At 44.5% G+C, this 71,479-nt stretch overlaps 1 protein-coding gene across 1 annotated transcript; it reads left to right on the top strand.

The window, feature by feature from the left end:
- The first annotated feature begins 20,484 nt into the window (after positions 1 to 20,484).
- Positions 20,485 to 47,713, top strand: HAPSTR1 (HUWE1 associated protein modifying stress responses). Its single transcript, XM_057530151.1, has 4 exons — positions 20,485 to 21,446; positions 22,060 to 22,140; positions 32,360 to 32,635; positions 44,662 to 47,713. The coding sequence occupies exons 1-4, from the start codon at positions 21,221 to 21,223 to the stop codon at positions 44,904 to 44,906; spliced, it is 828 nt and encodes a 275-aa protein (XP_057386134.1). The 5' UTR covers positions 20,485 to 21,220; the 3' UTR covers positions 44,907 to 47,713.
- Positions 47,714 to 71,479: the final 23,766 nt, after the last annotated feature.

Genomic DNA, 71,479 nt, shown 5'->3' with positions numbered 1-71,479 from the left:
ATTGTATTGTTCATCTCTGTTTGTTTATTCTTTAATTCTTCTAGGTCTTTGTTAAACATTTCATGCATCTTCTCAATCTTTGCCTCCATTATTTTTCTGAGGTCCTGGATCATCTTCACTATCATTATTCTGAATTCTTTTTCTGGAAGGTTGCTTATCTCCACTTCATTTAGTTGTTTTTCTGGGGTTTTATCTTGTTCTTTCATCTGGTACAAAGTCCTCTGCCTTTTCATTTTGTCTATCTTTCTGTGAATGTGGTTTTCCTTCCACAAGCTGCAGAATTGTAGTTCTTCTTGCTTCTGCTGTCTGCCCTCTGGTGGATGAGGCTATCCCTGTTTCCATTTCTTGAGGCCAGTTCTCAGAATTGTGGCAGATTATGTCATGGCTGGTCATCATTTGGTTAACTTCTCCACCTGGTGGGGGTTTCAGTATCTGTAAGATAGCTCACAGGATATGGCTCGGAATATTATCTATAGCTCTTGAGAAGGAACTAAAGGTCCTTGACTGTGCTTAATGGCTAAACTATTATTATTTAGTCTTGTTGTACTGTTTTCCTTTGTTTCTGCATTTTCTTACTTCTCTGATTAAACTTATTCTTTGGCTAAAGTTTTTCCACAGACAAAAGGCAGACTGAAGACATGGGGTCGGGGGGAAGGACCATAGGGTCCTGCTCCATTTCAATACAAATCTGTGTTTTCTTTCTTCTGGACATGGGGATCAATTAGTACTCACTGCAAGGTGAAAATGAAAAACACCAAAACCAAAAAACCCAACAATCTCAACCTAAGCTGTTTTAAAAAATAATAATAATTAAAACAAAGAAATCCATTCCCTTACATAATGGGGAAGTTCAGGCATGGTTTGACTTTGGATGAAGCTGGATCCAGGGGCTCAGATAATAATACCATCCAGACTCAGAATCTCTGCCTTCCTTCACTTTGCCTTCTCTGTGGTTTCTTCATTTTCCTGCTTCTCTTGGGGTTCCCTGGCAACTTTGGATTCCTCATGTCACTGATCCAAATGCAGAGGAAGACAGAGTTTCTCTGTCCAAGAGCTGGAAAAGAAGTCAAGGTTGGAGCCTTGTTTTCTCTGGTTGGCCCTTCTTGGGTCATGAGCTCTGCCCTGAACCAATCACCATGACCTGGGGATGGACCTGTTGGCTCCCTTTGGGTCAAAGGCTGTGAATTTGACCACACAGGAGATTGGTGAAAAGGGGGACACAGGGACTGTTATCACAGGAAAGAGGAGAGGATGTGGATAGCCATAAACGGCCACTACAGGGTGGAGTTGGGGTACACAGAGAAAGAAACATTAAATATCCACAGCTCTATTAACTCTGTCAGGGCATTCACAGAAGGTAATACAGAAATGGTCATTATACACATTTGAAAAGATGCTGAAAACAAAAAGGTCCTACTGTATAGTGCAGGGAACTATATCCAATCTCCTGGGATAAACTATAATGGAAAAGAATATATATATACATATATATATATATATATGTATATATGTGTATAACTGAGTCACTTTGCTGTACAGCAGAAATTAACACAACATTGTAAATCAACTGTACTTCAATCAAAAAACAAAAAGCAAGAAAAGATGCTGAGCTCACTGGTAATCTGGGAAATGCAAAGGAAAACATCCAGCGAGACATGACTTTCCCATCTCGCCCATCCAGTGACAAAATAAATGAAAGCTATATCCATCCAGTGTTGGCAAGAGTGTGGGGATCAGGGACTTATACACTGATGATGGGGTGTAAACTGGGGCTTCCTTTTGGGAAGGCAATCTAACAATATTTTCTGAAGATTTAAATCCTCACTTCTAGAAATCTCTAGAAATAGCTATGAGTTCCCAAAGATCCAAAGATACATGTTCAAGTGATGACGGTGAAAGGGTTGTTTGTAAAAATGAGAGAGTGGAAACACCCTAACAGTCCATCAACAAGGAATCAACAAATATATTATAGCATCTTTGTCTGTGGAATACCATGCAGTTCTGTGCCACCATTAAAGTGAGAGGAGCAGTCCTATGCGAACTGACTTGGGATGTTCTCTAAAATACATCAAGTGTAAAAAACAAGATGCAGAAGATGCACAAGGTATGACCCCGTTTCTGGAAAAAAGAAAATATATGAGAGACAACAGAATGCCATGGTTACGTGTATAGACCCTGGGGCCAGGCTGCCTGAGTTTGAATCCCAACTCCTCCTCTCCGAAGCTGTGTGACTTTGGGGAAGTTACTTCACCTCTCTGGGTCTGAGTTTCCCCCTCTGTAAAAGAGACATGATAAAAGAATTTGCCTCATGTGGCTGTTGTGAAGATTAAATACATTAAGCTAGGTAGATTGCTTGGGGCAGTGCCCGATATGTGGTAAGTGCCCAGTTAGTGTTAGCTATTAGCCCTGTGCACGTTATCTACATAAATGCAAAGAAAAAAGACAGCAAGAGTGTGTTCCAAACTGTTGATAGTGGAAACGGATGAAGAGGGACTTCATAGTTTGCTCTATATAGATCTGGAGTGTTAGAATCTTTCACAACGAAAATACATTCAAGGATTACCAGGGTAATAGTTTTAATATCCCTCACCCTGAAATCCCCAACCATGAGCTTGATTAACCTTCTTCCTTTTGTGGGATGTTCTCATTCTGGGTGAGCTCGTATTCTAACTCTGTGTGGCACAGGGCAGGGCTTAGCATGATCCATCCCCCACTCTTGTATAATTGGAGAAGGGGAAGTTGCCAGGAATTAAGCCACTTGGCCAGTCTCAACCTTTGACTAACTGGTCATCCTGGGGCCCACACCCAGAACCCTGATCACCTCCAACCCCACCCCACTCCTATCCCTACCGTGGGGTTCAGTCTTCAGCACCTTTTCCTCCTTCTTTAGGCTGTACAAATCACCCCCACTCAAAAAAAGTCCTGTTCCATCCTCCTGCCAACACTTGGAAGCAGATACTATTATTACCTCATTTTCCAGATGAGAACATTGAAGAACAGAGTGGTCAAGTAGTGAGCCCTAGGTCACACAGCTAATAAATGACAGATCTGGGCTTCAAACCCATCTCTTTCTGATGTTAAGGCCTCTTTTCTTTCTTTTTTTTTTTTAATTTTTATTTATTTTTTAAATTTATTTTTGGCTGTGTTGGGTCTTGTTGCTGCGCGCAGGCTTTCTCTAGTTGCGGCGAGGGGGGACCACTCTTCACTGTGGTGCGCGGGCCTCTCACCACGGTGGCCTCTCTGCACGGGCTCTAGGCAGGCGGGCTTCAGCAGTCGCGGCATGCGGGCTCAGTAGTTGTGGCGCACAGGCTTAGTTGCTCCGCGGCATGTGGGATCCTCCCGGACCGGGGCTCGAACCCGTGTCCCCTGCATTGGCAGGCAGATTCTCAACCCCTGCGCCACCAGGGAAGCCCACTTCTTTTCTTTTTTAACAGTTAGATTAAATAAGTGTTTTAAATAAGTCACGTATGGAAGGGGTTACAGCTGGTGCCGTCCATCCAAGAAAACCTCACAGCAGGAATGTCTTCAAGATTGCGTCACTGCCAGCATTCAGAGCTTGCCATAACTGTATAGGGACTGCTGGCCTGGGCCCACATCTGTGGTTTCATCTGGGTCAGACGGTCCCAGCCAAGAGGGCAGAGGCAAGATGAGAATGGAGGCCCAGGCTATGTTGAGACCCTGGCCTCATCCCCGCAAAGAGCTCAGGGCGGCCAAGAACTGGAGGTTTGAGCAAGTCAGCACAAAGGGAAGCAGAAACAGTGACTCAGCTCCGGGTCACCATTCCCCCGCTTCTTTGCCTAAGAGATGAGTCATCACCTTGACGCCTTTAATTTTCAGAGTTCTAACTCATCCCAGCCACGCATAGGAAGCTGATGAAGGAACGCTCCCTGCCACATGGGCTGTGCCCCCAGATGGCGTTGAGTTCAAATTCAGTCTCTGCTACTTACTAGTCATGGGATTTTGACAAATCACTGAGCCTGCATTTCCCCACCTGTAAACTGGAGATGCTAATGCCAATCTTGCTAGGTTCCTTCACCTGATCAGTATTTACTGAGCACCTACTATGTGCCAGGTGAGAGGGATATGGTAATAAACAAGACAGACAAACTACTGGCACCTGTGAAACTTACGTCCTAGTGGGAGAAAACATGTATATATAATGTAATGTCAGTTGGTGATAAGAAAAATTAAGTGGATGAGGCAAGAGAGGGTCAAGAGGGTTGAAGGAGTACTTCCCTGGTGGTCCAGTAGTTAAGAATCCACCTTTCAATGCAGGGGACGCGGGTTGGATCCCTGGTCGGGGAGCTAAGATCCCACATGCCACGGGGCAACTAAGCCCGCGTGCTGCAACTACTGAGCCCGCACGCCACAACTAGAGAGAAGCCCGCACGCCGCAGTGAAGGATCCCGCATGCTGCAACGAAGATCCCACGTGCCACAACTAGGACCCGATGCAGCCAAATTGAAGAAAAAAAAAAAAAAGAGGGTTGATGGAAACAGTTTCCAGTGTCCAGCACAGGACCGGCACGTAGTAGAGCCTCAGTGAGGAAATATGAATTCCCCTTCTTGCAGTTGTAGGAAGGAAGGACCACATGGTTTTCAGCACTGAAGAGGCTTCCCCTCCCTGGAGGAGATGCCAGGTGACAATTCCCACACAGGGTCCCAGGACTGGCTGAGGATTCCCCGCCCCAGAGGAGTGGAGGGGAAAGCTGTTCAGGGTGTGCGTGCGTGTGTGTGTTTAATATATTTTTAATTGAGGTGAAGTTCATACAACATAAAGTTAACATTAACCATTTAAAAGTGAACAGTTCAGGGAATTCCCTGGCGGTCCAGTGGTTAGGAATCTGTGCTTCCATTGCAGGGGACATGGAACTTAAGATCCGGCATGCATCTCAGCCAATTAAAAAAAAGAAAAAGTGAAAAATTCAGTGACTTTTTTTTTAATAGAAAGTAACTCTTTTTTAAAAAAAATATTTATTTATTATTATTTATTATTATTAATTTATTTATTTTGGCTTTGCTGGGTCTTAGTTGTGTCATGCATGCAGGATCTAGATCCCCCCTGCATTGGGAGCACAGAGTCTTACCCACTGGAGCACCAGGGAAGTCCCAACAATTCAGTGACTTTTTTTTTCTTAATATTTATTTTATTTATTTTTTATTTAATTTATTTATTTGGTTGCACCGGGTCTTAGTTGCGGCCAGCAGGCTCCTTAGTTGTGGCTCACGGGCTCCTTAGTTGTGGCATGCGAACTCTTAGTTTCGGCATGCATGTGGGATCTAGTTCCCCAACCAGGGATCGAACCTGGGCCCCCTGCATCGGGAGCGTGGAGTCCCAACCACTGCGCCACCAGGGAAGTCCCAATTAAGTGACGTTTAATACATTCACAGTGTTGTACAACCATCACCTCTATCTAGTTTCAAGACATTTTCAGCACCCCAAAGAATCCCTGTACCCACTAAGCACTCACTCCTCATTTCTCCTCCTCCCAAACCCCTGAAAACCACTAGTCTGCCTTCTGTCTATAGATTTACCTCTTCCAGACATTTCATATAAATGGAAGCATACAATATGTGACCCTTTGTGTCTGGCTTCTTTCACTTATTGTGATGTTTTTGAGGTTCATCCACATTGTGGCATGCATCAGAACTTCATTCCTTTTTATGGCAGAATTTTGTTCCATCATAGGGATAGACCATATGTGTTTATCCCTTCATCAGTTGAACTGCATCCTTATGCTTTACCCTCTAGACACATCGCATGCCCCATCCCAGCCCTGGGAGCTGATTCCAGGAAGCACTGAGAGGGAGAGAAGTGAGACAGGGAAGGGAGAAGAACCAATAAAGGGTGCGTTAATGGGCAGGGTACCATGTTGGACAACAGGGCCTGTTTCCCTGGGGGTCTCCTGAGAGCCTGTGTGGGGTGCAGGTCACTGTGACTCCAATGGAGGGCAGAGAGCCTGAGGCATTTATCCACTTCCTGAGGGAAGCCCTCAGGACTTTAACTCCTCCCACGTTTCCACGGTGAGCCTGTGTTGGGTTGAGTTGGAGAGCGTCCTGAGGTAGAGAAGAGGAGAGATGCAGGTTAGAGCTCAGGTGAAGGAGAGGATGTAACGAGAGTCAACAGCCTCTGGGACCCTTACGTGTGTGATGCTTGATTCAGGCTGGGCAAACATGCACGTGCCTTATAAATATCAATTCACGGATTCCTCATGACAGCCCCATGAAGCAAGTGTTGCTGTCACCCCCATTTTACAGATGGAGAAACTGAGGCATGGGAGGATGGCAAACATCTTGCACAAGACGACACAGCAAGTCCTAGCAGTGCAGGATTCAAACCCAGGAAAGTCTATGCTTGTCACGACCACTTACTACTCTTGCCCACTCTGTTTTGCTTCCTTTCGTGCCTTCCATACTTACTGAGCACCAACTCGACCTGGCTGGTCTCAGCTTGGGGATCACCTCCTCTAAGAAGCCTTCCATGACCATCCATCAAAAGTAGACCCCTCCTGCTGCTATCTATGGCAGAATTCTATTAGCTTTCCTCATAGTACTTAACAGTTTGTAATTATTTTATTTGTTGCTTTACTGATTTATCATCTGTCTCCACCACTAGACTCTCAGCTTCATGAGGACAGGAGTCCATCTGTCGTGTTCACTATTGCACTCCCAGTTCCTACCTCAGGGCATGGCTCAGAACAGGAGGCTAATAAGAGCTGAGTAATTAAATAAATGAACCCATCGTACAAAACATACTGATGTCATATTTCTATACTCCTGACATATACAAATTATACTGTTTCCAAATATTAATTAATGAAGCCTTTGGAATTTCCATGAGGGGTTGGCCGAGGGTGCTTCCATGTGGATGATCCAAGACGCAAATAGAGCGAAATGATTTATTCTGGGTCACTGATGACTCAATGTCTGGAAATAGAAATGTACTCCAAAACCTTTGCTCTAATTAGTCAAGGTAATTGTTAGACACAATTATTTAAGCATAAATGTCCTCAGCCAGGCTGTTTTATAACCCTTGGAATTTAAGATCTTTACTAATTTTGCTTTAATGACAGGATTAGTTGTGGCTTGCCACCCCCAAACTGTTTTTGCTCTTTCTGAGCGATCAAAATGTTTCTCTCTAAATACAAACTTTTCAATAATAGATGCTTTGACTCACTCACTGTCACATTCTGGAATTGTCCCTCAAATTACTTCCCTCTAATATAGTTTTTGTTTTTTTCTTTTTGTTTTTGGATTTTTTTGGTGTGTTTGTTTGTTTTTGTTGTTGTTGTTGTTTTTGGATTTTAAAAAACTTTTTAAAATTGAAGTCTGGTTTATTTGCAATGTTTCAGGTGTACAGCAAAGTGATTCTGTTATACACACACACATATGTGTGTGTGTGTATATATATATTCTTTTTCAGATTCTTTTCCATTATAGGTTATTACAAGATATTGAATATTGTTCCCTGTGCAGTTTGGGGTTATTTTTAGAGGTCAATTCTGATCCCCTTACAAACTCCGCTCCTGGCTCATTTATTGATTGAATCAGTATTTACTGCGCCCCCTACCAGGAGCAGGGCTCTGTGACCACAGTGGGGAAGATGGGGAAGGAAACAAGAGTTCCCACCCTGAAAGAAAACACTGAGTATTTCTGGCAGTGTGAGGAGGGTTTGCAGCATTTAACTTACTTCTTTATCTTCCTCTTGACCTCTACTCATAGCCAACATTTCCCGAGGTCTTACTCTCTGTGAAGCATGGCATTGACATTGCTAATTTAATCCTCAAAGCAAAATACTATTTAATTTAATTTAATCCTCTGAGCAAAATACTATTATTAGTGCTATTTTAATCATCCCCATTTTACAGATGAGGAAACTGAGGCCCAGGGCTTAAGTGATTTGTCCTAAATCACACTGCTGGTGGGTAAATAATGGTAGCAGGATCTGAACCCAGGGAGTTGATATCAGAACCTACGCTCTTACCCACTATAGGAGACTCACTATACTGGAATTTTTGATTGTCCAGAAAAACCCCCAAGTTCTCTGACATTGCATGTCCTTCTATATATTCACTCAGTAAACATTTGTAGGGACCCTCTGTCTGTTGGCAAGGCCCCAGTGAGGCCATGAGCAGGGTATGGAGATGAACCAGAGTAAACTCTTGCCATAGAATCTGGGTAGTTTCAGGGAAGGACCAGGATTTTGGAGCCAGATCCTGGACTCAAATCCTGGCTTGGTCAGTAATTAAGGTTGCCTGATTTAGCAAATAAAAATATAGGTCACCCAGTCAAATTTAAATTTCAGATAAACAGTGAATAATTTTTTAGTATCACTATGTTCCATGCCAGGTTTTGTTGTATTTTATGTGGCAACCTTACAGGTAATTGCTTTGTGACCGTGAGTACTCACTCAATCTCTCTGATCTCAGATTTCCTGTGTTCAAAATGAAGATAATGATCCCCATTTCACAAGGTTGCTCGGAGGAGTGAAAGAGCATCTTTATGTAAAGTACTCGGAATGCTTCAGCTTTTCATAACTGGTCCATTTCCACAGACAGCCCACTCCAAACTGCTCCATGCAGTAGCTGGGGTCGAGGACTTTTAAAATCAGCTCAGGCCACAGACTACTGAAGACACTCTGAGGTTCCCACAGCTCCTAGACTAAAGCCCACAGGCATCTGGATGTTTCCAAAGTCCCGCAGGCTGTAGATGGTGTCCAGGGCAGAGACCCTTCTCAGGAACCCAGCCCAGGGGCTAACCCCATCCATATTGTTTTTCTCACAACCCATCTTCTCGCCCCAAAGTCAAGTGCCTGGGACAGTAAGCTCTCAACATGAAGAAGGAGGGAAAATGCATAGGGATTTAGGGCGTGAGATGTTGCAATAATCTAGTGTGATCCCACCAGATATATTTTGAATCCAAACGCCTCTCTCCAGGATCTTTTCTCCTCTCGATCACGGCTGCCCTAGTCCAGGCACCACCACCTCTTGCCTGCATTATTTATTTGTTTGTTTGTTTGTTTGTTTGTTTTTGGCTGCATTGGGCCTTCATTGCTGCGCACCGGTTTTTCTGTAGTTGCAAGAGAGCGCGGCTTACTCTTCATTGCGGTGCATGGACTTCTCATTGCGGTGGCTTCTCTTGTTGCAGAGCACAGGCTCTAGGCGCATGGACTTCAGTAGTTGTGGCACGCGGGCTCAGTAGTTGTGGCGCACAGGCTTAGTTCCTCCGAGGCATGTGGGATCTTCCCGGCCCAGGGCTCAAACCCATGTGCCCTGCATTGGCAGGCAGATTCTTAACCACTGAGCCACTAGGGAAGCCCTGCCTGCATAATTTAAATAAACTTCTTCTTCTCTTAAATTTAATTTATTTTAATTAAAAACAATTTTTTTTGGCTGCACCGGGCAGCATGTGGGATCTTAGTCCCCCAACTTGGATCAAACCCGTGCCCCCTGCAGTGGAAACGCCCAGTCTTAACCACTGGACCGCCAGGGAAGTCCCTCTTTTTTTTTAAAAATTACTTAATTACTTTTTATTTTTTGGTTTAAAATTTTTTTTTATTTTATATTGGAGTATAGTTGATTAACAGTGTTGTGTTAGTTTCAGGTGTATCAATAAACTGCTGGCTGGTCTCCCAGCTTCCACATTAAAACTCACAAGAGCAAAATTTTTATTACGGAAAAATTTCAAAAAATAGACAAAAGTAGAGAGAAGAAAATAATGAACATAATTTCAACAACAATCAGCTAATCAGCTTATGACCAATCCAGTTTTACCCACTCCCCGGACCCCTGGGATTTTTAATTCCTCCTCTCCAGGATTTCTTTTTTTTTTTTTTGAAGAATTTCAGCCTCAAGGACAGGATAATCTGACTTTTCATCAATTCCTCTGCAAACGTATTGTTTGTTATGGCATAAACTTTATTCCAAAATTTCATCAGGGATTTGCTTTTGAATCCAAAGTTTTGATACTCAAAATGAAAGTTTAGAGACCTTTAAAAAAAAAAAAAGCCTCTCTTTTACAAATCCTGCAAATCAAAAGCCTTGGCTTTCAAGATTATTGTCTCTGCCATGAATTTCAAAAGCCTGCTTAGGAACTCATAAAAGCCAAGAATTTGGCTCTTTGGCGCTTTCTTTTTTTGAATTGGTTTGGGTCAAGCTTCTCCAAGGGGTGTATCCAGAATGATTCAGGCCTCAGCCTCAATACTTGGTTTTGTGGAGAGAGAGGTCACAGGATTTCTTTTAAAAAGGGAACAAACATAGCATTGCTGCATGTGCAGAAAATGTTACCCAGGACTATTTTTATTGTTGTTCAAATAATAATTTTAGTGAATTTAAGTGATTTCTCAGAATGTTCACAGATGCGAAGTCCACAACCCTGTTTTTCCATAGACTTTTAAGCTCTTCGAGTACAATTTCTCCTAATATAAACTTTTACAAGACCCTAACTTCCAAGTTTGGGGTGGTTATTTTCTATTTAATATTTCAATATCCTGGGTGTTTCTGCAAGAGTAGCTTGCTTCTCAGGGCTGTGCACCAGTGCACCCTTGCAAACCAGTGTCCTGGATGTCACCTAGAGTCTCATGTCATTTGAAAATTCTGCTTAGCTTTGCACCATCTGATTTCCTTGGTCATTAGCATTGGCATTAATGTTGAAGTTAGCCACCTGTTGTTTTTTTTTTAAAAGTAAGATTTTATTTTTAGGCAAATCCACTGAAATCTCCCAATATTTTTCAAACCAAAAATCACCAGAATCAGGACTTACCCTGACAGGATAATTCAGGCCCGGACATGATACAGACAAACCGAAGGGGAAGGAAAGATGGTTAGTGGTGAGAACCACTTACTGAGAATAGAATTGCTGGTGTTTATCCTTAGCTCAGCCAACAGCTTCCCTGGTGACCTGATGTGCTAACGCTGGGTTCAGTTACCAAATGGGCAGTTTTCCTGACGACAAAATCAGAATATACTGAGTCCTCAAAGCCAGAGGTAAGAACCCTTGTGTTTTTTTAAAGTGGCCTAAATTATCACCATGATTGTTTTTTTTTTTAATAAACTTTTAAAGTTACACGCTTTTAGATTTATAGTAAAGTTGCAAAGAGATGCCTCTTGGTTGTGACAGTTTCTCAGACTTTCTTGTTTTTTTTGTTTTTTCCATTTGAGATGTAATTCATATACTACAATATCCATTCTTTCAAAGTGTACGCTTCAGTGGGTTTTAGTATCTTCAAAAATTGTGCAGTCATCACTACTGGTCCCTGAACATTTTCTTCACCTCTGTAAGAAAACACACACCCACGCAGCACTCACTCCGCATGGCCCCAGCCCCCAGCTCCCAGCAACCACTAATCTACTTTCTGTCTCTATGGATTTACCTATTCTGGAAATTTCATATAAGTGGAATCATACAACAGGTGGCCTTTTGTGTCTGGCTTCTTTCACTAAGAATGATGTCTTCAAGGTTCATCTGTGTGGTAGCAGGTATTAACCCTTTGTTCCTTTTTCATGACTGAATAATATTCCACTGAAGGGATATAGCACATTTTGGTTATCCATTTATCAATGATGGACATAACTCACTTTTGGCTGCTATGACTTTCCTTAATAACTTTAAGGAGTACTGCTTAGGTATTTTGTAGAATGTCCTTCATGTGTTTCTCATGACGATGCTACTGTTATGGGTTCTGGGGAGGAAAACTATGGAGGTAAAGTACCTTCTCATTGCCCACATCGAAGGTGTATTCTACCGGTATGATTTCTCACTTTTGATGTGAACTTTGATCACCTGGCGGAGATGGTGTCTGTCAGATTTCCACACTGTAATATGCCCTAATTTTAATAGACTGTTGCATCAATTTCCTCTTTGGCTGCGTGGTTGTAATTCTGACATTAATTTTTGCTGCATAGATCTATTCAAAGGAAGGCTGGTTTTAACTTATTTGAGTTGAATACATGCTTTAAAGAGAGACCTTTTATTTTTTTCAGATAGAAGACATTTAATTACATTAAAATATCACACTGAAGTGATTTGCAGAGATTTTTAAGCAAATATTTAATATGTAGTGTTGGTGGAGATGTAGAGAAACAGACATTTCATAGGCCGTCTGGAGTTCGGGTCAAGATGGGGAGGAAGTTTGACATTTCGCACCCAAAGTCTTAAAATGTGCCACCTGAATCCATCAGTTCTATGTTCAGAAATTTATATGAAGAAAATAAATACGTATGCCAAGATTTGACCAAAAAACAAAAAAAAACCCAAAAAAACCCTCAATCCAGCTCAGTACGGTATATTTGTAGGAACCAAAAATCGAAAATAACCTAAGTGCCCCAAATAGAAAATTAGCTTTAAAATCGATGACATAACCCCACAATCCAATGCCAACCAACCATTTAAAAGGATGTAAAGGTGTGAGTAGCTAATCACAATTTATGGCAGGGAAAAGAAGATGAAAAACAGCGCTCATAGGAAAATTCTAATTTTGTAAAACAAATGTATGTATGTATATGCATAGAAAAAATAATGGAAGGATATGTATGCAAATATTACATTTGTTCTTTGAGTTGTGGGCCAAGAGTTTGGTTTCTTTCCATTTATTTGTATTTTTACATTTCCCTACAATGACTATGTTTTGATTTTGTGATGAGAAAAAATTAGTTTTAATTTTTAAAGTTATTTTTGATTTACTACATTGAATAATGTGATTTCTATGTATTTAGCCATCAAAGTGCACTTTAGAAAGGAACCTGACAAATAATTATATCATCACACTAGGCCAATCCCAGCTCTACTGCTTTTTTCTTTTTTCCACACCCCAAGGCATGCAGGATCTTAGTTCTTAGTTCCATGACCTGGGACCAGGGATCAAAACCCCACGCCCCAGCCTCCACCCAGTGGAAGCGCGGAGTCTTAACCACTGGACCGCCAGGGAAGTCCCTACTGCTTATTTTCTGTATCAGCCAGGGTCCCTGCACCAGAGAGGTGGCCGCTCAAATCAGGTGATTTGAGGAGAGAGCAGTACAGGGGATCGTGTTGTACTTGGAGGCCAATGACAGCTGAGTTACCTCTCCTGTGCTGGAAAGGCAAGGAGAGGGAGTGGTCACCAGTAGTCAGAATGGGTAGCCCTAGGGAGGTGGCAGACCAGCCTGCTGCCCCCCCACTGGTAAGGAGCTGGGGGAATAAGTACCCTGACTCATGTCCCTCCCTCTGCTCTCTTTTTGGGCTCCCGTCGTCTAGGCTACTGGAGATGAGAGGGCGTATCCCAGTTTGTAGACATGGGCTACACAGGTCAGCCTTCCTGTGCTGGGAGCCGAGAGAAGAATGTGCAGAGTGGACCTGGAAGGGTGGCCAGAGGACAGCCAGCCAAGGGCCACGGGAGCTTGTTTGAGCTGTTTAACCTCTGTAGTATAATAAGAAATATATTTGGTCTTCATCCTTGCTTCCTGGCACAGAGCTTCTAAAACCCTTGGAATTTCCTGAGTGACAGGGGTGGCTTCTGTTATTCACAAGAAGCCCTTTTCAATCACACCTGAGTTTAGGCTAATGAGGCGGCTTAGGGTGGGGCCCCTAGACAGGCTCAGGATGGGGCTGCTCACCAGAAAGACCAAGTGGCTGGAGGGTTAGCACTCTTAGCACCCAACCGCTGACCTCCAGGAAGGGGTGGAGGGGAGCTGGGGATTTCAGCTCTATCAAAAGTCTTGAACAGCACCCTCCTACTCTCTCTCCCTCCGCTGAAAGAAACCAGCTGCCAGGTCTCCAGTTGCCCCACGGGGAGTTAATTAACATAATCATCCCCAAACTGTTTCCTTTCCCAAAGGAGATTACAATGGGATCCCCGCTGTAAGCCCTCCCGTCATACCCCTCCCCCATCCACGTCCCCAGCAACCTTTGATATGTTTTCTGTGACTATAGATTAGCTTGCATTTTTTCAAAACTGTATGTAGGGGCTTCCCTGGTGGCGCAGTGGTTGAGAATCTGCCTGCCAATGCAGGGGACACGGGTTCGAGCCCTGGTCTGGGAAGATCCCACATGCCGCGGAGCAACTAGGCCCGTGAGCCACAACTACTAAGCCTGCGGGTCTGGAGCCTGTGCTCCGCAACAGGAGAGGCCGCGATAGTGAGAGGCCCGCGCACCGCGATGAAGAGTGGCCCCCACTTGCCGCAACTAGAGAAAGCCCTCGCACAGAAATGAAGGCCCGACATAGCCATAAATAAATAAATAAATAAATAAAGATTTAAAAAAAAAAAAAAAGAATCCGCCTGCCAATGCAGGGGACACGGGTTCGAGCCCTGGTCCGGGAAGATCCCACATGCCGCGGAGCAACTAAGCCCGTGTGCCACAACTACTGAGCCTGTGCTCTAGAGCCCACGAGCCACAACTACTGAAGCCCGCACGCCTAGAGCCCATGCTCCACAACAAGAGAAGCCACTGCAATGAGAAGCCCGCGCACCACAATGAAGAGTAGCTCCTGCCCGCCACAACTAGAGAGAGCCAGGCGTGCAGCAACGAAGGCCCAACGCAGCCAAAAAGTAAAATAAATAAATAAATAAATTTATTTTTAAAAATGTCTAGAGATAGCCCAGGGACATCCACAAATTCATCAGTGACTTCCTCCTTTCTGTTCCACCATCCTTGGCATATAGCTTCCTTCCTTAAGGTTACCTCATGGTCAAAGATGGCTGCTGCAGCCCTTGCAATCTTGTTTGTGTTCCAGATAGAAGGAAGAAGGAAGTAGCAAGTTGGCAAGTTAAGTCAGTTCCCTCTAAACAGCTTTCCTGGAAGCCCCACCCAATGACTTCCTCTTATTATTTCATCATCCTCCCTTAGTTGCAAGGGATGCTGGGAAATGTAGTTCTTAAGATGGACACATTGAGTTCCTAAAGCTGCCAACCTCCTTCTCTTCAAGGCCAGCTGGGCACGTTCGGTTTCCCACAGGTACGATCATTTGGTTGCCATCTTTGTTCCCTCCATTGGCCTGGAGGACATGATAGCCCTTGCTAAATTCACCCAAAAAAGCTTCAATGATGGCCAACAAAGCCCGTTCTTCTTGAACACTGGAATGCCTCTAATAAAAAAAGCTCTCCTCCAAAATAAAATGGCCTTGGACATTATAATGCCTCAAAAGGAGCCATCTGAACCATTATCCCAATAAAATGTTGTGTTTTCATACCTGAAAAAAAGAAAAAAAAAGGGCACATTGCCCACTTGAATAAAATTTAGGCTCTGTTAGCAAAGAACAACTGTGGAATGATACTTGGGAAGGGAGCTAGCAGACCCTGTTATATATATTACCCCATTCTGTGCTCAGTTTTGAGAGATCCTTAGGAAAATCCACCATTTCCCCCATGAGGTCTGAGATTCTGTGACACGTCTGGGTAAAAGTTTTTTTGTCTCCTAGATAACAGACTAGCAGCACTATTTTCTATTGTTTGTTAAGGCAGGTAGAATTTACTTGCCCTAGGTTAGCTGTATTTCATAACAAGGGGAGGAGAACATATAAGGCTTCCAATTTCTGTTAAAAATTTCTTTCTTTAAAACTTACCTTTGTTTTCAATCTGCGCTACTGTTTAAAACAAGAGTTTACCTTCAGTTTACCAAATGAGGTAAGTGGGTTGTAACTGGATCCAATCATGAGCATGCCATTTCTGCTCTCAGAAAGGCATCAAAAAGGGGAATCAGAACACACCTCTTCCACCTTCCTTCCCTACTTGCTGGAACACTCACCTCCTGTTCCTGTACAAGATGACTTTGGAAGGTGAGTTGTGGGCCTTCTGGGTCACCCTTGGAGTCTAGGACTTTTTGAACAATCAGAGAATCCCACATTCATTAGAGAGCTGAATGCAGCCTGGGTGAAATCTAGATCTGGTGGTTTTAAAACATGTTCTCCATGGGACTTCCCTGGTGGTCCAGTGGTTAAGACTTCGCCTTCCAATGCAGGGGGTGCAGGTTCAAACCCTAGTCGGGGAGCTAAGATCCCACATGCCTTGTGGCCAAAAACCAAAACATAAAACAGAACAATATTGTAACAAATTCAATAAAGACTTTAAAAATGGTCTACATCAAAGAAATCTTAAAAAAAAAAAAAAAACATGTCCTCCAAATCTATGACACTCCTCTCTTCAAAAGGTGGGATCTAATTCCCCCCTCCCCTTGAATGTGGCCCAGACTTAGTGTGTTGCTTCTAAGGAATAGAATGTGGCAGAATGATGCTGTATGACTTTTGAGGCTAGGTCGTGAAAAGGGTAACTTCTGCCTGGTATTCTCAGCTCGCTCACTCTGGGGGAATCCATGTCTTGAGGACACTCAAGCAGCCTGTGGAGAGCCTGAGGTTCCTCATCTGTTCATTTCACCATCCTGGCTCATTGAACGATCAGACTGTGGACTGGGAATATGTGTCTTCTCAGTGAGATGCTTGGATTCCTTCTTCTCCAAGAGATCTTCTCACTAAGTCATCGCCCTTCTGCTGTCTTTGCTTCAGCAAAGGATGGTGATTCTGGAGACAGGCTGACTGAGTTTCAATCCTGGTTCTACTGCCTACAAGCCGAGTGGGTTTTTTTGCTTTTTAAAAATTTATCTATTTATTTATTTTTGGCTGTGTTGGATCTTTGTTGCTGTGCGTGGGCTTTCTCTAGTTGCGGCGAGCCGGGCTACTCTTCGTTGCAGCGGCAGGCTTCTCATTGTGGTGGCTTCTCTTGTTGCGGAGCACGGGCTCTAGGCACGTGGGCTTCAGTAGTTGTGGCGTACGGGCTTAGTTGCTCCGTGGCACGTGGGACCTTCTCAGACCAGGGCTTGAACCCGTGTCTCCTGCATTGGCAGGCGGATTCTTAACCACTGGACCACCAGGGAAGCCCCTGTATGCTGTTAAATGTTAAATAAAAGATGTTTTATTTTATCTTGTTATTAGTATTGCCTTTTGGTGCTTAGAATATGATTTGACTTTTCTTATGTCTTTTGTCTCATGTCCTTGAGTCTAACTCTGACCTTTCTAGCAGTAATTAATCCATGAGACCACTTTTGCTGCCCACTGTGATGAATGCATGCATTATGTATTGTGAGAAGCTATTGGTATCCTTTATTCTCTTGACATTTCTGCTCGGTAGTCAAATAGGTGAGGAAAAAGATGGGCTGCCATTGTGGTTTTAATTCAATCACATTAACAGTCTTGGAGTGGGGAAGGCCTTTTTAAGCTTGATGCAAAACTCAGAAGCTTAATTAATAAAAAAAATTTTTTTTTGGCCACACCGTGAGCCTTGCAGGATCTTAGTTCCCCGACCAGGGATTGAACCCAGACCCTCAGCAGTGAAAGCACCGAGTCCTAACCACTGGACCGCCAGGGAATTCCTTCTGGTTACTTTAAATGGATTGAAGTTTCCAGATCTTAGCTGAAAGGTGTCATATTCACTGTGGCTCATACAGCCTCCCAATTCCAAGGCTGGAGGCTAATCCAGGAGCATTTTCCCAGGCCCCTTGAGTGCTAGTCTTTGTTGAGTGATTTTGTGTGCTGGGATTGTAGGAGTTGGTTCTTTCCTCACTTTTTATCATTGAATCCTGAGACTTTTAACCCCTTTTTTAACCCTATGACTGTCTAACATCCTCTCCATTTATTATGCTCAGAGAGACTTAGTAACTAGCCCAAGGACACTCAGCTAGGAAGTGCCTGTACAACTATTTAGAAAGCCAAATGAGACGGCACCATCTCGCCATCATCACAAAGAGAATGTAGTTCAAGTCAAACCAGATCATTCCTGGTTCCTGGAGCCCTTTCTACTTCTGTGCCTTTGAATCTATGGGTCCCTCCACTCTGAGGGGCCTCTCCCTTCAGGGAGCCTTGCCTGTGCTTCATAGCTTAGCTACAATGCTTCCTCCCCCAGGAAGCCTTCCCTGATTCTCATCACTGGGAAATAGCATTTGGCACATGTTGCTTTTCACAGTGGCCACTTGTGAGACTCACCCCACAGCTTTTGCAGGTTGGCTATGAGCACCCACCAGGTGTTGATGTGTAATAATGTTGCTTAGGTTTTAAAAAAGGCAGTTTAGAATGAAAAAACAAAACAAAACTAATTTGCCAGTAGCCAGTAGCCTGGTCTCCAGTCATTTTGTGTGGATGTGTGTGTTTGTGTTTGTGTGGGACAGAGAAAAAAGAGAGAGAGAGATTCACTTAAGACCTTGGTAGCTCCCAGAAAAATCTCACTTATCACAGAAAACGTTACAATGCATTCAGATGATGATGATGACGATAATTATTTGCTGTAAAAATAACTGAAGATTTTTCCGATTGTATTGAAAAAACATTTACATATTATATTAATTAATTAATTAATTTATGGCTGTGTTGGGTCTTCATTTCTGTGCGAGGGCTTTCTCTAGTTGCGGCAAGTGGGGGCCACTCTTCATCGCGGTGCACGGGCCTCTCACTATCGCGGCCGGCCTCTCTTGTTGCGGAGCACAGGCTCCAGACGCGCAGGCGCAGTAATTGTGGCTCACGGGCCTAGCTGCTCTGCGGCATGTGGGATCTTCCCAGACCAGGGCTCGAACCCGTGTCCCCTGCATTGACAGGCAGATTTTCAACCACTGCGCCACCAGGGAAGCCCCATTTTCATATTATAGAATCAATAAATTGTTTTTGTAGTGCCTGTACAAAACAGACCCTAGGCTGTGTTCCTCTAATACTGAGTGGACAAGCGCCCTGCCTCCTGCTCCCTCCCATTCTGGTCGACCCAAAGAACTTGGGATTCCTCTATAAGCCCTACTTTTGCCTGGCATGTCCTTCCTGCCATGGCCTCCATCCCCCTTTCTTTCTAAACTTTATCTTTTAAGATTCAACCAGGAACAAGACTGCCAAGATCCCTGCCCTCTAAGAACTTACTTTTTGGTGAAAGGAGACACATAAGTAATCATTTCAGATACTGATACAGGCTATGAAAAAACAAAACCAGGCAATAGGAGAGTGTGGAGGGTGGTGCTTTAACGAGGCTGGTCTGACAAAGGCTCTCTCTGCTCGTGGGCCATTTGAGAGGAACCTTGAGGAATGACGACGAAAAGGAAAAGATTCCAGAGAGAGGGAACTGCGAGGGCAAAGGCAGTTTCCGAGGAAACAGAAAGAAGGCCAGTTTGGCTGGGCAGCCCAAGCCAAGCAGAGACTGGCGTTGAGATGACACAGAGGAGGCGGGGCCAGGTCCTGCAGGGACTTGTAGCCCACAGAGAGGTCAGATTTTATTCCCAAGGTGATGGCTTTACAGCCAAATTGCTTTGTAGAAGGGTTTTCTTGCAGCTCGTGGGACTTCTCCAAGCCCCAGTGGCTCATGCCTCCGCCGCCAGCCTGTGAGGGCCAGTTTGCCTCTGTGCGGTCAGCGCCCCTTTAAGTGGCGGCTTCCTCCTCAGACCCTGAGCCCCTGGGGACGCCCCTGGCTGGGTGACCGCAGCGCGCAGCCCCGCGCCTGGCCCACAGCAGTCGCGCAGCCCGGGTCGGCGGAGGCTGACCAGGCGATTGCGCAGGGCGACTGAACAAGAAGTCGGCGCAGAACTTTCCCCCTGGAAGCGGGGCCTCCCACTCGGCGCGGCCACGCGGATTCCGGCCGTAGGACGGGGGGGGGGGGGGGCGGGGGCTGGAACGTGAGGCAGGCGGCCGCACGTGGCCCAGGAGTGTGCTTTTCGGGACAGGTGCGGGGGCCGCCAAGTTCGAGAAGGCGCAGACGCAGCCGGGCCTCGGCACCCCGTCTCCCACTCAGGTTTATTTTCAGTTTCGCGGCCGCTCCGGTCTGGTCAAGGGACGGTGTCCTCGGAGGGCGCCAGGGCGTCTTCAGGGGGCGGGCCAGAGGGTCCCCCACGCGCAACGCGCAGCGAGCCGCGTGCCTGCTGTCTGCCCAGAAGGCTGGTGGGAGCCCGCGGGCTTCGCATCTCGGAAGTTTTTCTTTGGACTCTGAGGCTCAACTTGCCCATCTAAGAAATGGGTCTCTGAAATAAACAGCTGGCGAAGCACTTTGCAAACTTGGATTCAAGTTGGGCGTTTAATTCACTTTCTTCAATTCCCTCCTCCCTTTGGAAGCCCAAGGGGCTGGAGTAGCGGGAGGCCACCCACCACACCCTTCCGTCCCTGCAGAGTGGTCACGGGAGTTGATTTTGCGTCCCCTGCGGCCTGGAAGCACCGGAACAGCCCTCCTGTGGGGTGCGGTCTCTGAGCCCCGGGTCACGTGACTCCCGCCCGCTGCCTCTGGCCAGCGAGCAAGTGCGCATGCGCAATTCTCTCTCTCCTCTCTCTCCCTCCCTCTCCCTTCCTCTCTCTTTCCCTCTCCCTCTCTCCTTCCCCCTCCCTCTCTTTACCTCTCCCTCTCTCTCCCTCCCTTCCTCTCTCCCCCTCCCTCCCCTCTCTCTCCCTCCCCCTCCCTCTCTCCCTCCCTCCCCCTCTTTCTCTCCTTCCCTCCCCCTCTTTCTCTCCCTGCCTCCCCCTGCCTCCCCCTGCCTTCCCCTCTGTCTCTCTCTCTCTGTCTCTCTCTCTCTCCCTCTCCCCCCCCTCCCTCCTTAGGTTGGCTCGGATGCAACCACTGTCAGCTCCTCCCCCTCCTTCCCCGTCTTCACCCTTCCTGACATTCACTCCCTTCCCCTCGCCCTTTGGTTACGTCAGGCGGACACGCCGATGAGCCAATCACGGCGCTGTGTTTAGAGGCCGGCAAGCGGAACTGGTCGGATTGGACCAATAGGAGCTCTCGGATCCGGCGCGCCCCAACCGGGCAGGGGAGCCGGGGCCGAGTGGGCGGTGCTTCCCCGTCAGCATGTGGGCGGGGACCAGCAGCCGCAGAGGCGTCGACGACGGCGGCAGCGACGACGACGTTCCTCAGTCTTCGGGGTAGGCTCGGCGGCGCCGGCAGGGCTGTCCGGAGCGGTCGGCGGTCTGAGGCGGCGGTGGCCCTAGGGAGGCCGCGGCGCCATGGCGGGGCGGTAGACGTGCTCAGGCCGGCGAGGCGAGAGGCGGCGGTGTTCATCCGGTCCGCAGCGCCCTTCGGCAGGGGCCGGGGGTGGGGAGGACCGGGGCGGGGGTCGTCGCGGGCAGCGCGGGGCCGCGGGGCGGGGCTCGCAGGCCGTCGGGGTGCAGGAGGCCTGGGCCGCCGCGAGGAGCCGCCGCAGGCCGCTGGGCCCCGCCGCCGGGCCGCTCGACGACGACGCTCCCGCCGGGGCCCCGCCTGAGGAGGACGCGGCCGCGGCGGCTGCGAGGCCGCGGGAGGCCGCGGAGGATGGAGGAGCGGAAGGAGGAGGGCGAGGCCGAGATCCAGGAGCACGGGCCCGAGCACTGGTTCTCCAAGTGGGAGCGGCAGTGCCTGGCCGAGGCCGAGCAGGACGAGCAATTGCCCCCCGAGCTGCAGGAGGAGGCGGCGGCCGCCGCGCAGCCCGAGCACAAGCAGCAGAAGCTGTGGCACCTCTTCCAGAACTCGGCCACCGCCGTGGCCCAGCTCTACAAAGGTGAGGGCCGCCGCCGCCATTTTGCTCCGCCGCCCCCGCCTCGGGCCCGGCCGTCGGCGGAGAGCCCGGGGGGCGGTTGGCTGGGCTCCGGCGGTCGTGCTGCGGCCCCGCCGCCCCCTCCCCGCAAGATGGCGCCGCGGGAGGCGGGCCCTCGGGAGGCGGCCGGGGGCCGGCGCGGGGGGCGGCCGGGCTTGGGGCCGCCCGGGGGGCCCTCCCGCTCCTGGGGCCGGGCCGCTGGGTGCCCCTGGGCCGGGGAAGGCAGGGGAGGAGCCCCCGGTCACAAAATGGCGAAGGGAGGCGGCCCGGGGGCCCTATTGTGCCGGAGCCGGCCTCGGGGCGGGGACTGCGAAGGGGTGCCTCCCTCTGCCGCGCCTCTGCCCGGGCTGCGCCCGGGGGCCCCGCGGCTCCCCCTCCCGCTCCGCCGCGACCCCCTTCTTGCCCGCCCCCCACCTAGCGCGGGATCCCGGAACCCTTGAACAAAATGGCGAAACCTAATATGGCCGTTCCGGAGTGATTGACGCCCAAGTAACATGGCTTTTTCTTTTTCTTTTTTTGTCTTTGTGTGTTTCTTTTCCTTTTTTTGTTTTTCCTCCTTCCTTTCGTCGTTTTTCAGACCGAGTGTGTCAGCAGCCAGGACTTTCTCTCTGGGTTCCCTTCCAAAACGCAGCCACTGCCGTCACCAATCTCTACAAAGGTAAGGACAACCTTGCTGCATTGCCGGCTAAGGGGAAGGGCGGCCTGCATCGGGGTTTAAGTCCTGCGTTCCTTAGTGCATTGGCCACCTTGACCTGGAGGGATCGCCGGAGTGTTTTCTGCCTCTGAATCCAGCCACTAACTCTCAGTACCTTGCAACTTGAGAATTCCGGCGGTGTGATGTCATATCTAGATAACGGGTTCTCAGCCGGGGGCGTTTGGTCCCCTCACCCCATGGCGATCTTTGACAACGTCTGGGGCACTCCAGAGTGTCATCACTGAGAGGAGGCCGCTAACCGTCCTCGGTGCACGAGGCAGCCTCCCCACCCCCAAACGGCGGTAGTGCCGAGGTTGAGAGGCCCAGAGCTCCAGACCGTGGGATGTGCTTTTTAGGCACCCAGGGAAGAAGAGTGTGTCTCACACACAGGTGGGAGGGACAACTGGTTTGTGGAAAAGCACCTCTTGGAGTAGTTTTTCTTGAGTTAGGCAATTTCGAGCATGACGGTGGCGCAGCATGATTTAAGTGCGTCGAAAGCTAGCTAATTGGAATAATCTGTACGCACATTAAGATGCAGATATTTGATGGACTTGGTCTTCCCTGGCAACTCCGTCAAATATTTGCCTTCCAAGCTGCTTTCTGCCTGACCGTACATTGTTGGCAGGAAATCTGATCAGTTTGAGTTGATATCAAGATTCGTGTTTCATAGCAGTGCTTTTCTGCAGTTAATCCCCGCCCCCCACGTGAAGATGTGTGAGTAAATGTTCTTGCCCATCGTGTTCTCTCAGCAACAGTGGGTTTAGATTTTGTGCTTTGTTTTGAAGATTTGGAAATTTGGGTTTGATTTTGGCAAGGTTTCTGTGGGGAAAGGATTTGAATTTGAGTGTTAATTTTAGTAAAAATGTAATTAAAATAAATGCTTTTAAACTGCTAGAAGCTGTTGATAATTGCAGTAGAGCTTTGTGTTTTTCAGAATTATCTAAATAGGTTGAAACAGGCTGTGGAGTGACTTGATTCTCAGATTCTTATCTGCATATGAATGAGCAAATTAAGATAGCTTTCTTCAGGGAAAAAAATCACTTATTTTGGATTTCCTTGGTAGACCTTGCAGTTTTTTGGGATGGTAATTTGAGAACGTAAACTAAACCTGGTGAATAGAATGTTAATTTCAGGGAATGAGGAACTAATAGTCTAGGCTTACTGAGAAAAGGGAAACCTAATAAAATGGTGCCCCAGTGGTCAACTTTGATTTTATATAGCTGAGTTCCTTAAATTTTGACTCTAACATTCATTACTGCTTGAGGGTTTTTAACATTCTCTGGAATGGCTCTTGGTTTCACCCAGACAGGGAATTTTGAAATAATACTTGAAACTCATATTTTTGGGAAACTCCGCTTTCTTGGACTCTAATTTACATATAGTAAAATCACTGTTTTAAGGTGTATGGCGTGAATTTGACAAATATGCATTGTTAGTAAATGGAATATATTTATTCCCCCCCGTCCCCCGGTCCCCCCCCCCCCCACCGTCCCCACCCCAGCAACGGCTGATCTGACTGCTGTGTGTATGGTTTTTGTGTTTCCATAATGTAATAAATAGAACCTTATAGTAGGTAGCCGTTTGTGTTTGGGTTCTTCTATCCATTTTTCATGTTTCTGAGATTGATCCATTCAGTTCACATTGCAGGTATTAATAAATAGTTCAGTGCTTTTTTTTTTTCTGACTAGTGTTCTGGTGTGTGGAGGTATCACGGTTTATCCATTCAGGTTTTGCAATTATTTTTTGCTTTAAGGGGAAGGCAACACATATTTTTAGTTCGTCTGTGTGCCCGGCTCTTCGACTAGGCCGTAGAAAAATATGAACGTCCTCTGACTTCTTAGTTTTTGGTGCTGTTGTGCGCTCCTGGAATGCATCTCTTTAGGACTGTAGCTGACAGTTTTCTTTAATGTTAATTCTTCATATAAAAAAGTGGGCTCAGAAGCTGAACTCTGAAATAATCCCTAATTTGATTTCTTGATTTGGAAATGCTTCTTATAATGTGTTAGTTTTCTTTGTTCAGAAAACGTAATGAAAGACATAAAATTTCTTTTTAAATAAACATGAAGTTTTTGCATTATGGCAAATGCTGGATTGTCCAACCTTAGTTTTATTTTGTATCCTATTTCTGTAAAATGAAATATATCCCCTTTTACCTGAGGAATGGTTAATTGTGGTTTGTGGAATTTGGTAGTATAGCAACATTATTCTGTTCCTAGCTGACTCGAGGAAAGTGTGGATAAGCTCTGCAGATCCTCACATTCTTCTTTCTTTTCAGGGTGTGGTCTTTAGAGAACAAGAATGCAGCTGTAGGAATAATTGGGCACCTTAAATAGAACCAATAAAATTAGCAAGGTAGTATCACAGTGCATGCAGCTGTAAGTAGTGGTAAATTTAGAGTGTTCACAGTTCTGATTCAGTATCTAAATGTAATTTATGGGGGCGGGGATGGGGGGAGATTTTGGAGGATCCTTGTAAATGGGCAGTGCTCTGGCAGTTTGTATGATTAAGCGCTTATCTGACAAACCAAAGATGGCTCATTTTCCCTCACCCAGCCTGGGGAGAGGTTGGTACTTTTACCAGCTTCCTGATAACACCTAAGATGAGCACATAGGAAGGTCAGAATTGAGGTAAAAGTCTAGCAGAGGGCCCCTTTTGATTGCCTGTGGCGTCTTGAAACATTGAACGATGCAGTTGGTTTGGTTGAATGTGGCTGGAGACTTGGAGGAGAGTGAATTGGGGTGTCCTCAGTGTGGACAGAATTCAGCAAAATGGAGTTTCTTCTACTCCACGTAGTAAGTTGAGTCAGACATTGGCATCCTTTTTTGGAAGGGAAAAAAATTCTGATGGCTGGTTTTTGTTTTTACTTTGCTTTGATAAATCTAAAGGAAGTAATGTTTGTTAAATATTCAGTGGTGGTGTGTCCCCTGGCTTAGTACGTTTTTTGATGTCTGCAGCAAAAGGGAGTGAAGTTACTGAGGTGGTTTTAACTTGCCTGGTTGATGCTTATCTGAGAAATGCTTTGTCAAGCTCATCTCTTTCTGCCTCTTAAATCCACCTCCCATTTCCTTGGGTGACTGGTTTCAACCTCTCTCCTGACTCCTCATTAGGAAAATAATTCTAAATTCCTTCTACAGTGTGGGGGTTACTTGCTCAGTAGAGGCTACTCCTGTGGCTGTTCTCGAGGACAGAGCCGTCCTTTGGAGCCTGGTGGTCAGCGGAGGTGGGCGCTGGGGCCCTGCTCGCTCTGCAGCAGCTGCCTGGGAGCCAGTGCTCACCCACATCCCCCAGAGCCACTTCTCACTGCTTCTCTCATTGTCATTTCTCTCAACTCTGTAATATTTTTCTTTTTTGATTTTTGTTTTATGTTAAGCTCCATTTTTTTTTGTTTTATGTTAAGCTCCTCTGCATTTTAAAACTGTCTGAAACTTTAGTTGCACACCGACTTCTCCCACATATGTTAGTTAAGAGCTTTCTCTTGATACTGTTTATGTTAAAGATGTTTCTGGTTTTCTCCTTGAACAGCATTTGCCCGAAGGTGTGACTCTAGCAGTACTTGGAGAAGGCCAGCAGCATCATTATCATGGAGTCTTCTGCTAGATTGTTCTAATTCAGATTTTAGGCTGTTACTTTTACTTAGTTGTATGGTCCTGGAGACAGATAATGGAACAAAAAATATTTCACTATTGTAAGCCTTCATTTTCTCAATTGTAAGTAGGAGTAAGTACCCACAACTTAGAGTGCAGGCTCTTAGTGTGTCATGCAATGAGTCTTCAAGCATGGACTGTGTTGGTGGTCAGGTTCTGTTTTTCAGATGGTATATTTGGCTATGGGCAGTGCTTAAGATGAAGGGAAGAAATTCTTATTATTTTTTGTCCTTTTTAAATTTCTGTCGGAATAACCTTTGTGGTGTGTCTTCATTTTTCCCTGAAAGGGCTGAAAGTAAATAGAATTGACAGGAGAAAAATAGTATGATGCCCTTTAAAGTCCTTATTTTTGAGACATCTTGATGCCAGATCCTTTTTATGGTGTGTAGTCACTTCATTGTGGCCTTCTTGGGCTTCTATGTGAACTGAAAGTGAACGGAACATACTGAAAATTTGTGAATGAGTGATTGGTATATAAACAACTGGTCAGAGAAAGCATGTTCTACCTGGAGGCAGATAATGAACTTTCAGCTTATGTTTTGACTTTGTGGAGTTGGTTTGTGACTCCTGTTACAGAAAACTATTGCACTTTGAGAGTGTTCAGAACACCTTATGGATCACGGTTGAATACCCTCAGTTTTATTTTACTAATAAGCAGCAGCCTCGTCATTACTAATACCATTTGTAGATTTTTTGTGAATTTTTATAGAAAACGGTCAGTTTCTGATGTGTAACTTCTCTGTAAAAGGATGTTTTGGCTGCAAATAGCAGAAAACACAAGTCAAGCTGGACATGGATTGGCTGCTCTCTGCGTTGAAGCCTGAGGGTGGGATTGATTGATTGAATCCAGTGGCTCAGGCCTCCCTGCTCTGCAGCACTCTGTACTCCATGTGTGGGCCTGCACATACCAGCTTTGTCGTTAGGCTAGTTTCAGTGTGTTGGCAGCTCACACCTCACATTTTAGGGTCACTCACAGAAGGTTAGAAGAGCCCAGAAGCTTCTTTCCCAGGAGTAAATGACTTCTGTCTCTTGGCCAGAATTGGGTCACATGGTTATTCAGAACCAGTATCATAGCCACAGTTTCGGGGTTCTGCAGATTTGTTTGGGACTAAACCACAAGTTTCACCACTTGAGCAAATGTGGAGGAAGCTTTTCTTCAGAACTATCCAAACAAAAACTTGGGAGTACCTTTAGGAAAGGGAGGACGAGGACTGGATGGTAGGGAACCGTGGCCACTCTGATCCTTCCCTGGTTCCTGCTGTTTGTACGTGCTGGGTGAAGATGTAAGTCAGTATGTAAGTTACCTAGAAGTTCGTGTTTATTTTTGGATACCACTTTGTTAGGGAAGATAGAAATTATTTCCTCAAATCAGTTGAAAAACGGGCTTCCCTGGTGGTCCAGTGGCTAAGACTCTGCACTCCCAATGCAGGGGGTCCCGGTTCAATCAGCTGGTCAGGGAATTAGATCCCACGTGCGGCAACTAAGAGTTAGCATGCTGCAACTAAAGATCCCACATGCCGCAGTGAAGATCCCATGTGCCTCAACTAAGATTTGTCACGGCCAAATAAAATATAAATAGATAAGTAAATATTTAAAAAAACAAAACAATTGAAAGGCAGTTTTATTTTGGTCATGACTCAGATATCTTTTCCTTTTTTAAAAAAAAATATTATTTACTTTTGGCTGCGTTGGGTCTTCGTTGCTGTGTGCAGGCTTTCTCTGGTTGCAGCGAGCGGGGGCTACTCTTCGTTGCGGTGCGTGGGCTTCTCATTGTGGTGGCTTCTCGTTGCGGAGCACAGGCTCTAGGCGCATGGGCTTCAGTAGTTGTGGCACGTGGGCTCAGTAGTTGTGGCAGACGGGCTTAGTTGCTCTGCGACATGTGGGATTTTCCCGGACCAGGGCTCGAACCCGTGTCTCCTGCATTGGCAGGCCGATTCTTAACCACTGCGCCACCACGGAAGTCCCTAGATATTTGTTTCTAATGAAACAGTTAAAATACATATTTTCTCCTGCAGCAGACTAGTTGGTTAGTGCAGATTGAGTTCTAAGTTCAAATGTTTTGTAGTTACTAGTATTCCTTGGAAATGTACTCTGATCTAGCAGTGTGATTTTCTGGTTTGTAGATCCTCTAAGGAGAATGGGAGATGACTTCTCTATTGTTGAGGAAGAAATCGATTGTAGAAAGAACTTTTGCTATTTAGTAACTTTTTAGGGCAAGGCCCTTTGAGTCTCAGTTCCAATTCCTTGTTTATGAAATTGAGATATCTGCTTTGGCTAACTCACATAAGGATTGTGAGTATCAAAGAACTATAGATAGTGAAATCTGATTGTGTTTATGTTTCATGTAAGAAAGTTCTGCATTTGGTCTTCATTTCAGAAATCAGTATGATTCTTTGCCTACTGCCCCTTGCCAGCAGTGGGAAAATGAGACTAATAAAAATCCCTTGAATTCAATTTCACCTATTTATATAAAAACAGTTTTTAAAAATATGAAACAAAGATGTCTACCATGACTTGTATGAATCAGTTTTTTGTTTGTTTTGTTTTTTTTTTTTTAGGAGTTTTGTAGAGTCAATCCTATGGGGGTACCCTGGCCCTGATTTGGGGGTACTGCGTTTTTGTTTTTTAAATTAATTAATTTATTTATTTTTGGCTGTGTTGGGTCTTTGTTTCTGTGCGAGGGCTTTCTCTAGTTGTGGCAAGCGGGGGCCACTCTTCATCGCGGTGCACGGACCTCTCACTATCACGGCCTCTCTTGTTGTGGAGCACAGGCTCTAGACGCGCACGCTCAGCAGTTGTGGCTCACGGGCCTAGTTGATCTGCGGCATGTGGGATCTTCCCAGACCAGGGCTCGAACCTGTGTCGCCTGCATTGGCAGGCAGATTCTCAACCACTGTGCCACCAGGGAAGCCCCAGTTTGTTTCTTGAATAAGGAAATGAATGTGTTGTGATTAAAGGTTAGATTGACATTTTGATGCCCTTGGGCTTTGCCTAACCTTCGAGATCATGGCCGTTTTCCACAGTGGCTTTGGCATCAGTAAAAGTGTTGGACACAAGACTGTCCCCACAGTTTTCTGTGCTGTGCATTTCTAGAATTTGGGTGTCTAATTGTCAAGGTTCAGGAGTATTCAAAGCAATCTTTGGCTGAGAGCCTTCTGGAGGCCATCTTTGTGTGTACGTTTATTATTTTACTGGACACTGAATTAAGCCAGTGATTAAAATCTAGTCTGGTCATTCCTAAGATTCTCCAATAAGCATTTAGATCTCTTCTACTTAGTGCAAGATGTGATAGGAGGGTTTTATTTTCAACCAAGTAACTCTTTAAAGTTCTCAAACATACGAACTATATTTTAAACTATGTTTTAGTGTCAATATGAGATTCTCTGTTTAAGGAAATAACTGAGATTGGATTAATCTGGGTGGTAAAGTAATTGGATTTGGCTTTCAGGATATGTTAATGGTATAAGACCAACTTATGCCCAGACAGTGCAAAAGCATGTATGTACCCCAAGTCCTTAAATGTTAAATCATCTTTTCTCCTCCTGTACTTCTTAGTCTGTAAAAGTCTGTTTACAAAATACTTGATTTTTAGCGTGTTCTTGGTTGGTTGTGTTGTTGAGACTTGTGCAGAATTTTTGAGGTGAAATGATTGGTCAGTTGCATACATTTTTTTTTTAAAGACAATCAGATGTTTTTATTATTTGTTTATGGCTGTGTTGGGTCTTCGTTTCTGTGCGAGGGCTTTCTCTAGTTGTGGCAAGCGGGGGCCACTCCTCATCGCGGTGCGCGTATCGCGGCCTCTCTTGTTGCGGAGCACAGGCTCCAGACGCGCAGGCTCAGTAATTGTGGTTCCCGGGCCCAGTTGCTCCGTGGAATGTGGGATCTTCCCAGACCAGGGCTAGAACCCGTGTCCCCTGCATTGGCAGGCAGATTCTCAACCACTGCGCCACCAGAAAAGCCCAGTTGCATATATTTTAAAAGAGATTCACAACTACTTACATAACTGCCTTCCTTCAAAAGTATGAATATTGAGTTTTCCAACTTTGTTCAACTCTGTGATTAAAGCATCAGCCTGTTGCCGATCTGACTTTTGGGCTTTCCTTGTGTCCTCAATCAAAACAAATCAAAGCTCTTTCCTCCCAGGATTGCCAGGGTTTTTTTTTTTTTTGTTTTTGTTTTTTGAACTGCTTTATCTGGTTCCTTCCCTTTGGCTCTTGAGTTTTGTATCAAGTTCAGCTTTTCTTATTTGCTGTCTGGTTTGCTAGGTGTACATTTACATGCCTGCTTCGTCTTACTTTGCACTATCCATGCTTGCTTCAAACTTGTTTCTTGTACCCCTTTCAACTTTTTGTTCCTCTATACTTCCAGTTCTGGACCTGCCTCCATTTGGTTCTCGAAAAATAAGATTTCCTGAGTCATTCTTTTTGGAAACAAACTTCTCTGGTTAAGAGCTTGATTGTAACAACTCTGTTAGGTAGGGCAGCTTTGTAGAAACCTAGTTGCTTGTAGATCCATAACAGTGGATGGTTATCTATCCTCCTTTCTGTGGTCCCATGGGATGGGCTTAGTTTACTCAATGACTTGATTTCTCTTAAAATGCTTCTAGCTCTTTCAGAATCACTTAAGGTCTACATACAACTTTACAAGGTCATCTTAGGGATTATGCATCCTTTAAGGTTGGCTTCATCTAAGTCTTTAAGACTAAGAGATGGGAAAGCGCTGTATTAGCTTCCTAAATGCTATTTTACCTTTGAAATGGGGTTCGTGCTTGTTTTGTTTATGATGAAATGAGAAATCAGAACACATTGATTCACATTGTAACTTGGGCATTCTAGTAGTGAGACGCTGGAGAAATTACTTCATTCATGAGTAGCTTTTTCTTTTAGACTCATTTATTTTTTATTTATTTATTTAAATTATCTTGGTTGCACCGGGTCTTAGCTGTGGCATGCGAACTCTTAGTTGAGGCATGCACGTGGGATCTAGTTCCCTGATCAGGGATCAAACCCGGGCCCCCTGCATTGGAAGGCGGAGTCTTATTAACCACTGCACCACCAGGGGAAGTCCCACGAGTAGCTTTTTTTGTATCTGTAAAATTAGAAAGTTGTGATGGAGTTTAATATTTAAGAGTACTTCTGTGGGTAACTTCTTTCATTTTTCTTTTTAACTTTTTAGCAATAAGAACTGATCATCTAAGGAAGAGGCCTTGTTATAAAGTTCTGTTTGTGCTGCCCTCTTGCCATCTTTTTTAATAATGCAAATTCATGCAGCTTGGGAGCCTCTGTGAGCCTCTGTGATGTCTGGATTATTGTCTTTCTGGGACCCAGGTCTTCATTCGCTGGTTTGCTTATCCTTTCAGCATCTACTTTAGATGTCGCAGACAGAATTAAAATCCAGGTCAGGAAAAGTAATAGAGGAATGAAGATATATTGGTGATTTTCCTGCTAGCACAGCAGCTCAACTAAAAATAAATTGCAGTGACTTAAATTTCTAAGTATTGATATTGTTTTCAATTGTGTAAAGCCACTAAAGGGGCAGGCATCATTTTATTGAAAATCTGGGTTCAATATGTACAGGGGGCAGTATCTACAGGGAGAATAGGAGACCAGTCTGAGAGATTTTAAGACAGGGTCTTTTGGGAATGGTTATAAGTTACAGAAAACTGTTGGGAACTGGAAGCAGATTGAAAACGTTCCTGGGAAATGAATGAAGCTTCTTGTTTCCACAGTGCTGTTTGGCTTTGTTGAGCAGTCAATCAGAATTAATTTTCCCTTGTTATTTCTAAAATGTTTGCTACTGCTTTTAGTGTGTTTCCAGTTCTTGGTGCTGAACCTGTCAGTTAGGAGTACACCTCCGAAATGACATGGTACATGCAAGGTGAGCACCGCCTGAGTGACTTGTTGCGGTGTTTAGTCATCTGTTGAATGATGTGAACGCTCCTGTTTAGAACTCCTGAGAATTCTGTCTTTTCTCAAAGCTTTGTGGTTAAGAACCACAGACTCTGGAACAAAAATTCCAGCTCTTGAATACTGTGGTAGAGTTACTCAGTGTCTGTTTGCTCAGTTGCAGTGAGGGGACAGTAGTACTGCTCTCAAGGTATTCGTGTACCTTTTTTTTCAGGTGAAGCTGGGTATAGTACCAATAAGCCTTTAATAATTCACTTACTGTTAGCATTACTAAATAAACTAGCTTGATTAGATTAAGCTTTTTTTTTTAAGGAAATAGCTCTATTAAAATGGTAATTCGGTTGACAAGTAGTTCCTCTGTTTTTATCTAGTTATTTTTTTAAAGAACAAGGCAGAAGCTCTAGGATTATGTGATGTGTTTACTGAATTTAGAACATTATGATTAGGTGTCAGGTATGATATTTTAAACATGAATGAAGTTCAGTTTAATAGATTACTGATAGACTTAAAGAGGCCTGTACTTCATGATATTCATTTTGGTGAACTTGTAAAATGGTGATTTTCTTTAGGAGAGAATGCAGCTTGGCTCTACTGATCATCATGTATCTTTTTCTTATTCTTGTTTCCTAACAGAAAGCGTGGATACCCATCAGCGAAGTTTTGATATTGGAATTCAGATTGGCTATCAGCGACGCAATAAGGATGTGTTGGCTTGGGTTAAAAAGCGCAGAAGAACTATTCGTAGAGAAGATTTGATCAGCTTCCTGTGTGGAAAAGTTCCTCCACCGCGAAACTCTAGAGCTCCCCCAAGACTGACTGTAGTGTCCCCTAACCGAGCTACTTCAACGGAAACTAGCTCATCTGTAGAGACTGATTTGCAACCCTTCCGGGAAGCCATAGCTCTGCATGGTAAAGCCGTTTAAACATATTTCTTTGGAAAAATGGTTAAGAGTGTGCCTGTGGACCGAATTTCACATTTAGGTTTAGGTCCAGATATATTGTCTGTTTTTTGTCTATTCTAGTTACACTTGCTCTAGAAATGTTTAAATAGAATGTAAGCTAAGAACTTACATGGGCAATTTTTGAATGTTAGCCAGCCTATCCTAAAAAAAATGTTTTTAGAAAGTTAGTTTGAGCTGATTGGTGTTACAATAACAGCATTTTTTGCAACATTGATTAGAATTTATTGCTTTACACACTTATATTTTACATGTTTCCTTACTCTTCTGAGTCAAAGAGGAAGTTCTTGTGTGTTAAGAATTCTATTGCATCTGTAATTACCTGGAGAGCCTAGTCAGTGATAGGCAAGCAAGGCAGATAACTGTTGGGCTAGTTCTCATGGGAACTCCCTTTGACACCTTGGGTTATTGAGTGTGCCTGTAGAACCTGAGCGTTGATGACCCAAGAGGGAGTGGACAGATGTAAGAATAATTAAATTGACTTTCCTTATGTCTGTTGTCCCTTAGGGCCTTGCTTTGATAGTCAGGACTGTGAGAGCAGGTCCATCACCGTCTCCCCAGGCCAGACCTGCCATAAAAAGACATTCTTGGCTGAGGGGTTTAAGTATTATTGGAGAAGCCTGGGGTATGTAGTCAGTAAGTTTGTTGTTGCTTGTTCTCTAATACAGGCTTCCAGATAGAACTGGGAGAGGTACTTATAGGACATTCAACACTGCTGTAAAAATAAAACAACAAAATAATAAGACTTGGTTGAAGCCAAGATGAAAACGTGGATTGTACAAGTGACTAAGCAGATAGAAGTAATTAGTGAGTTAGGTCATGAGTCCTGTTAAAATTTAACACATTTCTGAGCCATAGTGTAGGTCATCTAAGATGAAATAACCTGGTAATAAAAACTGGGATGTATACAAAGGGCTTCTATATCATCGAAGCTTTAATGCTTACAGAGATTCTTGTTCTCTTTGGCAAACATTGATTCTTTATCTAAAACCCCATTCAGAACGTGGAGTTGGAAAAAGTGTTTTTTTTCCCTCCTGATTGTGAGTTTGTTTACGATAAGTTAAAAACACAAAAACATTTTATTTCAACAAAGTCCATGATGTATGGATGCAGTACTTAAGACTGCTTGCTGTTTCTAATAGAGTGGAATAGTTGATGCTGTCAGAAAGTTTGAAACTCAGGCAAAATAGAGATTGATCTGTTCCTACTGAATTAGAGTTTCACATCTTTTACCATTGTTTGAAAAAAATTACTAGAAGTGTACATAGTTTGTCAGATTAATTTTAGTGCATGGTAGTATTTGATGTAGTTTTGTTTTCCTTAAGCATTTTGACTTCCTTTGTTATCAAGTGGATTTATGATTCATTCCATATTTCTCTTGTTAAAATCTTTTTTTCTGTATTATACTATAGAAGGTAGTTTTAAGAAACATAAATGGCACTCTTGTTATAAAATCTTAATGCAGTTGTACACATTGTAAAAAGGGCAAGCCAGCAGCCCTCCCCCCCGCAACTACTATATTCTCCAAATCCCATTACATTTTTTTAAATTGAGTTTATTCAACTTATGATTTATTATTTTACTGAACTTTGGGAGTTTTAGTGGTGATGTAGATTTAGGAAGGTACTATTTATAATTTTGACTTATGTTTAAATTGTGAGGGTTTAAAGTTCAATTATAAAGCTATAGAAAAATAACCTTTCCTTTCAATAAACTTACGAAGTAGTGCCAATCCAGAATACATTGGATTCCTAGGGTTCGTAAACTGAATTCATGTAGTTAAAACATGAAGTTGATATGCAGTAATAGGGCCCCTTGAAAAGAGTACACAGAAACAAATTATATACTGAGTTTTGTGTTCTGTTGGTTTTAGAGGACATAGCTGTATTGGGAATGCTAGTCTGACTTGAGTATTTTTAGTAATTTGAATGATTTCTAATAATAGGGCATTGTTAACTAAATTGTAGAGCAGATTAATGACTAACTTTGTAACCAGGTGTCCTCATGATCTGATTTATTGAATAGCTGTAAATTGAAGTCAAAACTGTTCAGACCTTTTGAAATATATTTGGAAATTCATCTTAATTAGGGTGCATACTGGTCAGAATTTGGTTTTGCATAGAATTTGTTTAGCCAGATCTGTGAAATGTGAGGTCAAATTGAAGTTCTTGGGGTTCTATGCTGGAGGGAGAGTCTAAATTCATGAAGTTTTGGGATGCCAGGGGGAGACAGGAAAAGAATTGGTATGCTGAGGCTGACTTAAGTTTATAATCAAAGCAAACATTAGTGTAGGAGTCACATTGATTTATTCTTATCCATAAACAACCTCATGTCCTTAAAAGAGAGGACAGTTACCCCTGTAATTTTTTCTTTTTTTCTTTATTGGCTCCTAAATTCTCACTTCCACCAAATTCCACCCATATGTGCTTAAAGTATGTTCTTTATAAGAAGACAGATGGCCAAGATATAAGATAATTGTAGAGTTTTTCATGTAGACAGCGAGGGTGTGATAAGATCCTTTGATCAGTACCCTCATGAGCCTTCGACTTAAGTATTGCAATTAAAAGTACATCAATTAATGATTATCAAACAGTTTCAATCAAAACTGTCAACTAATGGTTATGGAGGTTTAAGGAATATAATCCAGTGCTCTATTTTGGCACTTGTTTGCAACATATGTTGTTTATTTTTTGTGTACCATGGTATCTCCTTATCTGGATGCTAATAAGCTCAACAGAGAAATCAAAGAAATGCATATGCATGTGCTAGATTGATCTCTGTCCTTTTCTTATTCATCCTTGTCTTAAAATAAGAACATTATCGAAAATTTACTGAGAACTGGATTAATAGCTGGCACCTTGTTTTTATGTAAACAAATTTCGGATTGACCAAAAATCATCTGGACCATTTTGTGGTTCCCTGCCTGCCTTTCTGATTATTCCTCTCTTAGTCATCTTTTCTCTTCTAGAGACTTTTCTTGTCTTCTATTTAAGCTACTTTGACCTCTGACTTTTCAGTGACTTAGGTTACATTCCCCAGGATTTAGCCCTTAGCCACCTTCTCCTGCAATCCCTTTAAGGGCCATTTCAGTCTTAATTTCCAAAATTGGTCCTTATGTTTAGACCCTCTCTCCTGACTGCGAAACACGTATGCCCCATTGTCCCCTGGCGGACATCTCCACCAGGGCGTCCTGCAGGCGTTCAGAGGGACTCATCCTTCCAGCCTCAACAACAGCAAAAATAGGTCTTTTCTTCACCTTACCACTCGGCAGATGCGTACGTGGCAGATTCTGTGCAGTTTCTAGGGAATATATGATTGAATAGGGTGCTTCCTTTTCTGTTGAGGCCAATGCATACTTGGATAATTTATTTTGATGTCATATGTAAGGTGTTCTGGGGTCAGAAAAGGACATTTCACAGTGCGGCCTGGCCATGGGTTCAGAGAAGGCTATTCTGGAGGAGGTGAGGTCTGGGCGCTTGGAATAATCTTCGTGCTCTTGCTTCCCAGTCCTGAGTTGACCCATTCACCAGTCCATCTTTTCTGGGACCACTGGAGTGATCTTTTTGATCTTGTTGCTTCACTGAAAAATAACCTTTGTTTCCCTGTGTCCTCTAGGGTGAAGTCTGAACTGAGCACAACATTGTAAGGCCCTTGTGATTTGATCTGACCTTGGGTCAGATATCTTAGCCATACTGTGTAATCTTTTGAACACCTTCATGCTCTTTTCTAAGCTTTTCCTTCTGCCTGTTCATCCCTTCAGACTGATCGAACATCTGTGACGAAGCTTTCCTTCAGTTCTCCCCATTTTCTCCAACCTTCCCTGAGCTGGGTGTCTGCTCTCCCCTTTTGCTTTGCTTCCATAGCTGTCCCTTCCCATAGACTGGTGCAGGGGCCAGTGGTGCAGGGGCCGTGTCTTGGAGCTTCTGGCTTTAACAGAACCTGGCATAGATGTGTTCTGAGCTTAACACAGGGGTTCAGAGGTCTGCTAAGTCAACACAGTGGGGGCAGAGAACCTTTCCAAAGAGTTGAGGCTTATAGATCCCCAGGTGACTGCAGTATGAGGAGGGTGAGGAGAATGGAGAACAGAGCGGGTATATCTTAGTGCTGCAAAGTCAGCTCTTCACACTGAACAACTGAGTCTTGGAGTGGGGCCTGAGGGTGATGTACCTTTAGAGCGGTTCTTTCAGTGTTTACTTCACGTCAGCATCCTGCTGAGGAGGGTCTCATTTAAAACTAATAATTCCCCTGGATTATTGCCATTTTATTGATGAAGAAGGCTTATTTGTCTAAAATAGACCAGGTCAGTAAATGGTAGAACAGATACTCCAGATTTGTCTGGCTCCCAAATTCAGTACCTCTACATGTGTACATTTGGGGTTTCTTTCCCTCCCCCCCTTAGTAGGGCTGGCGGGTGGCGTGGGAGAGGTCTCTAGGCTTATTTTTTCTTCCCTAAAGACATCAGACTATATACATAAGTTTGGTTGCTTGCTGGGGTTTTTCCCCATAAGTGAATCTGGGTAAGTGGGCTTGAAGATGAATGGCTTTTGACCTGTATTTCTGGTTCATTTTAGCAGGAAGAGTATTTAGGCTTGTACATAGGCTGCATTCGCAGCATGACCTTGGGCAAGATGGCTAACCTCTCCAAGGCAGTCTCCTCTGTGAAAAGGAGATACATAAAGTGAAAAGCAAAGTACCCACCCTTCAACAAAGTGTTCTTTGCCTTGAGAGAAGGAGGACTTCTGGTTAGTTCTAAGTCCTGAGTGCCCTCTTTGCCTCTGGATGGCATTACTGCAAAAACAGACCTGGAGGTCAGGTGGCCTTTGAGGATACTTTTTCTCCCTTTTCAGGAAGGGTGGCTTTTTAAATTGCAGATAATCATTCCAGAGGAAGGGATAATTTAAAACTTAGTGTTAACTACCTACTTATATTACTTGCTAAGATCTTGAACTTCTTTTATGTTGGTATAAACTGGTGAAGTTGGTGATGTTCTCTCTGTCTACTGGATGGAGAGATTCTGAGCTGACTTGCCCAAGCTAGTGCTGTGTCTAGAAAGCCTTAGATTGAAATCTGGTTTCCTCATTTTGAGTTCTGTTTGTCATCATGGGGATTAGGTAAAAAGGGTCTAGAGCTAGAATGGGGCACATATGTGGAAGATAGAGACCTGGATGGGAGAGTAAGCCGGGTGCCAAGTCAGACTTCACTCATTTGCTAACTTTATTAAAAACCTGCTCTCACTCAGTCATTTCATAGGTGGACTTTGTAGGTTTTTGGCCCTGGTTCAGACTGTTCCATAAAAATTGGAGACACTTGGTTTTATCAGTAGTTCTAAAAGTCATTTTGATGGCATTCTTGACTGTAGTACAGGGAACTAAAACCCCATTGGGACTGGGTTGATCCTCTGTAAAATTCGTCAGTTCACACAGGGTCTGGGTGTTAAACTAGTCACTGGTGGGAGCCATTGCTGTCACTGGCATTTGGCTTTAAGATACCTCCTTGCTCAAGTTCAAGTTCCTTTTGTGTTTAAACAACAAAAGTTTAAAAAAGAGAGTGGGCTCCTACATTTGTAAGTACTGAAAGAGTCTTAGGCAAATGCAGGCAGTCTAGCCTTTAATATGATATTGGAGAATTTCCCCCGAAAAAGGAAAGTAACAAAAGAAAAGGGTTTTGTTATGTTTGTCTGTTTTTGAGAAAACACTGTGTGTGTTAAAAGATAGTTTTTTTTAGCGAGGATTAAAGTCTGAGGCTTTTTAGTCTGGAAACGTGTGTGTGTGTGTGTGTGTGTGTGTGTGTTTGGCTGGCTGTGGTGTTACGAGTTCTGATTTCTGCAATTAAAATCCTTCTGTGGAAGGTGCAGTCATTTAAAAATGCGAGTGTATCTTGTTATTCTGTAGCCTTTCCTATTGCCCAACATTTACTGAACACAGTAAACAGCCAAGCATTCTGTTTATTAGAGGCTAGTGATAGGGGCAGGTGATACAAAGATGAATCACATAATCTCTCAAGGAGTTTCTAGCCTAATAGAATTGTATTATTAGACAGTTTGAAGCGTAATCCCAGGCAATCAGATTGAGGCACAGTGCCATCACTTTAGGAGTTAATAGGCTCTATATCTGGCCTCTCTTTTTTGTCTAACAAAGTCTTTTTCTGGCATATGTGGTGATCCTTAGTCTCGTAAATGATTAAATTGCTTGACAAGATTCTTGGATCTAGAGAGACTGGGTATAGGGCCATATAAGAAAAATGCATTGATTTGATACCATATTCAAGGGTGTAAGGTCAGGTAGGAATTTTTTACTTAGAGAAAAATGTAAGGCAGGTTCCGAATTTGTCATAAAATGGATCCCTTCTTCTAGAGTTTTGGAAAGCTGTGATTTTAGGCAGCATGGACCAATAGGATTTTCTTGCTCCTTCGAGCCACAGGTTTTGTAGCTTTTGTTATTTTGTCAGAACATTTTTTGGCCTGTGTGTAGTAGAGAAGTTACCAAATTTTAGTGAGAACAAATCTTCCTGATAAAATTGAGATCTACATTTAAGAAGAAATTTGATTATTTATGCTGGGTTCTGTCTCTCTCCCCTTTTCTATCACTCTTCATTCCTTCCTTTGATAAAGCTAAATATATAGAAACAAACGTTGACAGCCACACAAATACTTAGGTTAAGTGCTTTTAAACCGATGGTACAATATGAAAGAAACTTGACAATTTTCTGTTGTAGAGAATTAATTAGAACTGACCTGTGGGGGATTTATTTCCAACCACCTTTCAAAATCCCTTTTCCTCCTCTTGCCCACACTCCTAGCACAATGTGTGGAACACAGTAGATTCTTAATAAACGCTTGTTGAATGTTGCATTCTGCATCTTCTTGAAATAACAGAACTGTCAATAGTCATTTAACAGTAAAATGTTTTAAAAACTTATTTGGAAATTAAGATGTAAGAGATTAATGCACCAAAAGCAAATCTCATCTCTTAATTGCTTAAGATTGATTATTTCAAGTAATCTTCTTTAATGGAAACTCTTGTGAAGGCTGGAATTTTTAAATTATACCCTTTGTTCAGACCAGCTTCTGAGAACAAGAACAATTAAGGCAATTAAGATAGCATTAAATTTTTGACGAAAAGTTGGCATTTTCTGTATGTTAAGATTAGATATTAGCTACCGAAGTTTCTGTGGGTAGGACTTAACTAAAGCTTCCAACATCAATAATACAAAACTGTTACGAATTTGCAGTACAATTTTCTTGGACATTTTTTTCATTGAGGTGAAGAAGTCCATGTAGCCATGCCTCAAAGCCAGTTTACTCACTTAGTACTTCCTTAATAATCCATTGGTAGTTTAACATTTAAGTTTTATTTTTTTTCACTAGTTTTCTGATTTATAAATACTGATTTCTTGGAAAATTTGAAAATTTCCAAAAAGTAAAAAATTCAGTATCTTGTTTTCCCACTATACAGAGATAACTGCAGTTAAATGTTTGGTGCATTTTCTTCCAGTCTTTTTTTTCAATGTATAAATATTAAAATTATTTCATAGTTGAGATCATGCTGCGTATATGGTACTGTATCTTGCTTTTTTCATTTTAACGTCGTGAGCATTTTCCCCATGGCATTAAAACTGTCTTTGAAAAATTGAAAGCATTTTGGGCTGTCAGCATAACTGAAAATGTTTTCTTGGTGTGACACATGTATCTTTGTAATTGGTTTGATTTAGTGTGCTTTACTTCAATAAAAGTTCAGTATTACAATTTACAGATTGGGGTGGGGAGTGGTATCTACTTCAAATTACCCAAATCTTCCTAGTAGAATTCACTTTTCCAGGATTGAACTCCTCCCCTGGTGCACTTAAAACACGACATTTACACACAAGTGCTTGCTTGCTTAAAACCTCAGAATACAACTTTGTGCAAAGGGAGTGTATGTCCATTTGAATAGTGCAATTCATTTCAAATGCAAGAATGCCTGTTTCTTAGGGTTCCCAGTCAGAATGTTAATCACCTTGTCCAAGTTGCGGGGATTTCACATCCCCCTTCTGCCGGAGATGAGAGAGCTGGTGGCGCAGACCTGCAGAGGGTCCTGGACCTGTGCTGAGTGGAACCACAGTAAACAGTCTGCCTTGTCTCCTCCAGGGCGAGTCTCGCAGGTGCTGAAGGGGGCTGGGAGGCCAGCAGAAAGGGTAGAGGCGGCCTCTAGGCCTCTTCCAGGGCTGCCGGATGGAGGAAGGGAGGCTGGCTGGGCTCTGCGTTTGCTCTTTCTGTGTGACCTAACTATGTGCTGGTAAACTGGAATTACATGTAATTAATTCTGAAAACAGGATTTCCTTATGACCCTGAGCATGACCTTGGTATGAAAATAAGTTCTGTGCTACTTTTTAACAATTTGCCATGTAACCTAGATTCCTATAACTTGGACTGTAACTTTGTTTTAGCTCGTGTGGGAGCTTTCTTTTCAAAGTATGATTAAATCCTCCTGATCTTTTTTCCACCCCTGCACTAATCCTTTAAAATGAATGCAGAAACTTTGAAAACTGATAAGTTTATCTTGTATTAAGCAATGGAGACTTTTCTGTCTAATCGTACTACTTGTTCTACTGCTTTTTGTCAATTGATATTCCCATAGCCCTTTTGAAAAAGTGTGTTTTTGGTAGAAATTAAGTTGTATGCCCTTGGGCCATACAACTTAGTTTTTAGTTCTGAAGCATGTTTAGATTCTCTGTACTTGTATAGGCCTGATTGTTCATGTGGCTTAGCTAAGGTTTCCTAAAGCATCTTCTAGTAGCTGTCATTGGTTTATAAAATAAAATTTGGGTTGTTTAAAATATATATTTTTTGGTTGTTAATCTTAATTTTTTTTTGACACTTGTGGAAAGTCTTTTGGGGGAAGATTAGACAGTTAAACTTTGAAAAGAATTTTCACTGCTGAGAGTAGATAATAATAAATAGGTAATGTTGCACATTGTGATTTTGCTTTAGCTGTCAAACTAAGCCCAGAGTCATACACCCAACAGAAAAAAGATTGTGGTTTTCTGGAAGTTACTGGGGAATTTTCAAATTGACCAAATTGATGTTTAATCTCTCTTCTTTTTTCATGGAGGATAGCAGTTGAAGGATTTGCTTGAGGTGCCTCTTCACTTCTGATGGAGCGTTTTGAGCCTTGGGTGTTAAACATACAGCTACGTGGCTCCTACATTAACAAGAGGGGCATTGGAGCAGGGTTTGTTGAGTTCTTCTTTGGGTATCAAATGCTTAGGGGATCCTGAGTTTAATTACTGAAGTAGCCCAGTTGATTGCTGAGGGGCCCATATTTTGCAGCATAATTACCATAGAATCTCCTGCATTATGAAACAGGTATGTAAAGGTGGTCTCAAGTACGCGGACACCTTTCAGTATGTTACAGGCTGCGAGATTAGGAAAAAAGGCACAGCTCTCCCCTCAAGGAGTTTACAGTCTTGGCGGAGAACTTAAAAACAGAAAAAGAAAAAACCAAACCCAGGAAGTTGCGAATAATTGAGTTTTAACTTCATGTCAAAGATTTAAGTGAAGAGAGCCACCTACCTGGGTATATTTCCTGGCATTGGAGAGGTGAATAAACATCAACAGCTTTGGATTTCAGAGTGACGGGTAGGGCTCTGAAGCATTGTGTTATGTGCCAGGCACTGTGTTCATGAGATACAGATGTAAAGACACAGTGTCTATAGGAAGAGATGAGCAATGGTGCTGTGCTATGTGAAATCAGCCCGAGGCGTTTCTTTCCCTTCTTTTTAACTTCTAATAAAGTTGTGTGGGCTGGGGAAGAAGCAGCGTGGTTTTTTTCTGAAGATGTTAGGTTTCAGAGGGCCAAAAGGCAGTTAGAAATATGGATGGGCCCTTGATCTCAGGAAAAATGTCTGCTCCTGTGGCACGGATGTGGAAAATGATGCCTGTGGGTAAGCTAAGACGCCAAGGCTCTCACCTGGGTGACATCCGCCTGTGGGGGGCAGAAGAGAAGCCTGCAAAGGCCAGTGAGGAAGGAGCAGGCAGGCTGGACAACAGCAAAGAGGAGAGTTTCAAAGGAGAGGGAGGAGAACCAGGATAGTAGCCCCAGACTGGGAGGCGGTGCTGGAGGAACTAGGGCCTCAGGCAGTGGGGAACAGATGTTGGGAGGCAGGTGCAGCCCGGGCCATTTTTAGGAACTGCAGATGAGTTGATATTGGCAGTGCATGATTAAGCCTTAGGATGGGAGTGAAGAGGGCAGAAGGGAGAGGTAGCTTTAGCTGTTCAGAGACAGACATGCGAGGCAGGCCGGGCCCTAGATCCTGAGGCTGAAATAATACAGGCTCGAAGTGGTGGGTAGCATAACATGAGTAGGAATTTAGATTCTGTTTGAGTCTTGGGTCCCAGCTCTTGCTTACTAGCTCTGTGACCTTGAGTGGCTTACTCAACCTTATAACCTTGGCTTTTCATCTGCAAAAAAGATAACACAAATATCATAGGCTTAGTTTGAGGATGAAATTTAAATGCTTATTAATACAGTCCCTGACATAGGAAGTACTCCAGTATTAGTGCTTTTATTTTAATAGGCACTAGCCTTGGAAAGGAGTGAGATCAGATTTCCTCTGGCCACCAGCGGAAGGGAGAGAGGATGCATCTTCTACAGGGAGACCAGTGAGGGGACTGGTTGATTCCTAGCGTAGGGAGTTGAGAGCAGTTTAGAAAGGAGGTGTGGACTGCAGAACTTGATCAGCATATATGGGAGGTGGTTGAGGCCAAGGGTTTGGGAATGTTCACAGTATTTGTAGAGTGAGAACAATGTCAAAGGGAATTTAATAGCTTCGGTGTGGTTGGAAGCAGAGAGTCCTTTTTCAACTTAATGTTCAAATTTAAAGTACATTTATGGAGTAAATGAGAATGGGCCCCTACGAAACCAACCTCTAAGCTTACTTTAAGGTACAAGTCCTATTCTTGGGAAACACTGATTATACTGGATCATATCAGTTTAGTCAAGCACTAACAAAATTCATATATGAGGCTAGGATAGCCCAAGGGGGAATCCGTAAGAAGGAAAATCCACAGGCGGTGATGTCAGGTTATTAAATTCAATGCTGTGGTTTGTTTCCAGGCCTCTCTCATGCCTTTCACAGGTGTATCCTGAACATTTAGAAGCAGAACATACGTTGGCCTCCTTTAACTGTTCAGGGGTCTAAGGAATGAGTGTCCCACCATGAGTGCTGGAATACTCTGGATTTAGTAACTCTTAACCTTGAAGGCGAGGCAGCAGGATTTTTTTTATACCACCCTTGTTCTCCCGCCCCCCGAAGGATTAGGGTGATGCTGAGTGAGGCTGCCCTAAGGGGTATCTACCAAGTATAGTATAGTCCAGACCTTGGGGTGATCATATAGCCTGATTTGTCCAGGGCAGACTCACTTTGTATTTGATGTCCCAGGATCATTCTTGATAGTGACCCTTTCTCATGTTCAGTAGTGTACTGTTTTAGATGCTAAATTAAAAAGTCTCCTTATCTATAGAAGTGTCAGAATAAGCCCACTCAGGCTTGAATGTGACTGCATGCTCCCCCGTTTGCACACACACACACAGCACAGAGATCTGTTGGAACGGTGACTTTGGATAACCAAAATGTTCTCCTGTTTAAAGCAAGCACCTCCTTCCTCAGCTCTAAGTTACAAATAGTCCATACCTAGTAGAGTAGATGGCAGGATTTCATAATGGAGTTGTACACCGAGCACGGTGCCTGCCGCATAATAAGCTTCCAGTAATTGGTAGTAACCGATACTGTAAATATTGGTAGTATTACCAGTGAACATCTCCTATGTCAAAGCCAGATGATTCGTTCTTCCAGGAAAAAACTGCTCCCCGGTGACCCCCTTGCAAGGAAAATAGGCAGACATCCTTTGACACTATGACGACGTTGAAAGTAAAGTTGGGTTGCTTTCAAGAGGGTTAAATAATCGAGCAACTCTAAAACCTTTTTTCTTCTTCCTAGGTCTTAGTGGTGCAATGGCTAGTATAAGCGTGCGTTCGAGTACCCCAGGCTCTCCTACACATGTAAGCAGTGGATCGAATGCTAGTCGAAGGAGAAATGGACTCCATGATGTCGATTTGAACACTTTCATATCAGAAGAAATGGCACTCCACTTGGACAATGGTGGAACTAGAAAGCGTACCTCAGCCCAGTGTGGCGATGTCATTACAGACTCACCAACCCATAAACGCAACAGAATGATCTAAACTGCAAACATTTTCACACCCACCATGCTGCTTGAAAGCCACTTGATCCTCAACATATACTATTATTGCAAAGGAAACATGAGGCCATCTTCCCTTGTTCACTGTTTAAGACAAGTGAATTCTATAGTGGTTGCCATAAAAGGAAGTTCTAGGTATTTACAGTAGATGCCTCTTGTAACTATGGCTTTCTTAAAACTGTAGTCCTAGCAGAGGACATCAGATATCGTGTAGTCGTTAGCAAGATCATCATAGGCAAACATATATCTGTTTCAAGGCTAAAAGTGACCTTAACTGTATTTATTCTCAAAGGGAAAGGAAGTATCAGATGTTTATTTGGTTATAGAATGCTTTTTTTGGGGGGGGGGTCCATTTCCTGCTGTGTTGAGTATTTTGCTTCAACAGTATTGCCAGGTTCCTAAAATTGTCTAAAACACGTGATTTGGCTTCCTCGTCAAATCGCCAGGCTTCCATTTTTGCAGCAGCACTGTACCATGCACATGGTTTCTCTCTAGTAACAGTGTGCAACTTCTGATTATTGAACTGTGCCCTATTTTTAGTTTTCAAAGCAGTTTCTAATTCTGGTGATTGTGTGATGTAAAGAGGTGCTATGATGGTCATGCAATTAATACTTAAATCAATACACAGAACTTTATTGGATTCACTTTGTGTGTGTTAGTGCTCTAAAAGTAGCAATATTATTAATTTGCCCCCAGATTAACCTTGTAGGATTAAAATACTCATTTTTAAGACAAGTACTACTTCCCATGCAGGGTACTGTCCTTATGGTAAATGTAAACATGTAGACTGCATTCATGGTGACCTAAAGTAGAGAGGTCATGAACTTTATGGGCTTCCTTTTTGGTTCAGTATTAGAGCGAGATGGATGGTGGGAGGGTAGGTATTCTAGTCTGTTATATTCTGTTTTACATTTTTCATGAATGTTCTACTTTGTGCAGTTTCCATTGGAATGGGTGGAAGATAAAGGTCTTTTATCTGCTAATAATGTGATCACACCTTAAATAGCAAAACCCAACTCTCCAATCCCTCTCCTATAAAGTGCAGTTTGGAATCTCATTCTGGAAAAGATGGAATCGCATGGAGGTTCTCTAGATGTTAGGTAGACTTAAAGTTCTCAATAGATTCCTCTTTTGAGTAAATATAAGACCTCTTGTACCTACAATGTTTTAGAGCATGTTTCATCTTCATTTTTAATATCTTGAACTGAATGGTAGTCTTTTTTTAGATGAAGAACTGATGTCAGCCTGCCAGGTACTGTAATTTATTCTATCATATTATTATAAATGTATCAAGTTAGGACAGTGAAAATGTTTTCTTGCAAACTTGTAGCTCAGTATCAGTTACTTTGTTTTTATCCTTAAAAGACCATTGCAAATCAGTGTAAGGGGTTTTCCAGTAATTACTCACAGCAGTTTGTTAAAGTTTGCTATTTCTTCAGCCATTTAATAATCTTTCTGTGAAGAAACTTTGCTAAGTTAACCATAATATTCATTGACTGGGTGGGATGTGAATGTAATGTGTGAACTGAAGAAGTTCTGTATTCACTATAGATACAGCCCTTATTTAAAAAGAGTCAATTCCATACTAAACCTAGGAATGAAAGTGAGGCATTTCTAAATTTTTGCAAAAGTGGATCATTTTTTTTGTTTGACTATGATAGGAAGAATTATAGCAATGTATCATTTTACCGGAAACGGGTGAGCCTATGTATTATGAATACTTTCAGGCTTCCCTTTGGAATATATCAAGAAATGCATCTGGAGTTATCTTTGTTTTTCTATCATTGTAAATTTAGATTCTGGAATTGGGTTTGGTGGTGTGAAGCATTGCTCACAAGCAGCCAGAACTCCTCTTCCTAAAGGATTTTGAGGCTGAGGAACACATATTTAATCTCCCCTTTATGCCTTGGTTCTAGGTCCTCTTTCCAAGTTAATAACAAAAAAAAAAAATTTTTTTTTTGGTGGTTTTTGTTTTAGTTGGTGCTCTGAAGCTTAATCTCAGTACCCTTTACTCTTCGATTGTCAAGTTTTGATAGAACATGTGCCATTTTCTTTGGTAAGAGAAAGCAGGTCTTCACGTCTGCCAGAACACAATTCATATTATCTTATTAGCTCCATTAAACTTTTTAAAAACTTCAGCATTTGTTAACTTTTTTCCATTGCATTTAATTCTAAATGCTCTGTCACCCAGCAGTAACTCTTCCCCCCATCTCCGTCCCGTTGCTCTCCTGTGCCACCCGAGCACAGGATAAACCGAGACCTAGGAGTAGAAAGGGAAATGATTTCTCTTAGGAAAACTTAGTTCTGACTGCTAGATTTTTGCAGCCTTTCTTTGTGCCATTTTAGATGCAAAACAAATCATGGAAGATTGCATATTTGTGTGATACTTTTTAATGTTGGTTTTTTTTTTTTTTTTTTTCAGTCTCTTGAGAACAGTGTAGGCTGACAGTTTACTTTGGGGGAACAGAACCTCTTTTCATCTTAAGCTAGATTCTGATTCTTTTAGATGTCATAGCTCATGAGTTCTGTTCCTGTCACCCTAACTTGGCATGAGTGGGTTGAGTTATCCTTAAACTGCAGTGTTCTGAGCATGGCTGAAGCATTAAAAACTTAAGTATATAATGTTTGGTATTTTATAGAGCAAAATTAATGGAAAGCATTTGGCTGAATCTAAAGACCTGCAGTCAAATTCTTCAATGTGGTTTACCCAACTGGAGTAGTGGTACACACCTTAAATCATTCAATGAATAAATAATTTAAAAAACCAAAAAACTTTGGGGCTTGTCTGCAGTTTTGTTTTGGTCATCACATCTGAACAACTTTGACATAATCAAATGAAGCTCAGGCTTAAAAAATAACTAGCCGAAATATTTTTCCCAAGGGCTGCTGGAACTCATTAAACTTGAGTCACTGTGGCTTTTGGGCCTTAAGGTTGCCATACAGCAGTGAAAGCTGGGCTAATTTGCTGAACAGTAAGGGGGGTCGCCAAGGCCTGGCCAAGAGGGTGAGCTAGCCTCAGTGCAGTGAAGGTGAAAGATGCCAAGAGATGATTTGGAAATGGGCCTTTAGCTGGGGACACAGGCAGCATAGTTAATTTCAGAAAATGATTATGAGTGGATCAGTAAGTTTTTGGCACCATTACTACCTGAACTTTTTGAGAGGTATAGTGACTGTTAGATTAATTTCATTACATTTTATTTTGTATAGCTTGCTACTACCTGCCACTTCATCCATTAGATTGATTATTTAGGTGTCTAGTTAGGAGGCTGGGAATCTTTCATAGGTAGGTTCTGGACTCTTGGAGTGCAGTGACGTGAAAGCTTCCGCCAGAAGAAACCCTTGTTTATTTTAAACTTAAGATTCATATGTTTAATTTAGTTAAGTTTAGGAGGTTATTCTGATCAGATGTTGTTATAGTACCTGCTTCCTCCTTGAAAGCTGTTACAACTTTGATCAATTCAGATGACCACACCCCACGCTGGAATGTTTGTGAGGTGTGTGATGTTTTAGTGGGGTCACTCTGTTGTACTGATGCACTTGACAGGGTTTTACTTCCTGTGATGGGACCTGCATGTTCTCTGTGGAGTCCAGCACAGAGTAGCCTGTGATGCAAGAGGGTTTTGAGAGTCCAGCACAAATTTTGTGGCCCTCGGGAAAACGGGGAAGTTTCATTGATGTTATTCCAAATTTCTGATGGCCCCTCATTTTATTTGTGTTGAGTTAATGCTTAAAAAAATTTTTTTAAACTGCAGAAATCCAGCCACACAGCAGCTTATAGTATATGCAGATCTTTCTGAAAGAATATATATGGTGGTATTTTGTGACTAAATAGAATTCCATGGTATGTCTGGGCCTTTATGGTGGGTCCCAGTTTTTTCCATAGTTGGTAGCAGTGAACAGTCAAGTTTTTTTTAGGTTCCTATGGGATAAATTTCTGCAGGTAAAGTTGTTCAAAGGAATTCATTTTACATTTCATATTAAAATTCAATATTAAAATATTGATATGTCCTAACAAAGAAGGAGGATCGGCTAATACTTCTATCAACATGGTTATAAGAGTGCCTTTCCCCCTGCACCTTAGCCAGTGTTGGGTAGCTGTACTACTTGCAGAGAGAAATGATCTCACGATTTCCATTTGCCTTTTGCCCCCTTGTATGAAGGAGGAACCTTTGCTTGAAATCATGTGGATTTGAATGCTGACCCCTCCACTCACTAGGTGTGGGAGCCTGGGTAAGTTTGCCTCTCTGGGCTCAGTTTCATCATCTGTGAAATAGAAAAAAATGATGTGAAGCTTAGTGACTTGAATTCTGTGGATACATTTACATCTGCATTTATAATCTGCCTTCCATCAGTGGAGCCCTTATTAACTCTGGAATGTGGCTGATAGTTGTTTTTTTTTTTTTTTAATGTGCCATTGAAAAGATTAACATATGCATTTTTATAAAGAAAATTAAAATGTCAGACATTAGCGTAAAGGCCCTTTCAGCTTGTGTTCCTTTTTCAGCCCTCTCCAAAGGTAAAAACTGGATAGTTTTGGAGAGTAACCTTCCAAACAATTTTCTGTAGGTTTGTAAGTCCTTCATGCGTGTGGCCACTCAGCTGTGCTGGCTGACTCTGTAGGAGTTAGTGCTGGATCACACACTTGAGTGATGTGAGAGACTGGAACGTGGAAGGTCCAGGCTTGAAAATGGGCTGATTTCACCGTGTCCTGGGACAGTTTGAGACCAGAGGGGTAGGTACCAAGCACGAGGTGAAGCTTGCGGTCTGTGTAATGATTAGTTTTTAGGGCAAAAGATTGTCCACATGTTCGCGAGATCCTATTTCAAGAATGAAGTTGAACGCCTACCTAGGATGCCACCGGCCAGCAAGTACAGGTGACCTTCCTTTATGAGTCCTTAATCCTCGAGTTGGGGAGCCAGGCCTTCAGAACCCAGGGGACCAGGTGCTGGGAGGGCGTGTCCGCTCTGCGTTCAGTGCAGGGCCCGGTTGTGGGTTGCAGCACAGCGGCGCTTGGTAGGGCTGGGGTAGTCCTCTGCTGCGGATCTGGTGGGTGTGTGCTTTGAGCTGCCTGAAGTGTTTAGGGTCCGATCATTCATGGAGCTGTCATCGAGAGCGCCAGGAGCCCTAGGCTTTATCCAGCTGCAGCAATGAGGAAGGCTCGGCAGGCGTGCAGCCTGAGGAAGAAGGGCTGGGGGTGCTGGGGCAGCCCGCCCCCACTGGTTTCCCTGGGGTGCTTTCAGCCCCCTGGGCCCGGTGGGCTCCTAATCCAGATGCCCCCCGTAAGTCCACCAAGGTATGTGCCACTGTACCTTTGGGATTTGTGGAAGGATTCTCAGACCGTTGGTGTCTGTTCCTTAGGGGTGGTGGTGATGCTGGACTGAAATTCCTGCGGGAGAGGAGAACATTCATCAAATCATGGAGGAGGTTGGTTGCTCTTTTCACCCATCTCTTCTACAGTGAGCCTTACGACCACAAAGGCAGTGTTGATTTCAAGGTGTATCTACAAGTTGGTAACTACCACGAAGTTCTCATGTGCTGTTTGGGGCTTCTTTGGTTAACATAAATGTCTACAGAACTGTGTTTGCTTACACAATTATATTGGGCACGTTAAGGCTTGTCTCTTGCCCATCTCAGTGTTTCTCAAGTGTTTGGACTGCGATCCACAGTAAGAAACACCTCTCCCTTCAAGACCTAGTGTGGACACACACGCACACACACACACGCACCCCCCCCCACAACTGAAACAAGTTGTAGAGAATTGTTACCGTTTTGTGTGTGGTGCACTTGACTTTATGGTTTCTTGATATTTCTCTAAACAGTATGCTGTCTGTGAACTACTACACTGATTTCCCACCCAGTTTGAAAACCTGGGAGCTCTGGATATCAGCGCCTGGCACAAAGTGTAGGAACTTGGACATTTCTTGAATGAGTGAGTAGATAAAGGTGGCTTGAAGTTTTCTAGGTTTTCATGAAAAGTCCCTCTTTTTCCCTATGGACCTTCACAGTCTGTCAAGAACCAGGGTATGGTGGTCAGTGAGGTGAGCGCTGTCTCCTGTCCCAGGTGAGGTGAAGTTGCCTGGGATGACAGCTGCCCGTGGGAGGCACACCCAGGAGCCGCTCAATATGGGCACCTCCATTGTCCACCTGGCTGGATAAAATCCCCTTCCAGAGCGTGAGAAGGGTCTCCCCTGGGTTCTCCGCTCGCCTCCAGCTCCTTTCGCTATTTCCTCTCTTCCCTCCAATTCCGTGGTTCTCAACTTACCTGCACATTAGAATCAGCCATGGTCAGGTGTACCCCAGACTAGATAAGACTAGATGAGACTCCTTGGGGTGGGACCCAGGCACTAGCATTTTTCAAGCTCATCTAGTGAGAACCAACTGTCCCAGGACCTCTGGTGCGTTCTGCAGAGAATGCAGAGGGGAATGGTGCTTTGGCCCTTTCCAGATTGCTTATTGGGCAGGTGGCCAGTGGCACCGGGCTCTCAGGCCAGCCCTGAGGCTGAGGGCAGCTGGTCCTCCTGTCAGAGGACCCCACCCCTCCCCTTAGCTGCCTGCCCAGCCACCTTCAGTCCCTTAGGCCTTCAGGAAGTCTGGACATGACCAGCGCATTCTTCTGGGGCAGGCTGTTTTACTGGGTGTGGCAGGGGGAAGTTTGCACCCACAAGGCCCCAGGGTGCTGTGAATCATGACTCACCAGGAGTGACCCAGCAGTCCTGCCCCAGGAGATGACTCTCCTGCACCTGGCGGGGCTGTGTCACCTTGGGAGAGGTTTAAAAATACAGATTCCTGGACTCCCCACCTACACACACAATCCAAAGGTCTGGGGTGGGGACAGGGTTTGTATTCTTAAAAGAAGGCAAATTAAAAAATAAGAGTGGGTCCTAAGTCCTACTACCTGGTTACCTCTGTTTACATTTTAAAAATTTCATTGATAACACATGCACTTGGGAAAATAGTACAGAAAGGTTCAAGGTGACAAGTCTTCCTGAGCTGTCTCCTCTGGGATGTTGTCATGTGTGGAGGTGAGCCTGGAGTTGTGCGGCCTCCTGCCACTGAGGGAAGCTGGACCAAGGCCGGGGCTCATGGACACAGCAGGAAATGAAGGACCTTGGTCCCAGAGTGTGCCAGCCATTGCATTCACTCAGCTTGGAATCCTGTTTCAAGGAGCAGTTCCCCGTTGCAGGAAATCAGGGTGGGGTGCATCCCACACTCATCTGTGCAGACCCCCGGTCTCCCTACCTTGTCAAGAGTTAACTGGGCGCACTTTAAAAATAATTGCTGTACATGTACTTAAATACACGTATTCCTGAAAAACTATACGAAAAGGGTCACATACACTCTCAACTGCACTTTTAGTTTTCAGTTAAAATAAGTTGGAGGGCTTCCCTGGTGGCGCAATGGTTAAGAATCTGCCTGCCAATGCAGGGGCACATGGGTTCGATCCCTGGCCCGGGAAGATCCCACATGCCGCGGAGCAACTAAGTCCAGGCGCCACAACTACTGAGCCTGCGCTCTAGAACCAGCAAGCCACAACTGCTGAGGCCGCGCGCCTAGAGCCCGTGCTCCGCAACAAGAGAAGCCACCGCAATGAGAAGCCCACACACAGCAACGAAGACCCAATGCAGCCATAAATAAATTTATAAAAAAATAAGTTGGAGCTCTTCCCTTGCCAGCCTGTACAGATCTGTACCTTGTATTAGTAATGAATATTGTAATGAAAAAGGGTGAAGGTACCTGCCAGCTCGTGGGGCAGGTCCGCCAGCTCCATTTTCCGGATGAGGAGAGTAGAGCTTGGGTGCCTGGCATTGTGGCCACTGCCCTGTGCTGGGCTGGGTGCGCAGCGGGCTCCTGGGGAGCCCTTGGGGCTGCGCTGGCCACTGTGCTCGTACGACGTGGAGCCTCGTGGGTACAGTCACCCACCCACCTGGGCAAGTGTTGGCCACTCTGCCTCGGTCTCCCCGTCCGTAAGGGAGGATGAAATGGGGTGATGCCTCACATGGAAGGATATCCGCCTCACACGGAAGGATACCCGCCTCACAGTGAGCACCGAGTTCTTCATCCTGACACCGGGGCCGCAAGAGAGCATTCTCCATTTCTCCAGGGGAGCCAGAGCGGCTGTCCTGAGGCTGGAAAGTGGTGACAGCGGGGGACGCTGAGGCCCCCAGGCCAGAGGAGGGCGCTCTGGGGGAGGAGGGGGCCGCCGAGGTCGGCGGGGAGAGGCACCGGGACGCGGACCCGCCCCGAAGGGAAGGCCTGGGCCTCCGTCCAAGGACAGCACGAGCGCGGCAGGTGGGCTCCGCGGAGCCGCCTGGGACCTGACGTCTGAGAGACTAAGCTGCGCAATGAAACCCGTTTTAAATCGGCTGGCTCTGCGCGCCTGGCGGCTGCCCGCGACCCCACATAGTGGGCTCCCCTCCAGATGTCCCGGCTTGGGTAGGCGACCAGCGGGGTCACCGCCGGTACAGGCTCACGGCAGGCAGGGGTGGGGGGCTTGAAGGCCGAGGGAGTTACTTCCAGGCCCTGGGCGCCGAGGTGGCCTCGTCCGAGGCTGGGGTCAGCTGTCACCCCAGCTGGTGTTCTCAGCAGGTGCCAGCGATGGGGGTTTCCCTTCTTGGGCATGACCTAGCAGGGCTCGGGGGCCACCCCACTGGAACCTTCCCCACAGGCCTCTCCTTGTGAACATTTGCTCAAAGTTGTGCAAATACTGGAATTCTTTTGATTTATGTCTGCCCCCTGGGGTGCCCTTTCACCCACTGTTGAGAAGGCTGTGACTTTATTCTTTTTGGTTCATCTTCCATGTCATCTCATAGGACGCTCCCCTCCCCCATCATCCTCTCTGCCCCTTGTTTCTCATCCTGTCGTGGGTTTATTTACTGGTTTACTTTTGCGTTGTGTCTGCCTTTCCTGGAGGCCATGTGTGTTACTCACTGTCATTGTGCCTGTCACCGAGTGGACGTCTTTAACCATACTTGATGGGATGAGGGGATCCCCATTTTACATATGAGAAGACAGAGGCACTAAAAGGTTAAGGGGGTGCCCAAACCAGGGGCTGAACCGCTATCTGTCTGCTTCCGCCCTGTCTAGAATGTACTTGTGAGCATTCCTTGTCCAGCTGAAGCTCGGGTTCAAATTCAAGAGGGTTGGGACCTTGAGCAGGTTACCTTAACCTGAGCCTCAGTTTCCTCATGCAAAATAGGGATGACACTGGTTAACTACCTCCTGGGGTTGTAGGCAACAACTTCGTGTTTTGGGGGCCTGGCCAGGGACTGGAGGATGCCCATGTGAGCTGCATGACCTGGTCAGCTGGACGAACTTGGACTGAGTTTGAGAACTTCCTTCAGACGCACACCATTCAGTGATGCAAGCAGATGCTGAAATCGTGTCCCCTCACCCACAGAGCCTGCACCTCGCAAAGTCCTGGCCCCCCACCCCTCCCCCGGGGGCACCTAGGGTCGTCCTTGAATACTCCCTTAAGGCTGGGAGGCTGGCATTCTCCTGCAGCGACTCACTTCCTGTTTGGGCCTGGAGTTTGGAAGGTTGAAAAACAGCCAGGGTCAGCTCCTTGGAAATGGCTGGGCCCGCCCACCAGAGCCTTAAAGGGACAGTCCTCCTAGGGCAGGGCTTGTACCGGGGATTCCTGGTGCTGATGAATGGGCCCAGCGACCCTGGTGTCAGGATTTGAGCCCAGGGAGCCTGCCGCCAGATCCCACAGTGCTCCTCTTTTCCCCTAAGGACACCGCCCCAAGCCCCCTCCCACCCTGCACCACCTCCCAGTGCCCAATCCAACTGCTGGACTATTTTGGAGGGACCCACACTGCCAGGACCTCACTCCCTAATTCTGTTGAACTTTGGTCTGGGCCTTCATTGTCAAACTGGGTAACAGTACCCTAGGCTGGCTGTGAAAATTCCATGAAGTCCTGTTTGCTGGAGGTGGTCCATTCAGATGCTGACGGGGTCAGATCCATGAGTGCAGCTGGCATCCCCAGGATGAAGGTGAATTGCAGAGTGCACAACGGTTTAAGGAAGCTTGAGTTCAACACAGGCTGTTGGCCCAACTGAGCATCTTCTGTGGGTGGGGCTGGCTTTGGCCTCCCTTGGGTCAGGGCGCCTGGGAGAATAGGTGGATGCCTTTCCAGGCTCCTTCAGGCTCCTCACCTTGCCCACCTCTAAAATGGGCCCTCTCACCGGCCCTGGATTTGGGGTCCTGGCTTGGGATACTCAGGAATCCATGAGCTGTAACTCGCACTTACTTATTCTCGGGGTTTAGTCACTGCTCCTGGACCACCCGCCTCCCCCCGCCACCCCGCCCCCGCAAACTCCCTCCCATCCCCAGACTGTGCCAGGGTTCTGGTGGTGCCTCGGGTCTGCCCTCCAGGGCTTTGCCTCAGAAGTCCTTCCTAGTCCCAGCTGTGGCTGTAATCCTTCCATTAGCCTGTGCAGGAGACAAACACATGGCTGTGGGCAAAGCAGGCTTGGGCTTCTTGGCCAAAACAAACAGGAAGTCCGCCAATCCTGCAGGAATTTGTGCTGTGCCCACAGGGCGATGAAAGGCCAGTTGTGCTGGTAACCCCATTTCTCCACTGTCTCTTGGGTGCTTTACGTGCATCTATCCCATTGCAAGGTTATTGCAACCCCTAAGGCATGTGTATGTGTCTGTTTTGCCAATGGAGAAGCTGCTGCTCAGAAAGGTTGAGTGACTTGTCTGAGGATACCCAGCTGGCACTCAAACTTGGAATTTCATTTCTCTAGTCCAGACTCCATCTGTGTGACTTTCCTTTACCTGATCAAGGCAGAATCCTTGTTGTCATGGAACTTGTGATCCGGTGGGGAGTGTGTCATTCGGGATCATTTTATGTGTTTAACTTTGCTTTATATTCACTCCAGTTAAATGGTGATGTTTCGTGGTCTCAGCATAAAGAGAGAGAATAGCTTCTTTTCCACTCAATCATGCCTTTTCTTTAGTATAAAAATGGAATTCTTTATTAGAATGGCTGGCACACTATTTAAAGAAACAGAACAACACAGCAGGACTAAAAAAAGTAATGCTGATGTACGATCTCTGGACACAGGATTTGAATATCCTGGCTCCACCACTGCTGAGCTGTGTGACCTTGAGCAAACCCACTTAACTGCTCTGTGCCTCAGTTTCCTCATCTAAAATGTGGATAAGTTGTTGTTATGAGGCTTAAATGGAGTTAATGACTTAATAATCTAAAGTTCTTATAGTAGCATTTACCATTTAGTAAGCACTGTAGAAGTGTTTTTTTTTTTTACTGTGATAGAATGGATAAATATACTATGGAAGGGGGAATTCCCTGGTGGTCCAGCGGTTGAGGCTTCACATTAGCACTGCCGGGGGGGGGGGGGGCGGGGGCGGTGGGTGGGGGCAGGTTCGATTCCTGGGCGGGAAACTAAGATCCCACAAGCCATGTGGCATAGCCCCCCCAAAAAAGGAAGGGTCTTCACCCATAACAGATAGAGTTAATAGCCCCCTTGGTCCCTCAAACCCTTAGGGCAGGCTTGTCTTGGGGATTCCTGGTGGTGAGTGGGTGCTGATGAATGGGCCCAGGGACCCTGGAGTCAGGATTTGGGTCCAGGGAGTCTGCCACCAGATCCCGCAGTCCTTCTCTTTTTCCCTAAGAACCCCCCTCCACCCCTCCCACTTTTATCTCAGAGGCAATAGTTTTGACATTATTTTCGTACCTATCTTTCTGGACCAGGAGTCAGTAACTACAGCCTGTATGTAGCCTAAGGGCCAAATTCTGCCCCCGCCTGGTTTTGTGAATAAAGTTTTATTTACATTCGTTTGCTTATATATGGTCTAGGGCTGCATTTGCAGAGTTGAATAGTTGTGACCTTATGGTTCACAAAGCCCAAAATGTTTACTCTCTGGTCCTTTACAGAAAGCTGACCTCTGCTCTAGACCATTTATCATTAAAAAAAAAAAAAGGAATTATATTGTAGGCATTTGTTTAGCAGTTTGCTTTTCTTCACTTAGTATTAAATCAAGGACCTCCTTGGGAATTCCCTGGTGGTCCAGTGGTTGGGACTCGGTGCATTCACTGCAGAGGGCCTGGGTTCAATCCCTGGTTGGGGAACTAAGATCCCTCAAGCCGCATGGCATGGCCAAAAAAAAAAAAAAGGAAAAAAAAAGATCTCTCCACACGCAGACCAGCCTGCTGCTAGTATTTCAGAGTTCGGCCATCCCATAATTTATTAGCCCATCTCTGTGATGTCATTTAGTTTATTTCCCTGTAGTCTATTGCAAAAAGTGCTGCAGTGATCCTTTTGTGTATATGTATGAGATTTCTAGATACCAAGAAATAGAAATTCTGGGTCAAAGCATACATACGTTTAAGAGTTTGATGGAGACTATCAAATCCTCTTCTCAAAAGGCCAGTTTACCATAATTCAAAAAGATACATGTACCACAGTGTTCACTGCAGCATTATTTACAATAGCCAGGACATGGAAGCAACCTAAGTGTCCATCAACAGATGAATGGATAAAGAAGATGTGGTACGTGTATACAGTGGAATATTACTCAGCCATAAAAAGGAACAAAATTGAGTTATTTGTAATGAGGTGGATGGACCTAGAGTCTGTCATACAGAGTGAAGTAAGTCAGAAAGAGAAAAACAAATACCGTATACTAATGCACATATATGGAATCTTAAAAAACGGTACTGATGAACCTAGGGGCAGGGCAGGAATAAAGATGCAGACGTAGAGAGCAGACTTGAGGACACAGGGGGGAAGGGGAAGCTGGGACGAAGTGAGAGAGTAGCATTGACATATATGCACTACCAAATGTAAAATAGATAGCTAGTGGGAAGCTGCTGCATAGCACAGGGAGATCAGCTCGATGCTTTGTGACCACCTAGAGGGGTGGGATAGGGAGGGTGGGAGGGAGATGCAAGAGGGAGGGGATATGGGGATATATGTGTACGTCTAGCTGATTCACTTTATTGTACAGCAGAAACTAACAACGTTGTAAAGCAATTATACTCCAGTAAAGATTTTTTTAAAAGCCCAGTTTATACTACCCCCAGCAATGTCTGCAAGCACCCATTTTCCCATATTGTCTCCACACTTGAAGGTTGAATCTTGCCAAATTAACTTTGAATTTATGGTACAAAGTTGAATTTATAGTTCTCATAAAAGTCTGAAGGGATTTTTGGAAACACATCAGAAATATTGCTATTTAAGTTCAGCTGAAAGAATTCACAGCTGAGATTAGCTAAGGAAATTTTGAAATAAAAGAATTTAAAACTTATAAAATGGTAATAATTAAAAGTTAGGTGTTGGGAATTCCCTGGCTTTCCAGTGGTTAGGACTCCGCGCTTTCACTGCTGAGGGCGCGGGTTCGATCCGTGGTTGGGGAACTAAGATCCAGCAAGCTGGGAGGCACGGCAAAAAAAAAAAAAAAAAAAAAAAAAGTTAGGTGTTGGCATAATGAAACAGGAGAGATACTCCAGAAAATGTACTTGCTATTCCATCAGAAAATAGCACAAATGATGGAAGGGATGGATTAGCCAACAAGTGGTGTCAGGGGAAACAATATTTGGGGGAAAAATTGTTAGAGCATCATCTCATGCTTCCAGATATATTGAGAGATTAAAAAGTTAAACGTAAAACATAAACAAGGAAAATGTTTGTGAACGCTTAACCTTATAAGCGTAAAGAAATGGACAATATTTTTTAAAAATAAAAAATTGATTGTGAGCATAAATTTAAACTCTTGTTCATCACCAATATGAACAAAATTGAAAGGAAAATGGGACTGTGACGTGTAATACACCAAAAAGGAAAAATAGGAACAGGGAATTCATAGGCAGAAATGCAAATGACGAATCAATATGTGAATAGAAAGTTCATCCTTACTTTGTGAAATCCAAATTTTAAAAAGAGATACTGCGTTTTGAATACAGTTTTGAAATGATAAGTGGATACTACTCAGCACTGGGAAGTCCGGTGTGATGTACCTTCATACATGCTGCTCCTGAGAAGGCAAACTTCCAATATTCCAAAAAATTAGTTGGCCATCTGTATCAAGATCTTTAAAATTGGTCCTAGCTTTTGATCCTATAATTCCACTTCTAAACATTTACCCCAAGAGGGGAATAATCAGAGTTGTGGAAACTGCTTCTTATGCAACAATATGAAGTGTAGTATTATTTGGAATAGAAGACACAAAGAAATAATATAAAAACCTAGTGATAGGGGACTGATAAACACATCTTATTAGTTTCACTAGGTGGAAAATTATGAAGTCTTTATAAAGCATGCTCTTGACTATTTCAAGAAATGGGGAAATGCTCATAATATAATGGGAAATGTATGCAGCATGATCTTAATTTGGCTGGAACAGTGCCTGGCAGCTAGTTTTCAGTAAATGTGAGCTACTATCATTATTGATGATGTCAAACCCTCCAATGATCATTCATTCATTCATCACTCAGTTGCACACGTATCAGTGTTCCGGCTCCTTGCCTGGTCCACCCTGTGTGAGCCATTTGGGGAAGGTTGTAGAGCAGTGGTCCCAGGCTCCTTCCCCCTGTGGGGGGGGGGGGGGGTCCCTGGACCATCAGCTGGCTCTGTTTCTGGCTGAGCACTGCCATCTAGAGGCCCCTGGCCCACAGGGCAGCTGTCCCTTGCAGCCCCTCCCTCTGACCCTGGGCTCCAGCCCCAGGGGTGGAGAGGGCCGGGTCAGCCCTGCACCCCGCCCCATGGGAGGTCTGCTTGGTCAATGCTAGAAAGACCCTTAAGTCAAGATCCTTACAGGGATCAAGGAAGCCTTTGGGGCCGTGTTTCTTAAAATGTGGCCCTTGAACCTGCATCTGTGTCAGCTGGTGGGAGACTTAATAGTAAAGATCCAGGGTACATCCCAATCCCCCTGAATCAGACCTTGCTGGGGGGAGGTGGTGGGCAGGGGTGCTAAATAGCTAGAATTTTAACATGCTCCTTGGGTGATTCTGATGCACATTGAAGTGTGTTTTTGTTTTAAATTTTTATTAGAGTGTAGTTGCTTTACAATGTTGTGTTAGTTTCTACCGTACAGCAGAGTAAATCAGCTATATGCATACATATATCCCCTCCTTTTTGGATTTCCTTCCCATTTAGGTCACCACAGAGCACTGAGTAGAGTTCCCTGTGCTATACAGTAGGTTCTCATTAGTTATCTATTTTATACGTAGTATCGATAGTGTATATATGTCAGTCCCAATCTCCCAATTCATCCCGCCCGCCCCTTTCCCCCTTGGTATCCATACGTTTGTTCTCTATGTCTGTGGCACATTGAGGTTTGAGAGCCATTGATAGACCATTGATATTTTATAATTTAATGGGGATCAGAGCTTGGCATAGAGCCTTTGACCCTAGAAACATACATATAGATAGATATATTTTAGGAGGTTTCTTGACTCCATTTTAAGACTTTTTAAAGAGCAGTTTTAGGTAAGCAAAATTGAGAGGAAGTACAGAGATTCCCATATTATAGCCCCCACCACCACCAGGTAGCCTTTCCCATTATCAACATCCCCTACAGAGTGGTACATCTTATGAACTTAGACTGACACATCATAATTGTCCAAAGTCTATAGTTTACATTAGGGTTCATCTGGTGGTGTATATTCTATGGGTTTGGACATAAGAATAATGACAGGTATCCATCATTATAGTATCGTACAGAGTATTTTGCTGCCCCCCAAATCCCCTGTGGTCCACCTATTCATTCCTCCCTCCACCACAACCCCTGGAAAACACTGATCTTTTTACTGTCTCCCTAATTTTGCTTTTTCCAGAACGTCATATAGTTAGAATCATATAGTACATAGCCTTTTCAGACTGGCTCCTTTCACTTAATAATATGCATTAAAGATTTCTCCATATCTTTTCATGGCTTGATAGCTCATTTCTTTTTAGTGCTGAATAATATTCTATTGTCTGGATGTACCACAGCTTACGAATAAAGCTACTGTAAACATCCACGTGCAGGTTTTTGTGGGGATCTAAGTGTTTAGCTCCTTTGGGTAAATACCAAGGAGGAAGATTGCTGGATATTGTATGGTAAGAGTATGTTCAGTTTTGTAAGAAACCACCAGACTGTCTTCCAAAGTAGCTGTACCATTTTGCGTTCCCACCAACAATGTATGAGAGTTCCTGTTGCTCCACATCCTCACCAGCATTTGATGCTGTTAATATTTCAGATCTTGGCCGTTTAAGTAAGTATGTAATGGTATTCACTGTTGTTGTAATTTGCATTTCCCTGATGACATATGATGTGGAGCATTTTTTCATATGCTTATTTGCCATCTGTGTTTCTTCTTTGGTGAGGTGTCTATTAAGGTCTTTGGCCCCTTTTTAAATAAGGTTATTTATTTCCTTATTGCTGAGTTTTATTTATTTATTTATTTATTTATTTATTTACTTATTTTTGGCTGTATTGGGTCTTTGTTTCTGTGCGAGGGCTTTCTCTAGTTGCGGCAAGCGGGGACCACTCTTCATCGCGGTGCGCGGGCCTCTCACTATCGCGGCCTCTCTTGTTGAGGAGCACAGGCTCCAGACGCGCAGGCTCAGTAGTCGTGGCTCATGGGCCTAGTTGCTCCGCAGCATGTGGGATCTTCCCAGACCAGGGCTCGAACACGTGTGCCCTGCATTGGCAGGCAGATTCTCAACCACTGCGCCACCAGGGAAGCCCCTTATTGCTGAGTTTTAAGAATTCTTTGTGTATTTTGGATAACAGACCTTTATCAGATGTGTCATTTGCAAACAGTTTCTCCCAGTCTGTGGCTTGTCTTCTAATTCTCTTGACACTGTCTTTTGTAGAGCAGAAGTTTTTAATTTTAATGAAGTCCAGCTTATCAATTATTTCTTTCATGGATTGTGCCTTTGGTGTTATATTTAAAAAGTTATTACTATGCCCAAGATTATCTAGGTTTTCTCCTGTGTTATCTTCGAGGAGTTTTAAGAGTTTTACATTTTACTATACAAATCAATTTTCACTGCAAAGTAAAGGAGCTGTTACAGTGGAGGATTACTGGACTGAATGTCAATATTATGACATAGTATGAGTGTGTTTCGTGTTTGGTAATTGCAATCATTGTTGCTTTTGTTGTGGTCATCCATTTACAATGCTTGGTGTCAGTCTATTTATCTCTTGTAAAAATAAAATATAGTGTGTGTGTGTGAAAAAAAAAAAGAGTTTTACATTTTACATTTAGGTGTATGATCCATTTTGGGTTAATTTTTGTGAAGGGTGTAAGATGCTGCAGCCATAGCCACAGTGAGCCCTGGAGAGAGAGAATGCTGATCTGCTCCTCATAAACCCTCTGGGGCATGAGTGGGGCTGGCTCTTTCACCCACATACCCTGGAGAAGGGGGAAACACTATTTTTTGTTAGTCTGTTCACTATTCTCTGTCATGGGGATAGCTGCACTTTAAACATTTCTGATTGATAAAATAAGCAGTGATTTGAGTGTAATAGAGTAAAATTCTAAATGTACTGTGTTTGTATAACTTCTCTCTTCTGAGCAACATAGTAGAGTTAGTAACTAATACCTTACCATTGCCAGGTACATGAGAAAAAGTGTCACAAAATAGGATTTTGCAAATCCTAGCTCATCACCTATTAATGCTGTGACCTTGGTCAAGCTACTAACTTCTAAGTTTTTCATCTGTGAAAGAGGATTAACAAGAATATCTTACCTGTGGCAAAGACTGCTCATTTTCCCCCAAGATCCTTTCCCCCCTGAATTTTAGCCAGGGCTATGCCAAATGAAGACTACATTTCTCAGTTTCCTTTGCAGCTACGTTTAGCCTTGTGACCAAGTTCTGACCAATAGGGCGTAAGTGATGTGGGGAACTTCTGAGATGGGCTGTTGCCCTTCTCCTCCCCTTTCCTCCTTCCCCTGAGCTGGACTGCAGGTGCAATGGCTGGAGATGGAGCAGCCGTTTGGAACGTGAAGTCGTTTTAGGAGTGGAGAGTGGAGGGCATGCATAGTAGATGGACAAGACAGAAGAAAGTTGTTTCTGTGATACCGTGGAGCTGCCACACCAGCCCTGGACCACTCCATAACAGATTTTTATGTCACAGAAAAGTAAACTTCTATCTTATTTAGGCCACTGTCATTTTGGGTCTCTGTTACTTGTGACTGAATTTAGGCCTATTAAATGCATGACCTCATAGAGTTCTTGGAAAGATTAAATGAGAGACTATGTACAACTTGCTTATTGCAAGAGCTAGCGAACGCATTATCAACACTCAGTAAATGTTAGCTTCTTGTTGTAACTTCTCTAGCATCTAGTTATAATAGCTGTCCCTCATCTCCAATGAGAGCTCTAGAGGGGAGTCCTTCCGGAAAGAAACATGATCAAGACTGTGTTGGTTCCAAACAATAAATAGTATCTGGGAATTCCCTGACGGTCTAGTGGTTAGGTCTCTGCGCTTTGACTGCCAAGGGCCTGGGTTCGATCCCTGGTCGGGGAACTAAGACCCTGCAAGCCACGTGGTGTGGCCAAAAACAAAACAAAACAAAATAAACAACCAAAAAAACCCCAACAGTATCATCATCATAAACAACGAATTCAGTTAGAAATGATTTCATTTGCACTCTTCTGTTTACTAGTTTTAGCTGACAAAGCTCAGCTTTCCAAGTTTGCATGGTATTTTAATTGCAAGATAAGTCATACATTCTTTTATTTTAAAAATTTTATTATTTATTTATTTATTTTTGGCTGCATTGGGTCTTCGGTGGCTTCTTTTGCTGCGGAGCACAGGCTCTATGGGTGCAGGCTTCAGTAGTTGTGGTGCATGGGCTTAGTTGCTTCACGGCATGCGGGATCTTCCGGGATCAGGGCTCGAACCTATGTCCCCTGCATTGGCAGGCAGCATACATTCTTTTAAATAGCTGTGTTTACAAACACATAGCTCCATTGTTCCACATTTGAAACCCAGCCTTTCAAAACAATTTAGGTGCATTCTTCTCCTTGGCTTTCTCTGTTTTAGAAAACATGTTGGAACGCCTTCCCAGAGTCAATGGCCCCAGTTCAGCTTTGTGCTTTGTAACCTATGGGTGGTCTATTTATCAAATATTCAGTGATATCTACTGTGTCCAATTAACATTTGTTTGACTCAGCTGTTTCTAAGGTCCTGTTTAGCTCTCACGTTCTCAGTATTTTGATTCTGCAAAATACTGCGAGTCTTTAGAATGCAAACCTTGATTCCTAAGGAATCCCAAGGGAAAAAGCACAAGCAGAGTAAAACTGAAGGAAGAAAATTGTAACAAGGTTTGTTATCAATGGATGAAAGGAAAGAGAAGATAAAAATCAAGATGGTTACTCTTTTTTTAAAAATTTTTTTAAAGAGCTATTCTTTTTTTAAAAAATTAATTTATTATTATTATTTTTTTGGTTGTGTTGGGTCTTCGTTTCTGTGCGAGGGCTTTCTCTAGTTGTGGCAAGCGGGGGCCACTCTTCATCGCGGTGCACGGGCCTCTCACTATCGCGGCCTCTCTTGTTGTGGAGCACAGGCTCCAGACGCGCAGGCTCAGTAGTTGTGGCTCACGGGCCTAGTTGCTCCGCGGCATGTGGGATCTTCCCAGACCAGGGCTCGAACCCGTGTCCCCTGCATTAGCAGGCAGATTCTCAACCACTGCACCACCAGGGAAGCCCAAGATGGTTACTCTTTAATGTTTAAAAAAAAACTTCAAAATCAACAATATTAAATGTAACATTTGGGGGGGGTGGATAAAGCCTATTACTACTCTACATTGATATAATTTAAAGCAAACCTGTAAGTACTAATATTTTTATTATGGCAGAAAGCACTATTTTATATGTTAACTCAATTTTTAAATGGGTTGTATTTTAACAGCCCATCAATCGTTCGACAGGTAAATTGGAAGCTATTTTCTCTGTAGAAAATAGTAAAATAATAACATTTCCCAAGCTAGCCCAACAGGCCCATTTAAACTAAATGGTAGCTGAATTATATACTTATAAATATGGTTCGAGTTCTGGAGTCCAGGAGAAACTTTAGCTTCATTTATTGAGATAACCATGCTTTTCTTAAAATTAAGTTGTGTGAAGTGAAATTCCTATTCGTCGTCCCTCTTGTTCTTGTATTTCGTCTGATTATTTTTCTTTAGGCCAATCCATATCAAGGTTTTAGCTGCCCTTCCCTGAAGAACAGGTACCGAATCCTTTTAATGTGCTTGATAAGGCACCCATCCCTATTTATGAACAGTTTTTTGGTTGTTATTAAAGCATCCCTAGTATCTGGGCAAGAATAAAATTGAGTAAGTCATGTTCCATAAGTAGCTTGTGATCAGACACCTTGCCTTGTGTCTTTTTTAATTTTAATTTTTTACTTATTTTTTTTTTTTGGCTGCGTTGGGTTTTCGTTGCTGCGCGTGGGCTTTCTCTAGTTGTGTTGAGCGGAGGCTACTCTTCATTGCGATGCGCGGGCTTCTCATTGCGGTGGCTTCTCTTGTTGCAGAGCACAGGCTCTAGGCAAATGGGCTGCAGTAGTTGTGGCTCGCGGGCTCAGTAGTCGTGGCTCGCGGGCTCTAGAGCACAGGCTCAGTAGTTGTGGCTCACGGTCTTAGTTGCTCCGCGGCATGTGGGATCTTCCCGGACCAGGGCTCGAACCCGTGTCCCCTGCGTTGGCAGGCGGATTCTTAACAACTGCGGGCAGGCGGATTCTTAACCACTGCATCACCAGGTTAGTCCCTGCCTTGTGTCTTAATGGGAAACCATGAAGAATCAGAAGAGTGGATCTAGAGATAAAAGCCAAGAGAATTTCTGAGAACAGAGTGCAGGAACCATCCAGTCAGGAGTCAAGGATAGAATTGAAGTTCAAATAGAACAAGGACTTTGCCTCAAGAATTTGAGTCAAGTTGACTGTGGGTTTTGTGTGTGTGTGTGTGTGAATAATATTTCTTTCTCATGCTGTAAATTCTATTTTATTTTATTTTTTTTGGCTGCGCCGTGTGGCATGCGGGATCTTAGTTCCCGACCAGGGATCGAACCTGTACCCCCTGCAGTGGAAGCGCCGAGTCCTAACCACTGGACCGCCAGGGAAGTCCCTGACTGTGTGTGATTTCAGCACGTATGCAGTGACCCCCTTCTCTTTTTCTTCACTTTCCGCAGAACCCAAAATTTATTGGGGTATCCACTGGATTAGGGCTGCTGTAACACATGACCACAAACTGGCTGGCTGGAAGAAAAGACATTTATTCTCACAGTTCAGGAGGCTGGGAGGCTAAAATCCAGGTGCTGAGGGGGGCTCCCTATGGGGGAAAAGAGGGAGAAACGGCTCCAGGCCTCGCTTCCAGCTTCTGGTGGCCTGAGGTGTTTCTTGACTTATGGCCGTCTTCTCCCTGTGTCTTTGCATTGTCTTCCCTTTGTTTGTGTCTTTATGTCCAAATTTCCCCTTTTTATAAGGACATCAGCCCTATTGGATTAGGGCCCACCCTAATGACCTCATTTGAAATTGATTATCTCAGTTAATCTGATATCTTCAAATATGGTCACATTCCAAGGTCCTGCAAGTGAGGACTTTGACATCTTTTGGGGAGGGGGCCCAAGCATCCACCCTCCTCAAGGGAGGTCCCACAGTGTATGTCTGGCCAGCGGGGACTAGCTCCCAGCTCTCTCTAACTTTCCACATTCCACATCACGTCGCTCTAGAGCTCCGTATTTACCCATGTGAAAGGGGGCTGCTAACTGCACGTGAATCTTACGAAATCTCTAGTGTGGGAATCCTTGAAGGATCTCTGAAGAATCCAGACGGCCCCCTTTCCAGGTGAGCCGGCCCAGGGCAAGGAACCTGCCCAAGGTCCCGGTCCAGGGACAGAACAGGACTCTGGGGAAAGGCTTTGCCTGGGAGGCCCCATAGCCACAGGTTGTGAAGGAAAACCCTGGGCCACCTGCCTAAGCTGGAATCCGGCTGTGGAACTCGCTAGCTTTGTGACCTTGAGCAGGTCGCATGACCTCTCCGAGCCTCAGTTTCCTCACAGTCACGGAGATCAGAAGAAGGGCCATATTGGGGACTTCCCTGGCGGTCCAGTGGTTAAGACTCTGCGCTTCCACTGCAGGGGTTGCGGGTTCCATCCCTGGTTGGGGAACTAGGATCCCGCATGCCGTGCGGTGCAGCCAAAATAAATAACTAAATAAAATAAATAATTATCCTACTTAAAAAAAAAATTTTTTTTTAAAAAGAAGAAGGGCCGTTTACAGGGTGCTCAGCACTGGGCCTGGCGAGCAGCGAGTGTTCACGAAGGGTTAGCCAATTGCTGTCCATCTCAGGGCCATTCCTCCGAGGGTGGCTGTGACCCTTGTCCTGCACGGAGGCTTGGCTTGCAGTCAGAATCCTGACTTCACTTCTCGGATGTGTGATCTTGGGTGACCAACTTCAGGTCCCCGAGCTGCAGTTTTCCCATCTTTAAATGGGGTGAATGATATTCCCCATTACAGAGAGTCATTATGAGGCTTAAAGCCCATTTATTCATTCAACAAATATATATTGTGGTCTTTTACTGCAGGAGTCTATCTAGAGATAAATATTAAACAAATGAATGAGGGACTTATTTAGCAAGTGGGAAGGATGTAAGTGCTGCAGGGAAAACAAAGCAAAGAATGGGAAGGAGATAGAAAGGGAAAGAGAGGGGGTGGCAATTTAAAGACCTGAAGGGGAGGAGGGAGTGAGCCATGAGGGCACAGAACTTGCAAAGGCCCTGGGGCAGGAGGGTGCCTGGTGGGTTTGAGGGACAGGATGGAAGCCTGTGTGGCTGGAGGAGAGCAGGGGAGCAGAGAAAAGAGGGAGGAGGAGGTGAAGGCAGAGAGGCACAGAGGCTGCTGGAAGGATCTTGGACTTACAAAGAGTTCAAGTTTAGCCATTGCAAACATTCCACTCATATTTTTTGGGCTCTGCCTTGTCCCAGGAACTATCTGGTACTGGGGACAGTCCAGACCTCGAAGAGCTCAGCCCTGTACTTGGGGGATGTTGGGGCTTTGCAAAGGGGCCAGATCTGGGGAGTTCTTGGGGTTGTATCTGGGTCTTCTTAGTTTGGGACCAGAAATGGGTGCTCTGAAAGCTTTTGGAAGCAGACAAATACACCCTTTCAACATCTAGAGTCTTATTTATTAGAAATGACTTAAAATTTTTTTTTCCTAGTGGTGATTGAAGCCCACTGTTTGCCTGGGTCTCTTTTTCTCCTGTGCCCACCGGTGGCTGAATTTAGTTCATTTGCCTTCTCCTGCACTGCTGCTGGCAGAACTCTGCCAGCTTTTGGGTTGGATACAGATAATATATTCTGTTGAAGAGCAGGCATTCTTTTTTTTTTTTTTTTTTTTTAAATTTATTTATTTATTTTTATTTTTGTCTGTGTTGGGTCTTCGTTTCTGTGTTAGGGCCTTCTCTAGTTGCGGCAAGCGGGGGCCACTCTTCATCGCGGTGCGCGGGCCTCTCACTATCGCGGCCTCTCGTTGCAGAGCACAGGCTCCAGACGCGCAGGCTCAGTAGTTGTGGCTCACGGGCCTAGTTACTCCGCGGCATGTGGGATCTTCCCAGACCAGGGCTCGAACCTGTGTCCCCTGCATTGGCAGGCAGATTCTCAACCACTGCGCCACCGGAGAAGCCCCAGGCATTCTTATTATTATTTAAATCTTTGAAACATTAGTCTATTGAATATGGAACTTGAATCCAATGGGGCCTTTGGACCAAATTCTTTTCCTCACTCCCATCTCTCCCCCATCCCTCCCCTCCCCATCCCTCCTTCCCCAGTTCCTCCCCTTCTCCCCCCGCCCCCCCCCCCCCCCCCCCCCCCCCCCCGCCAAGCTCCTTCCTGGTTTTGTTCTCCCCAAATGATGCCAGTTCCTGTGTCTGTGTCTCTGTGTCACTTGCTGTTTCTCTGTTCTGTCTCCTTATCCCTGTCTTGACTCCAGCGATACTGACATTTGGGGCTGCATCCTTCTTTGTTGTGGGGCCGTCCTGGGCACTTTGGGATGTTGAGCAGCAACCCTGGCCTCCACCCACTAGATGCCAATAGCACCCCCTCCCCAGTTGTGACAACACAGATTGTCTCCAGACACTGCCAGCTGCCTCCTGGGGGACACAGTAGCCTGGAGAACCTCTGGCCTGTCCCCTTCTTCATCCCTTGGTCTCTCTCTCATCAACTGTCTCTCTCTGTCTCTGGCCAACACGAGCAAGTAATCAGGGCTGACTGTCCCCAGGGCTGGGAAGCCAGGCTGCACCCATCACCCGCATTTCTTCTGGCCTGCACTCCGCCCCCGGCTCAGTTTCCATGGGGTTGAACCGTGAGCTGGCAAAAGAGTGGGAACGGGGACCGAGGCCAAGAAGAATGTTGGCCTGTTCTGCCCATGTGGGTCTCAGAGCACCTGCAAGATCACGGGGTGGGTGCTTGTTAAACCTGGGGGTTCCTCTCATTGAGACCCCTTCTTTTGGGCTTTGGATAAACACGAGTGACAGCGGCCTATGGCCTGTGTCTCGGCTTCCAAAAGCTGCCTCAGCAGATGGGTAACTACTGCGTATCCCGGGCCTTTCTGTCTCTCCCTGGAACCCAGTGAACAAATTAAGCGCCAAGGGTCTCCTGAATTCTCCATGGCTTGGGCTCTGGCCAAGGGGGCTGGTGTACCTGGGGTGAGTCACGTCTAAATGCTAAGCTATCAGGTGCTGCCCCAGAAACCCAAGTGTGGGTCCGCTCCCTGTCCTCGAAGCGCAGCTCCACAGCACGTCACCTCCTGGTCCCTCAGTCGCCACGCTTGGCCCTGACTCCCTTCTCCAGGTGAGCTGTGGCGTGGCTGCTTTGGCTAGCCCCCCACTGCCAAGGTCTCCGTGGGAGGGGCCACGGCAGGTGCAGAGGGCTGCGGGGTAATAGCGACACAGATGCAGAGAAGAAACGTATGGACACGGGGAGTGGGTTGTGGTGTGATGAATTTAGAGATTGGGATTGACATGTATACACTAATATGTATAAAATGGATGACTAATAAGAACCTGCTGTATAAAAAAATAAAATAAAATTCAAAAATTAAAAAAAAAAAAAGAAGGCTGCGGGATGGGAGAGCAGAAAGGGCTCACACAGACCTGACCTGGAATCCAGATTCTGCCACTTACCAGCTGTGGGACCTCGAGCAAGTCACTTCACCTCTCTGAGCCTCTGTTTCCTCTTCTATAGAACAGCAATACCACCACCTAGTGGCATATCTAGCTTATATGATGCCTGGAGCGGGTCATTAAAAAAAAAACAACACTCCATCCCCCCTACCTTTGGCTTTATTCAGATCTAATCCACATCCTATATAATTCACCCATTGAAAGTACAATTCAATGTTTTTTGGCATAGTAATTTAAAAACTTGTGATGGAATATATATTGCATGATTTCGCGTTTTGACCATTTTTAAGTGGCCTTAATGACGTTAGCACCTCCTCTTTATGACAAAATGATCTGTGATGTCGGTAACAATCATCTTCTGGATTGGTTCTTTGGTTTTAAAACAAGCGAGTAACAACTAAAAGAGAAACATATGTTTCATTTTTAAAGATGTTATCTGAATTCAGGAAGGTGTTTCATGTGTGAACTAGAATTTGCACTTATTTGAACAAAAATAGGACACCTCGAGGGTTCCCCCATCTCACTGTCCTAAACTGTCCACACAGGGACTTCCCTGGTGGTCCAGTGGTTAAGACTATGAGTTCCTAATGCAGGGAGCATGGGTTCAATCCCCGGTCAGGGAACTAGATCCCACTTGACGATCTGTGCGGCCAAAAACCGAAACCAAAACCAAAACTGCCCCCACAAATCAAAATGCCAAGATTTTAGGAGGTAACTCCAGCTTGGCGTCCTCATCTCGGGCCCCCCCCCTTGTTTACATGGACTCTGCTGTTTGCACGCGGCCGTACTAAACACCAGGGGGGCGTCGGTGACTCGACCTGCACCCGGAGAGGGTGACACCCGGCATGTAGGAACTTACTCCCAAAACAAATGTGGGGAGCTGAGTCTGGCTGGCTGTGTGGCTGGGCGTTCTCAGAATGAATTGCCATTTAGAATACAATGTTTATGAAGGGACAAGTATCAGTAATAAAAACGTGCTGCTTTGAAGTTTATGCGTCTGTTATGAAAACTCAGTGGTAACTAACGGCAGCAACTGTTTGGAACTTAGGCCAGCGAAGATATTTTGGGGGAAGAGTACTGCGATGGTGGGGATAAAAAGCAGTCCAACTTGTGGTCGATTTCATTCTTGGCTTCGGCTCTGTGTAGATGAGATACAGCCTCTTGTCACCTCCATCAGGGCAGCTGCTCCCCGACCCGCCGGGTTGTGGATGAGCCTTGGAGTTCAGGTGCAGGAAGAGCCCAGCACGCCCCCCCGGCTCATCCTGCGTCGCGGGCTCTGATACCTAACTGATGCCCCATCATGATCGACACAGGCCAATGCTGCTCTTGCCACTGACAGGTCTCTACCTCACACTTAGGAATTTTTCTAATCTGGGGTGTGGCTCTCGCTCAGGCATAAATCACTGTGTCCCCACTGA

Source organism: Balaenoptera acutorostrata, chromosome 15, assembly GCF_949987535.1.
Source record: "Balaenoptera acutorostrata chromosome 15, mBalAcu1.1, whole genome shotgun sequence".
NCBI lineage: Eukaryota > Metazoa > Chordata > Mammalia > Artiodactyla > Balaenopteridae > Balaenoptera > Balaenoptera acutorostrata.
Note: the sequence above shows the minus strand (reverse complement) of the source record. Positions and strands in the feature narration are given on the sequence as shown.

Bases quoted from the DNA above. Each gene is read 5' to 3' on its own strand.
- HAPSTR1 (XM_057530151.1), top strand. From the start codon at position 21,221: ATGGAGGAGCGGAAGGAGGAGGGCGAGGCCGAGATCCAGGAGCACGGG. The intron at 21,447-22,059 runs GTGAGGGCCGCC...GTCGTTTTTCAG, and splicing joins CGTGGCCCAGCTCTACAAAG to ACCGAGTGTGTCAGCAGCCA. The intron at 22,141-32,359 runs GTAAGGACAACC...GTTTCCTAACAG, and splicing joins CGTCACCAATCTCTACAAAG to AAAGCGTGGATACCCATCAG.